The sequence below is a fragment of the Symphalangus syndactylus genome, chromosome 20 (assembly GCF_028878055.3).
Source record: "Symphalangus syndactylus isolate Jambi chromosome 20, NHGRI_mSymSyn1-v2.1_pri, whole genome shotgun sequence".
Lineage (NCBI taxonomy): Eukaryota > Metazoa > Chordata > Mammalia > Primates > Hylobatidae > Symphalangus > Symphalangus syndactylus.
Genome location: NC_072442.2, coordinates 21,601,033 through 21,673,121, shown reverse-complemented (window position 1 = coordinate 21,673,121; position 72,089 = coordinate 21,601,033). Strand labels below are relative to the sequence as shown.

Below are 72,089 nucleotides of genomic sequence, written 5' to 3'. Positions count from 1 at the left end.
TAACTAAAGACCCCTTTATAAAATTTTATATTTAATATTTCATGTAATCCTTATAATGCCCATACTAAACATGTACCACTATTCTCATTTTACTGACAAGGAACCTGAGACTCAGTGAGATTAAGTAACTTGCTCAAGGCAATAAGGCTAACAGGGAACAGATTTGAGCTTTGATATGAGACTACAAAGTACATAGATCTCTCCACTCAACCGCACTTCCTTCTGAAACATTCTACAAACTGATCCCTGAAGTAGAGCATTCTATACATCCCAATCATCAGCTCCAATTTAATAATAGGTACCACAAAACCACAGAAACATCAAGAACAGTTGTTCCAATGTATTCACCACTGGAGATTGAGACTTGAGCCATGAATGGAATTAGACTGTATCATTAGAAACAGACTGGTCAAGTGAGTGTAGGACTCCCTGTCTCATGCTTTAATTATCATCATCTAGCTGCAGAAATGTGGCTTCAATTAGAATCTTAGATGTTTGGGGTTTTTTTCTTCTGATTTTATAATGTAAGTTTCAAGGCCATGGCAGCCTTTAATTTACTGCACATACCTGTTTATACACTTTTTCCATGTCTTCTGAGTTACTGTGTCTGGCTTGGTTTACTTAGTTCCAGATGCCCGAGGCTACTTAAAATAATGAGGTCACGAGAGTAAATTTAACTTCAAACCAAATCATCAGGCATCTGCAGGACAAGACTTCTTTACATTGATGATTCATACATTAGTGAAAAGTTGGAGGTTTGGACATTTTATGTCCATGTGCTTAATTACTATATCTCCTCACATCATGGAGCACTTTATGATTGAGCTGGGTCTCGTGAACTGTGGAAAACTGAGCACTTCACGTTTATTCATTCCTGCATGCACTCATATCCTTGGCAATTATTTCACTGGGTACCTGTTATGCTCTTGGTATCATGGTGATGAGTAAGGTAAAGTCTCTGCCATCAAGGGGTTCAGGGTCTATGAACCCCAAAGAGCCTGTTATACTTCAATGCTATGCCTGCTGCCATGAGAGTTTTTATAGAGCATTTTGATTTTCCAAAGAATGAAAACTTCAGTTTTGAGTTTTTAGAATCTGAACACTGTCTATGCTAAGTAAGGGGGCTTTACCTTGGGGTTTGGTTCTTTCCTTTGGAGCCAGGAAGACCTCAGGATACCACCATACCCACTACTTGCCAGAAATAAGCAGAGAATTGGGATGGGGTGTATGAGTTGGGAATGGGAATTACCCTTCTTCAACTGATATAGGACTTTGGATGTTGTCTCCTTTGACTTCAGAACGGGCAGGAGGCCAATTTTTCCCTGTCCTGATAACTTGATGCTGTGATATCAGAGCTGGACAGGGACCATTCCTTTTCCATCCTCTGCCCGAGCTCACTAAAGCCTCAGACATTTCTGGAGAAAGGGTGACTCACTGTAGTGACCATTCACCCATAACTTAGAGAAATAGTGAATCATGGACAGAGGTGGGGCCCCTTAAAAGGCACCAGGAAGGTGAAGGGGAAGACTAACAGTTTCTCAACAATGACCAGTTTCCAATTAGATCATAACTGTGCCACTCAAGAGCCACCGAAAGGGAATGCTTTAACTGTGAATGTGTGTGTGTGTGTGTGTGTGTGTGCACACGCATGTTGGGGGTGAAGGGAGCTGCCATGCTGTTGTGCCACTGGAGTCCCACAGTAAGGAGAGAAACAAGAGTCACTTGAAGACCCGTATTTTGGGGTTGGCAGGTACCTGCTTTCAAGTACTGGTAGTTGAGAGAAACTTCCAAACCCACATATACTTTCGCATTCCCTAAAATAGGCATGTTGCCATTTTCTTTCACTTAATCCCAACCCCCACACTGCCTCAAGGCTTGGTTTTTGACTCTGAATGGACAGAAAACATGATAAATATGAAGATAAAGATGAACCCTCTTTGAGCTTTGCTGTTTTAGTAGATAAAATACTTGGTGTGCATCCAGGCTTTGTGACTTCCGTTTCAATCAGCTTATCAAGTGCTCTGAGATTGAGCTCATGTTCTAGAAATCAACTTTTCCATCTGCGAGAAAGCAAGTGCTGGCACAACAGGCTATAAAGGGTGTGCTTAGTTTCTGATGTTTCGTGCCACAAGCAGGAATGAGGAAGGAATGGGCGTGAGGATAACGCACGACGGAAAATAGTCACTGCGAATTGTTATCTTTCACACAACTATTTGGGCCACACAGACACACTTCTGGCATGTGTCCCAGCCATTATCCTTTTCGGGAAACTTCAGTTTTTCAGAATTACCTGAAGGCATTCTAAGAAATTCAGATTTCTGGGCTTCACCTACCAATATTCATTCAATCTATGTATTAGTTAGGAAAAGCCAACTTTTACCAAATAATCTGACATTTTCAATGGCTGAGTAAGGTAAAGGCTTCTTCTCCATGTGGCAACCCAGTATGGGTCAGTGGGGCCAGAGTTCTCGATTTTACTCTGGGTTTATTCTGGCCACCCAAGCTCCCCCATCAAATGGCTCTATCATTTCTTATAGCCTCAGATTCCTATCCCGGGTCTTCTACGTCTATCCCACAAGAGAGAGAATGGGGTGGGAATGTGGAGACACCCCCAGTCTTAATTGCCACAGTGTGGAGACCATGTCACTTCCACTCACAGCCCATTGGCAAGAACTGGTCTCATGACCCCAGGTAGGAGCCTGAGAGACGTACTCTAGCTATGTGCCCAGGAGGAAAAGGCAACTTGGTGGAAAATTAACCAGTCTTAGACATGATCTGGATGGGAACAGATATATATGCATTTATTTGTTCATTTACACATTTTATTGTGTATATTCAAGGCTTACAACATGCTGTTACAAATACACATTTATTCTAACCATCTTTGGTAACTCTCACAAAGGTGGCTTGAAGCCCATTTTCTTGAAGGAGTCTTATCCACAAGAACCTGTGTGAGTAACAGCAAGTGGGTGCTAAATCATTTTCAGATCATGGAGATTGTCTTGTAGGGGCAGAAATGGAAATGCACAAGACAAACGCCCACCAGTATCCTGGTGTTCTCAGGAGAGTGGCTCTTGTTTATAGCCAGAGCTTCCCCAGCTGAAGCTCAAGCCCACAATTCCACACACCAAGGAATGAAAGACCAGCAATTAAGAAGGCTCATTCCACCTCCCTGAGACTCAAGTTCTTCATCTATAAAATGGGGATGTGAATACTTTACATCGAGTAAGCTAGGTGAAATGCCTGTCACACTGCCTACCACACAGTAAGTGTACAAAAAAAGTTACAAGTTATTTAGTGAGGACTTGGCTCATATATTTCCAGAAGAATGATGGTATTCATAGCTCAGAGACAGAGTAAGCTCTTATTGCTCAAAGGGTATTCCACAGACCAGCAACATCGGAACTTTTGGGAAACACAGAATCTCAGGTTCCCCCACAGATCTACTAACTTCCAGAATCTGCCACTACAATGTTTTTAGGTGATTCCAGCACTTAACAAGCTGTGTGTATTAAGATCTGAGATTCCCTGGGATAAAGGCCATCTTCAGCCTCTTCAGTCCAAGTCTCTTTATTTGAGAAAGACTCTTGGCAGAGTGTGAGGGGTGAGGACATCACTGTTGGCCTGGAAGAGAACAGATGTTGGTAATCATGTTGGAAGATGGTTATTTCCATTCTTTTGTTGTGCTTGTGTTCCTAACTAAAGACTCCTTTATAAAGCAACTCCTATCTCCTATCTCTCATTCAGGTGTTTGGCCTATATCTTCACAGGACCTCTTTCATTGTTTTTCTTAGAAAAGAAGATGTCAGCATTTTGAGATTGGAGGATGATAAAGGACAGACCTCTTAGAAGCTTTAAGATGGACAGAGTAATGGAGTTTTTAGAGCCTAATTGGTGATTGCAGGGGATCAAGAGAATATTGCAGCTCTAAACAGTTATTATGGGAAGTGCAAGTTGTTATGGTAATGGGGGAACTGAAAACAGATTGGATAAGATGTTGAAATAATGGGAAAAAAAACCCATGGTGTGTATTCTTAGAATCGTGCATGAAAAAGTCATAGCCTGTCTATATGCGTCTGGAAGACAGCCATAAGTCAGCAATTATCAATAATAATATATTTATGATCTCTTCCTCTCATTCTCTTTCTCAAATTATCTAAATCTTGATTATAAAAACAATCAAGACAGAGCTTTGCAATTTGCATAACACATTTTAGGCATTCATTTATTTAGCAAATATTTATTGAGCATATACTGTGTATCAGAAACTGAGCCAGGTACTGGAATTATATTGATAAAGAAAACAAACCCAGGCACTTTATGGAAATTGCACTGTAGTAGGTTTATACTGTAGTGGGCTTAGCTAGTTTTTATTGAGCATTAACTGTGTGCCAGTCACTATGCTAGGTATAGTGGCCCCCGAGGATCCTCATAACAATTCTCTGAGGTTGGCACCTTTCTTATCTTCCTTACCCAGCTGGGGTTGGAAGGAGTGCTTGAGGCTCAAAAGTTTAGGTTACATGCCCAAGGAGATTTAGAGAGTTGCTGGTGGGCCAAGGAAGAACCCAACTAAGATACTCGTCCATCATGGGCCTTTTATACCTGGCCACTGGTCTGCACATATTCTGAAAATAGCAGTGGAGAGAAGCCTTGAATGCTGAACAGGGTTTTGGAGGCAGAGAACGTTCCAGGAAGTGGAGCATGAGGAAGCTTGGAGGTGATGACAGGACCGAGTGTCCCTTGGGGAAGGGACCATCTCTGGAATGAGGAGTGGAGGCCTGAAAGTGAAGGCTGCCTTTGGGAATGACAGACATTGTTCATTGTGGCCACAGCACAGTATCTGCAGCTGTAGAGTGGGAATCGATCAAGGATGAAAAGACAGGATCTGGCCAGATGCTGATGGACCTTGCGTGCCACTCCACAAGAGTTGGTCCTTTATCCTTTAGGCATCAGGGAACCATCCACATGTGCAAGAGTGAAGAGGTCAGAGTTCTGTTTTAGTACCACCACTCACACAGGAAGATAGAATGTGAATTTGGCACGGAGTGGCAGGGGTGACAAGCAGTGCAAAAAGATAAAAACAGTGGCTAGAAAGCTGTCGCTGTCCCCATTCCCAGCCTTCTCACCCTGCCGGATAGTGATCTAACCACTGCTCCTCAAGCTTCAATGTGGATTGCAATTCCTGGGGAACTTGTTAACATGCAGACATTGGTTGAATGGGTCTGGGATGGGGATGAAATCCTGCATGTTTAACAAGCTCCAGGGTGATGCATATGCTACCTCATTGGGGACTGCACTGTGTGTAGCAAGATGTAGAGAACAATGGCAATATGCATGGAGCACCTACTCCGTGCCACAACTTTGCTGAGCTCTTTGCACGTACGTTTCTATTCAATTATCTTAAAAACAAAGAGGCAGTTACGGTTGTTATCCCTATTTTACTGTTAAAGGAACTAGATTTCAGGGAGGTAAGGTAGTTTATTCTAAGTTATATAGACATTTTAGCCTGGTCTCTGAATTTTTCATGCCATGTAGAACAAACAAAATGCAGTCAGAGAGCCCATGAACTTATTAAAGATCCTTTCTGCGGAAACCCTATTGTGGCATACTAACCTCAAGAAGGATTCAATCATTACTCATATCCCAAAAGGAAGGAAGAAGCAGTTTTCTCTTTTTATCTCATGACCGAGAGGGGTGACTTTAAGAAACAGCCCTGGATGACCACAGGCAAAAAGATAGGGGAGGCTACAAGATCAGTGAAGCAAGTGTCTTTAAATGCCAATGTTGACTGATGCAGTGTCTTGGTGTGAGGGAGATGGGAAGCAGTGATTATGGGCCATGGTGGGCCAAGCAGCCATTTGTTGCTCTAGGTACATTTTCATGGTTTGGGACGAGGCATGGACAGGCAGCCTGGGAAGGTCTCATTTCCACTGTCAGAGATTATGTGATGCAGGGAGCACTCCAGAGGTGTTACATAATCTGCCATTGCAACATCCACACCTAGGGTTTCTTGCTTCCTCTGGCCCGATCTAGAAAGCAAGTCAAAAGTCACAGAAGGAGGCAGTATTTAGGCTCTAGGCTGAAAAATCCCATGGGGGCAATGACAGACAATGGCTGAGGAGAGCTCTGACCATCTCTCTCAGCTAGGAAAGGCTGGCTGGCATTATTTGTGCTGGCCCAAAAGCAATATTTGGGAATTGAGTTTTGGAGCCCGGTAGCTGAGTTGGCAAGGCAGGTGTTGTCTGTGAACCACTAGCCTCAGAATCACCTAGCATTTCTTAAAGGTGCCTGAGCCTCTCTCCAGACCTACTGAATCAGAATGTGGGGGGCGAGGGTGGACCTTCATTTTTAACATATTTCTCAGGTGATTTGCATGCACTTTAAGAACTACTTATAGACTCCATTAGCAGCATGAGAAACCTAGACAAGATAGGAAAATAATATGGGCTCTAGAGTCAAACAAACCTCCCAGACTTGTGCCATATCCTTGAAGCTTATTAGCTATGTGATCTTGTACCAATTGCTTGACTTCTTTGATTCCCATCTGTAAAATGGGTTTATGATACTCCACACTGAGGAGTGTTGTGAAGGTCAGAAGACTGTTTGTAAATGCCTGCTGCATATCAGGCACTCAACAAATACTTGTGGGTTTAAGTTTAAATTAAGCATTTTCCAGGCTCCAGTCTCACTCTTGTTAAAATAGCCTCAGGTGCTCATCTACCCAGGACATTTGCGATCGGTGGGTAGAAGAGTGTGGGAAAGTGAGGATAACTTGGATGATGTAATACGATTTATTCTCATTATTTTTGCCAATTTATAGGCTTTGAGACAGATGTGAGAATTGGAGTCTCAGCAGCCTGGGACATTGTGCTGTCTCTAACAAGATGCATTTTAGCAGGGATAGGAAAGATACTGACTTTGTACTTCACAAATTTAGGTGCAAACATGTGACCTAGGATAGGAAAATGAAGGTGAGCATAATAGGAAAATGAAGGTGAACTTGGTTTGCTTTACAAGAAATATAAGCTTTGGAATGAGGGAGTGGATCTCACTCTTCTTGCTCTGCTGGCCAGGACAGCCTGAAAACCTTCACACATTATGAGCTGGGGAGAGAGTGGGCCTTATCTTCAGAGGAGAAGAAATTGGGTGGTGAAAGGAGTTAAGGTCATATAATTGAGGAGTGTTTTTAAGGAGTGGAGTGGTTTAGCCTACCCAAAAAGAGGCAATACAGTCACTGTATGCAGTAATCTGAAAGCATGAGTTGGGGAAGTGGTCTAAAGGAGCAGAATTAACAACAATGGGTGAAAACTGCTGAGACACAGATTCAGTTTCTTAGAGGGAAGAACTTCAACAATGGCTACCACTATTGTGCTCCTCTACCAGGTAAGTTCAATTGCTTTATGTCATCAACACTCCAGCAACCTGGCCAAGCAGGAATTTTTTTCTCCATTTTTCAGCTGAAGAAACAGACTTAAAGAAGGGAAGTGACTTGGCAAAGCCACATGGATTAGAAGGGTTGAAGCCAAGAACAAAAGCTTGGAAGTCAGAGGAGTCTGCTCCCTCCACTGTATTGGGTTCTCTATCTACAAGCAGAGGAGACTGAAGAATGAATGAGTTGATTGGAAAGTAATACATTCCCTGTTATTGAAGGTGACCACCTGTCAATGATTCCATGGAAAAGACTCAAGAAAAGCAATTTGGTAGATCCTCGGAGTTAAGATCTTAGACTCTAAAATCATACACCACTTCAGTAACTCATTGGCTGAAATTTGCTTGTTTGTTTATTTCCTTTTTGCTGTTTTATAGACCTACTGTAGTCTAAGTGTTTGTCATAGGGCCAGGTCCCTGTAATGCATGCCCAAGAAATGACAGCTCTTAAAAAGGACTAGAGTCCTCTGTGATGGCCCCAAATGTCCTCCCAGTCCTCAGATGCACAGGTAGTTACTTGTCTCTTGCTCATCACACATGGGATAAGACTTCCTTCCCCCATCCTTGAGATTCCTTAGAATCAGCTTTGGCTTTAAGTCTCTGTCCCCAGACACTTGCCAACCCCCAAGATCTCATCTTTCAGTCCCAAAGTTGGTATAGAGGAATTACATACTGGGTTAAAGCTAGGATTGCCAAAAAGCACAGAAGAGGAACACCCATAGAAGTTGCAGAGGTCTTGCTTCTCGGAAAAGAAAGAGCATAACTTTGGATTTAAATCTGGCATCTCTCACTGCTTCATGGAGTACTTCAGTAAGTCTCTTAATATCTTTCAGCCTCAGTTCAAAGACCTTTGAGTGATATTATCAACACCTCACAAAGCTATGCAAAATCTAGAAGGCCACACACTTACATATGACAGTGCACATGCTTAGGGCTGTATAAATGCTCAGAAAGACTTGAAAAGACCCTAAGCTCTCACCTCTGACTAAATTTGAGGCACTGAGCAAACAGGAAGTGAAAGCTAAGGCAGAGTAGGTTTTTTATTTTTTGAGATGGAGTCTTGCTCTGTCACCCAGGCTGGAGTGCAGTGGCGTGATCTCGGCTCACTGCAACCTCTGCCTCCCAGGTTCAAAGATTCTCCTGCCTCAGCCTCTGGAGTAGCTGGAATTATAGGCACCTGCCACCATGCCTGGCTAATTTTTTTTGTATTTTTAGTAAAGATGAGGTTTCACTATGTTGGCCAGTCTGGTCTCGAACTCCTAACCACAAGAGATCTGCCCACCTCGGCCTACCAAAGTGCTGGGATTATAGGTGTGAGCCACCATGTCCAGCCCACTAGGGCAGAGTTGTGAACAGCCCTTCTGTTGTTGAAAGAGAGCCCCAACACACAGAGCTCCCTGGCAAATACTGAAAGACTTACTGGCCCTAGGTGTCTAAGGAAATTTCTATCCAGTCACTAGCTAAACACTAAGCTCATAAGAGATTTCAGTGGCCACATGTGACAAAACATGCAGACTTTACAGAATTACCTTGTAAAAGTCATTAAACCTGAAGATAAAAGCAAATAAAATGCAACAACAAAATTTGGATGGAGAATTTGATTTTCAGAGTTGCCATATTATATTATTTAAAATGTCCAGTTTCCTTATCATTAGAGTGAACAGGCAACCTACAGAATGGGAGAAAATGTTTGCAATCTATCCATCTGACAAAGGGCTAATATCCAGAATCTACAAAGAACTTAAACAAATTTACAAGAAAAATACAAACAACCCCATCAAAAAGTGGGCAAAGGATATGAACAGACACTTCACAAAGAAGACATTTATGCAGTCAACAAACATAAGAAAAAAAGCTCATCATCTCTGCTCATTAGAGAAATGCAAATCAAAACCACAATGAGATGCGATCTCACACCAGTTAGAAAGGCAATCATTAAAAAGCCAGGAAACAACAGATGCTGGAGAGGATGTGGAGAAATAGGAAAGCTTTTACACTGTTGCTGGAAGTATAAATTAGTTCAACCTTTGTGGAAGATAGTGTGGTGATTCCTCAAGGATCTAGAACCAGAAATACCATTAGACCCAGCAATCCCATTACTGGATATATACCCAAAGGATTATTAATCATTCTACTACAAAGACACATGCACACATATGTTTACTGCAGCACTGTTCACAATAGCAAAGACTTGGAACCAACCCAAATGCCCATCAATGATAGATTGGATAAAGAAAATGTGGCACATATACACCATAGAATACTGTGCAGCCATAAAAAAGGATGAGTTCATGTCCTTTGCTGGGACATGGATGAATCTGGAAACCATCATTCTCAGCAAACTAACACAAGAACAGAAAACCAAACACTGTATGTTCTCACTCATAAGTGGGAGTTGAACAATGAGAACATATGTACACAGGGAGGGGAACATCACACACCGAGGCCTGCCAGGGGGTGGGGGGCTAGGAAAGGGATAGCATTAGGAGAAATACCTAATGTAGATGATGGGTTGATGGGTGCAACAAACCCCCATGGCATGTGTATACCTATGTAACAAACCTGCACGTTCTGCACATACATCCCAGATCTTAAAGTATAATTAAAAAAAAGTCCAGTTTCTAACCAAAATTATGGGACATGAAAAGAAACACAAACTAGGGCGTCTACACAGGAAAATAAAACAAAACACAACAAAAGAAGTCAATGTAAACCGTCCATGAAGAAATCCAGATGTTGGATTTACCAGCTCTCAAATTTAAAAAATCTAACCTTCCATACTAAAAACTACAAAAAGAAGAGCAAACTAAACCCAAAGCTCAGAGTAGGAAGAAGATAATAATGATAAAAGTAAAGAAAATAGAGAATATAAACACCATAGAGAAAATAGACACAACATAAGTTGGTTCTTTTAAAAGATCAACCAGGTTGACAAACATTTACTAGAATAATCACTACAATTACTAGAAAAAAAGAGAAACATCCCCCAAATTACTAAAATAAGGAATAGAAGAAATGAAGTTACTACTGACCTTACAGAAAGGGTAAGGATTATAAGGAAATACTATGAACAATAGTATAAACAGCGAACAAATAACATCATACATAATAATGGAAGAGTAAAATCTTTCCCCATAAGATCAGAAACAAGATAAGGATGTCTGTTCTCAACACTTCTACCCAGCATTGTGCTGGGGGCTCCATTCAGTTCACTTTGGCAAAGAAAATAAATATAAGCCATCCAGATTGGAAAGGAAGAAGTAAAACCATGTTTGCAGATGACATGATCTTATATATAGGAAACCCTAAAGAATCCACAAAAAAATCTCTATTAGAGCTAGTAAGTGAGTCAGGCATGGTGGCTCACACCTGTAATCCCAGCGCTTTGGGAGGCTGAGTCAAAGGATCACTTGAGCTTAGGAGTTTGAGACCAGCCTGGGCAACATAGCGAGACCCATCTCTATTTTTAAGAAATAAAATAAAACTCTTTAAAAAAATAAAAAATAGAGTTAATAAATGAGTTCAGCAAGGTTGCAGGATTTACAAGCTCAATATATAAAAATCAAGTATGGAAAAAACAGTCCAAGATGGCCAAATAGTAATAGCTCCATTCTACAGCTCCCAGCGTGAGTGATGCAGAAGATGGGTGATTTCTGCATTTCCAACCAAGGTACTGGGTTCAGGGTTCATCTCACTGGGGCTTGTTAGACAGTGGGTGCAGCCCATGGAGCAGGGTGGGGCATCGCCTCACACAGGAAGCACAAGGGGCCAGGGAATTCCCTTTCCTAGCCAAGGGAAGCCATGACAGATGGTACCTGGAAAATCAGGACACTCTCACCCTAATACTGCACTTTTCCAATGGTCTTAGCAAATGGCACACCAGGAGATTATATCCCTTGCCTGGCTCGGAGGGTCCTATGCCCACGGAGCCTCACTCACTGCTAGCACAGCAGTCTGAGATTGAACTGCAAGGCAGCAGCGAGGCTGGGGGAGGGGTGTCTGCCATTGCTGAGGCTTGAGTAGGTAAACAAAGCAGCCAAGAAGCTCAAACTGAGTGGAGCCCACTGCAGCTCAAGGAGGCCTGCCTGCCTCTGTAGACTCCACCTGTGAGGGCAGGGCATAGCTGAGCAAAAGGCAGCAGAAACTTCTGCAGACTTAAATGTCCCTGTCTGACAGCTTTAAAGAGAGTAGTTCTTCTCCCAGCACGGAGTTTGAGATCTGAGAATGAACAGGCTGCCTCCTCAAGTGGGTCCCTGACCCCCGAATAGCCTAACTGAGAGACATCTCCCAATAGGGGCCGACTGACACCTCATACAGCTGGGTGCCCCTCTGAGATGAAGCTTCCAGAGGAAGGTTCAGGCAGCAACATTTGCCATTCTGCAATATTTGCTGTTCTGCAGCTTCCTCTGTTGATACCCAGGCAAACAGGGTCTGGAGTGGACCTCTAGCAAACTCCAACAGACCTGCAGCTGAGGATCCTGACTGTTAGAAGGAAAACTAACAAACAGAAAGGATATCCACACCAAAACCCCATCTTTACGTCACCATCATCGAAGACCAAAGGTAGATAAAACCACAAAGATGGGGAGAAACCAGAGCAGAAAAGCTGAAAATTCTAAAAATTAGAGCACCTCTGCTCCTCCAAAGGAACGCAGCTCCTTGCCAGCAATGGACCAAAACTGGACAGAGAATGACTTTGACAAGTTGAGAGAAGAAGGCTTCAGACAATCAGTAATAACAAACTTATCTGAGGAGGATGTTCGAACCCACCACAAAGAGGCTAAAAACCTTGAAAAAAGATTAGACGAATGGCTAACTAGAATAAACGGCATAGAGAAGACCTTAAATGACCTGATGGAGCTGAAAACCATGGCACAAGAACTACATGATGCATGCACAAGCTTCAGAAGCCAATTTGATCAAGTGAAAGAAAGAGTATCAGTGATTGAAGATCAAATGAATGAAATGAAGCGAGAAGAGAAGTTTAGAGAAAAAAGAGTAAAAAGAAACAAACAAAGCCTCCAAGAAATATGGGACTATGTGAAAAGACCAAATCTACATCTGATTGGTGTACCTGAAAGTGACAGGGAGAATGGAACCAAGTTGGAAAACACTCTTCAGGATATTATCCAGGAGAACTTCCCCAACCTAGCAAGGCAGGCCAACATTCAAATTCAGGAAATACAGAGAACACCACAAAGATACATCTCAAGAAGAGCAACTCCAAGACACATAATTTTCAGAATCACCAAAGTTGAAATGAAGGAAAAAATATTAAGGGCAGCCAGAGAGAAAGGTCAGGTTACCCACAAAGGGAAGCCCATCAGACTAACAGCAGATCTCTCCGCAGAAACTCTGCAAGCCAGAAGAGAGTGGGGGCCAATATTCAACATTCTTAAAGAAAAGAATTTTCAACCCAGAATTTCATATCCAGCCAAACTAAGCTTCATAAGTGAAGGACAAATAAAATCCTTTACAGACAAGCAAATGCTGAGAGATTTTGTCACCACCAGGCCTGCCTTGCAAGACTCCTGCCTTGTAAGCAATTTGGGAGGCCAAGGCGGGTGGATCACCTGAGGTCGGGAGTTCGAGACCAGCCTGGCCAACATGGTGAAACTGTGTCTCTACTAAAAGTACAAAAATTAGCCGGATGTGGTGGCGAGTACCTGAAATCGCAGCTACTTTGGAGGCTGAGGCAGGAGAATTGCTTGAACCCCAGGGGATGGAGGTTTTCGTGAGCCGAGATCACGTCACTTCACTGCAGCCTGGGCAAAGGAGCAAGACTCTGTCTCAAAAAAAAAAAAAAGAAAGAAAGAGATGGCAGAAGGGGCTCTGTTCTGAGGGCAGGTTGGGGTTTAAGGTGACCATTGACTCAAGAATGGAACCTGATATTTAACATTCAGCTGTTTTCTCCCCCTCATGGCAATTCCTAAAACCTTCATGATACAAGCGACATCACCCAACCTTAGGTTAGCTTTACAGTAGGGAAGGCCCAGGAGGGAGGTGGGGGAAAGGTTGGGTTCAAGTCTGGGTTGCAGAAGTGCTCAGAGGTGAGTGGGAAAGCTCAGAGTAGACTTTCTGACTCAGAAGTGAAAAAAGCCACAAAGAGAATGTAACACCTTGGGAATCCTAGGGCATCCTGGAGGTGGCCGACTATTATCATTAGTGTGAAATGGGACCAGGAGTTATGGCAGATGGGAAAGGAAATGCACCCCCAGAAGGCTGCAGGACTTGGGAGCCCTAGAGCACTGATGGGTACTGGGTTCTCCCAGAACTGCAGAGGCTACCCGGGGTGAATTCAGTGGGCCAAGGGGAATGAGGGCATGCAGTAGAGGAGAAAGGGCACAGACAGAAGCTTGGGAGCCTGGTTTGTGTGTTTGACAAGAGCATTGAACATCACTGTCACATGGTACAACTTCAATAGGTGCTGGCTACATTTGAACAGAGGAGCTAAGTCTGTATTGGTGAGATGACATGCCAAGTGGGGCTAGGGTCACAGCCAGAGACTGCCAAAGTGGGAAGGAGGCCCCCTGCTGAGGAGGATAAGAGACAGTCTTCTATCAGGGAAGCACTAACTATGGGACTTCAGGGGTGCTAGGTGTCAGGTGGGTGAAGGCCACTCAATGTCAGGGCTTAGTTGCACATCATAATGTTGATGGCACTCGGTGCCAGGCATGGGGAGAGGGCTTAGTCTCAAGCATGGACTCATGCTCCGGCGATGGGGAGGACTCCGTGCACGTGGGTGCTAGAGAGAGGAGCTAAGTCCCAAGCATGCCTAAATCTCGGGGAGGGAGCTTGCAAAGTCAAACTTATGGGGGACCTTAGTGACGGGGATAGTGGGAGATGACACTCAGGGCCGGGGATGGCCTGGAACTGTCTTCCATGGGGGGCTCAGGACTCTCGTGATCTGGCCTCATGCTCCCACCTGGTCTTCATCCGCCCATCTGCTCCAGTGGCCTCTCCTCCCTAGTTGAGCTGCTTGTCAGGAGCAGGCCCCTGCTTAAGGCAGGGCTGGGCCACATGCAAGGACATACAGGTGCAGGCAAGAAGCCTCACAGGGCAGGGCAGCCCCCAGGCTGCAGCTCCTGACAGCTGATGCCACCTCTCCCCACCCCAGGGCCGAGCTGGTGGCTGGCCAGGTTGGAGCAGAGGACAGCAGCAGGGAACCCAGAGTGTGGCCCCACTGGGCTCCGGCCCAGCATGCTTTCCCTTCTCCAGCTGTCCAGCTTCTCCAGGATCTGGTGAAAGCAGGTGTGGTGGCATGAGGCTGTGGGCTCTGTTCTCCTAATTTTGGACTTCCAGGTACTGGAGGTGGTGGAGCAGGTGAAGCAGGTCGAGCAGACTTCCAGCTGATGGAGTCTGTCATCAGCTCCAATGGGGTTGCAGCAACAGATGCTCAGTGGGAACAGAAAAGACTTTGAGACATGTCATCCAGCCTTACTCTTTACAAATAGAGAAATGGAGGCCCTCAAATAATGTGCCGGAGGTCACTTAGGAAGTTGGCATCCTGGCTCGAGTTCCTTGTCTTCTTACACAGTGCATGCCTCCCAAACATGATGATTTCAAATCATGCAATGGGGTCAACAGGCTCTGGCTCTGCCATGCATTAACCAGGTGACTTTGGAAAGGCCGTTAATTTCCCCAAACCTCAGGGTCCTCATCTGTAATATGGACATAATCCAATCACTGTTACCAGTCTTATTAGATTCAATAGGAGGTCACCATCTCCAGCTCTTGTCTTCCACGTGCATAACAAAGATCTTAGCTTTCTGAAATAGTCCCCAGGCACAGTCAGACCCAGTGGGGCTCTCATGTGCTGCCAACACTCAAACAGACACATCCATTTATGCCAGGCTCTGCCTCTGCTCTGAGAAGGCTCGTGGCATTCTGTTGGGGACCACTGGTGCCACTGCTCCTGGTGTGTTGAATGCCATGATGTACAGTTGTCTCTGAGGAAGAGGGCATGCATCTTCCCTCTTTGTGTGAGGCTTGTCCAAAGAAGCAGTGTCCAGGCAGTGTGGCTCTACCTCAATGCCTCACAGAATTCTTAGTAAAATGATTCTTTTAGTTTTTATTTGGAGTTCCCCAGGGGCTCATAAGTCATAGACCCTTAGGAGCTCAGTCAGAGATTTCTCAGAATGACAGACACCAGACCCTGCTAAGCGTGCCAGAGAAGGTGGTGCTCACCAGACCTCACTCTGCTCCTTGAAACCTTCCAGCTACCCTTGCATTAATTGGGCCCATGTGACTGGTTCCAATCTGTGGCTAGAAGTGATGTCACTTCCTGTTAAAGCCCAGGACACTTAGTTCTTTCTTGCCTTGACTCAGCCACTGGTGACATCCCAGATGCTGGGTCCCTGATGGAATATGAAAAACAGAGTCCTTGCCCAGCAATGTGCTTTGGATGAGTGAGAAAGGAACATCTATGTTAAAAACTGCTGAAGTCTGGGGATAGCTTGTTACTGCAGCACAACCTAGCCTATCCTGACCAATGCATCAGAACAGTTTGCCTTCCCTAACTAAGATGTCCTTGCTTGATTAATCTCACTGAGCAAGGTTTCTTCTTCCCTTCAAATGTGGTCTTTTTAGAAGATGGCTCAGTGCCAAACTATCAGCCTTCTTGTATACCTTATCCATGGGTTTGTCATAGGTGACCACACCTGTCAGAGCCTCATTCAGACAAGGGCTAAGCTCTCCGTCACTACAGTGCCATCACTTTCCTCCCTGCAGCCCCTGTCTCCAAAGTCTCTTCTCTCAATAACAGATTCCACCCTGGACTCTGATCTTTTGGAACTCTGAAAGCTGAAGAGAACAGAACTGTGTATGTGGAAGTTTTCCCTAAATCCTCATGAGCTTCAAACTCTCATGAGCCAGTGGCTTCGTTTCCAGTCTTCTTCCATGCAGACCTTATACCTCCCATCCTTTCCCCACATGCTGTCACCTCTTCCTGCAGTAGTTCCAACATGCGTGACAGCACTAGCTAACTCCACAGGGTGGTGCTGCTGCTATGCCATGGTTATTTCTGTTTTAGACAGGACTCTGCTTGCTTCTGGGGAAATCTCTTTGGGGCTTGGCCTGCAGGACGGCAGTTATTCTATGCCTGAGAAGATAAGCCAGATAAATCTGCAACCACATCCAACCACATCAAAAGAGCTGCAAGCAGTTTCTACTTGCTTTTAGAAGTGCTTTCTCTAAAACTATTCCAGGTCTTCCTGAGCACCTCCAGTGTGGCAGCAACGTGTTTATGCCCTCCCTGCCTTTCAAGGAAGAGATGATGGAGGCGTTTAGCATTGGCACCACTGCCGCCCTTCTCTGATGGCTCCTGTCTCCTGAGGGCCACTGTGATTCCCATCAGTCTCTTAAAATAATAAACACTATCAAGTATTTATTAATGTAGCCTCTGAATTCACAAGCCAGGCATGGTCCTCAGCTTTCCACACTTCTAAAACTGGGAATGCCTCTCTAATTATTTGTTTAGAGACATTGCCTATTTTGAGCACAGGGGCATCTTTCAGGGAAGAGCCCTAAATGTTTTCCAACCTGATAGATGTCTCAGATGAGCTTAAATATCTCTTAGACTTAGGTTGGATTTTGCATAACCCATGATATAAACGCAGTCGAGCATAGTGGTTAAGAAAGCGAGCTTTGGTGTTAGGTTGTGGGAGTTTGAAACTCAGCTTTTTTGGTTTTAGTCCAGGTAACCCTGAGAAACATCTTTAACCTCACTGTGTCTTATTTTAGTCAGTTATAGACCAGAGATGATAACTGCACAGATCTTTCAGGGCTCTACGGAGGATTAGCTGTCAATGTAGGCTAAATACTAAGTACCTGACACATAGGAAATATTCCACATGGATTAGGTCCCCTCTTCTTGCCCCTGCAGGCTCCCCAGTTCCATTCCTTTTTGCACAGGCTTGCCTATGTTAATTTCCTAGGAACTAGCTTCCTCTTGCCACTCTCTTTCTATGCACTTTGAATGGCTTTGAGCCATCATAAGCCATCAGTGTAAGAGATACAAAAAGGCTCTCATCTGCGCCCTCAAGACCTTCCAAAATATGCCCCCAGTCAACCCCTCCAGGTGTATTTTCAGCTATTCCTCCCAAGACCCTCCCTCTGGCCTAGCTGACCTCTCTATTCTCACTAAACCTCTTCACTCAGGCCAAGACTGTATCTTGACCTCTTTCTCCATCTCTTCAAGCCTCACTCACCCTCTAAGGCTCAATGGAAGACCTTCCCTCCTGCAGGAAGTCCTCCCTGACTAGACAGAAATTCTGTGCCATCCACATGGTAATGAGTTACCAGCAGAATTATCTCTCTGCAGTTTTGCTTTTGCATGTGATCTTCCCCTCAGTGTGAGAGCTCTTTGAAGAAAGGCTCTGTATTTTCATAATTAAGGCTTGGCATTCAGTAGGTACTCAATAAAGGCTGGTTGGCTAGATGGATGAAGAATCATGGGTCTTAGAAGACTCCTATGATCTGAATAGGGATGACAGTAAATCTCTGAATACCCCTGGGACTTCTCAGGGACACAGAGGAGGGAGAAGCTATTCTTTACTACCCCTGGGAGTTTGCGTGGAGCTGTGGGAAATGAACCAGCACACATTCTTTAGCTGAGTGTGTGCTAAAGCCCCCTCCACCTTTTCCTCAAGGCTCTTCAAAATGGTCACTTGGTAGCTAGTTCTGCAGTGAAGGATTAAGGTTCAGGGTCAGACCAGGAACTCCAGTGGCAGCTGCAGCTTTTACTAATGATGTGACCTTTACAAGTTCATTAACCTATCAGTATCTCAGTGTCACTGCCTACATTTAAAATGGGGATAACCAGGCTAGGTGCAATGGCTGACACCTGTAGCCCTAGCTACTCTGGAGGTTGAGGTGGGAGGATTGCTTGAGCCTGGAAGTTTGAGGATGCAGTGACCTATGGTCGCACCACTGCACTCCAGAGTGGGTGACAGAGTAACACTGCTTCAAAAACACAATAAATAAATAAATAAAATAAATAGGGATAACAACTGTTCCTACCTCATCTCATTGTGAAGATTAAATGAGCTAATGCACATGAGCAGTTAGAACACTGCTGCAGTGAACACCAATACCTAACCTCTGTATGGATCATTTTGGTCTATAGGTTTGGACAGGATGACATGGAAAGAAAAAGCAGACTCAAACTCCATCGCTATCACTTCTAGATCCGTGATTAGGAACATGTTCTCCTTCTCTGAAGCTTTGTTTACTTGTCTTTACAACAAAGAAAATCATACCCATGATAAAGGATGGGCATGGAAATGAAATACTGCTTATTAAGCATGGATATTACATTAAGTATAATTAAATGTTGCCTATTAAGCATGGAGAACAGTGCCTGTCATATATGGGGATCATGGGTATGTTCTCATTCTCTTCCATTTAAGTTTCCCTTTTCTGCCTGGTGGAGTGGCTGGGCTGAGATTGTGGTAACTGTAGGGAAGAGAGGAGAAAATGCAACTTCCTGTAGAGGTTAGTGTGGGTCTGCTGTCACCTGCTGGATTGAGTAGGTAAAGACATTGCCAGGTGCTCTCTGCTGCCACCTTATGGTGAGAGAGGTTTCTGGCAGAAGTGCGTATTTGTCTAGTCCTGCCGGTGTTCTTTTCCTCCTCACACCTCTCCAACAATGCGTGCTCTCCCGACCTACGTTCTCACAAACTCTACCTGGGGAGCACTTACCAACTGCCAGATACTGTATAGACTGCGATTAAAAGATTAATGAGACAGAGACTCTGGCACTGACAAGCGGTGCTCACTCTTTAAGGGACCTAAGAAATATGTGGGGAACTTTATTATTTTTTAAAATCACATTTATTTGCATACAATTTATTTTCACACAACAAAACGCATGCTCTTTAAATGTATACATTGATAAGTTTTGACAACTGTATACGCACGTGGAACCACCGCCCCAATCAAAATATTGAACATTTCTGTTATCCCACAAAGTTTTCTCATGGCCCTTGGTAGTCGATCTTCACCATTTCCTACCCCAGGCAATCCTTGATCTGACTTCTCTTGCTACAGTTTGTTTTGCCCTTTCAAGGACTTTATATAAACGGAAGTGTACAGTATACACTCTTGTGTCTAGCTTCTCTAGCACAACAAAGTATTTTTTAGATTTATCCACGCTTTTGTAGGTATCCGCAGTTTGTTTTCTTCTATTGTTAAGTGGTATTTCAATGAATAAATACGTAATTCATTTATCCATCCTCTTGATAGACTTTTGGACTGTTTCCAGATTTATGCTATGATGCAAAAAACTGCAGGCACATTTGTGTATAAGTCTTTGGGTGAATTTTGTGAGTCCTTCGTGTGGTTTTTATTTATCTTGGGCAAATTTCTAGAAGTAAAAATGATGGGTCGCAGGTAGATGCATGTTTAACTGTGTAAGAAACTGACAGAGCCAAGATGGCCGAATAGGAACAGCTCCGGGCTACAGCTCCCAGCGTGAGCGAAGCAGAAGACCGGTGATTTCTGCATTTCCATCTGAGGTACTGGATTCATCTGACTAGCGAGTGCCAAACAGTGGGTGCAGGACAGTCGGTTTAGTGCACTGTGCATGAGCCGAGCTGAAGCAGGACGAGGCATTGTCTCACTCGAGAAGCGCAAGGGGTCAGGGAGTTCCCTTTCCTAGTCAAAGAAAGGGGTGACAGATGGCACCTGGAAAATCAGGTCACACCCACCCTAATACTGTGCTTTTCCAACAGGCTTGGAAAACAGCACACCAGGATATTGTGTCCCACACCTGGCTTGGAGGGTCCTACGCCCACCAAGTCTCGCTGATTGCTAGCACAGCAGTCTGAGATCAAACTGCAAGGTGGCAGCGAGGCTGGGGGAGGGGCGTCCACCATTGCCCAGGCTTGCTTAGGTAAACAAAGCAGCCAGGAAGCTCGAACTGGGTGGAGCCCACCGCAGCTCAAGGAGGCCTGCCTGCCTCTGTAGGCTCCACCTCTGGGGGCAGGGCACAGACAAACAAAAAGTCAGCAGTAACCTCTGCAGACTTAAATGTCCCTGTCTGACAGCTTTGAAGGGAGTAGTTGTTGTCCCAGCACGCAGCTGGAGATCTGAGAACAGGCAGACTGCCTCCTAAAGTGGGTCCCTGACCCCCGAGCAGCCTAACTGGGAGGCATCCCCCAGTAGGGACAGACTGACACCTCACTCAGCCGGGTACTCCTCTGACACAAAACTTCCAGAGGAATGATCAGACAGCTGAATTTGCAGTTCACGAAAATCCACTGTTCTGCAGCCACCGCTGCTGACACCCAGGCAAACAGGGTCTGGAGTGGACATCTAGCAAACTCCAACAGACCTGCAGCTGAGGGGCCTGTCCATTAGAAGGAAAACTGACAAACAGAAAGGACACCCACACCAAAAACCCATCTGTACATCACCATCATCAAAGACAAAAAAATAGAAAAAACTAAAAAGATGGGGAGAAAACAGAGCAGAAAAACTGGAAACTCTAAAAAGCAGAGCACCTCTCCTCCTCCAAAGGAACACAGTTCCTCACCAGCAACGGAACAAAGCTGGACAGAGAATGACTTTGACGAGTTGAGAGAAGAAGGCTTCAGACATTCGAACTACTCCAAGCTACAGGAGGAAATTCAAACCAATGGCAAATAAGTTAAAAACTTTGAAAAAAAATTAGACGAATGTATAACTAAAATGACCAATGCAGAGAAGTGCTTAAAGGAGCTTATGGAGCTGAAAGCCAAGTTTCCAAAACTACGTGAAGAATAGAGAAGCATCAGTAGCTGATATGATCAACTGGAAGAAAGGGTATCAGTGATGGAAGATGAAATGAATGAAATGAAGTGAGAAGGGAAGTTTAGAGAAAAAAGAATAAAAAGAAATGAACAAAGCCTCCAAGAAATATGGGACTATGTGAAAAGACCAAACCTACGTCTGATTGGTGTACCTGAAAGTGACGGGGAGAATGGAACCAAGTTGGAAAACACTCTGCAAGATATTATCCAGGAGAACTTCCCCAATCTAACAAGGCAGGCCAACATTCAGATTCAGGAAATACAGAGAACGCCACAAAGATACTCCTCGAGAAGAGCAACCCCAAGACACATAATTGTCAGATTCACTAAATTTGAAATAAAGGAAAAAATGTTAAGGGCAGCCAAAGAGAAAGGTCGGGTTACCCACAAAGGGAAGCCCATCAGACTAACAGCGGATCTCTCGGCAGAAACTCTGCAAGCCAGAAGAGAGTGGGGGCCAATATTCAACATTCTTAAAGAAAAGAATTTTCAACCCAGAATTTCATATCCAGCCAAACTAAGCTTCTTCATAAGTGAAGGAGAAATAAAATACTTTACAGACAAGCAAATGCTGAGAGATTTTGTCACCACCAGGCCTGCCTTGCAAGAGCTTCTGAAGGAAGCATTAAACATGGAAAGGAATAACCGGTACCAGCCACTGCAAAATCATGCCAAATTGTAAAGACCATCGAGGCTAGGAAGAAACCACATCAACTAATGAGCAAAATAACCAGCTAACGTCATAATGACAGGATCAAATTCACACATAACAATATTAACTTTAAATGTAAACGGGCTAAATGATCCAATAAAAAGACACAGACTGGCAAATTGGATAAGGAGTCAAGACCCATCAGTGTGCTGTATTCAGGAAACCCATCTTATGTGCAGAGACACACATAGACTCAAAATAAAGGGATGGAGGAAGATCTACCAAGCAAATGGAAAACAAAAAAAGGCAGGGGTTGCAATCCTAGTCTCTGATAAAATAGACTTTAAACCAACAAAGATCAAAAGAGACAAAGAAGGCCATCACATAATGGTAAAGGGATCAATTCAACAAGAAGAGCTAACTATCGTAAATACATATGCACCCAATACAGGAGCACCCAGATTCATAAAGCAAGTCCTGAGTGACCTACAAAGAGACTTAGACTCCCACACAATAATAATGGGAGATTTTAACACCCCGCTGTCAACATTAGACAGATCAACGAGACCAAAAGTAAACAAAGATACCCAGGAATTGAACTCAGCTCTGCACCAAGCAGACCTAATAGACATCTACAGAACTCTCCACCCCAAATCAACATAATATCCATTTTTTTCAGCACCACACCACACCTATTCCAAAATTGACCACATAGATGGAAGTAAAGCTCTCCTCCGCAAATGTAAAAGAACAGAAATTATAACAAACTGTCTCTCAGACCACAGTGCAAACAAACTAGAACTCAGGATTAAGAAATTCATTCAAAACCGCTCAACTACATGGAAACTGAACAACCTGCTCCTGAATGACTACTGGGTACGTAACAAAATGAAGGTGGAAATAAAGATGTTCTTTGAAACCAGCGAGAACAAAGACACAACATCCCAGAATCTCTGGGACACATTCAAAGCAGTATGTAGAGGGAAACTTACAGCACTGAATGCCCACAAGAGAAAGCAGGAAAGATCCAGAATTGACACCCTAACATCACAATTAAAAGAACTAGAAAAGCAAGAGCAAACACATTCAAAAGCTAGCAGAAGGCTAGAAATAACTAAAATCAGAGCAGAACTGAAGGAAATAGAGACACAAAAAACCCTTCAAAAAATTAATGAATCCAGGAGCTGGTTTTTTGAAAAGATCAACAAAATTGATAGACTGCTAGCAAGACTAATAAAGAAGAAAAGAGAGAATAATCAAATAGACGCAATAAAAAATGATAAAGGGGATATCACCACCAATCCTACAGAAATACAATCTACCATCAGAGAATACTACAAACACCTCTACACAAATAAACTAGAAAATCTAGAAGAAATGGATAAATTTCTCGACAAATACACCCTCCCAAGACTAAACCAGGAAGAAGTTGAATCTCTGAATAGACCAATAACAGGCTCTGAAATTGTGGCAATAATCAATAGCTTACCAACCAAAAAGAGTCCAGGACCTGATGGATTCACAGCCGAATTCTACCAGAGGTACAAGGAGGAACTGGTACCATTCCTTCTGAAACTATTCCAATCAATAGAAAAAGAGGGAATCATCCCTAACTCATTGTATGAGGCCAGCATCATCATGATACCAAAGCCTGGCAGAGACACAACCAAAAAAGAGAATTTCAAACCAATATCCTTGATGAACATTGATGCAAAAATCCTCAATAAAATAATGGCAAACCGAATCCAGCAGTACATTAAAAAGCTTATCCACCATGATCAAGTGGGCTTCATCCCTGGGATGCAAGGCTGGTTCAACATACAAAGATCAATAAATGTAATCCAGCATATAAACAGAACCAAAGACAAAAACCACATGATTATCTCAATAGATGCAGAAAAGGCCTTTGACAAAATTCAACAACCCTTCATGCTGAAAACTCTGAATAAATTAGGTATTGATGGGATGTATCTCAAAATAATAAGAGCTCTCTATGACAAACCCACAGCCAATATCATACTAAATGGGCAAAAACTGGAAGCATTCCCTTTGAAAACTGGCACAAGACAGGGATGCCCTCTCTCACCACTCCTATTCAACATAGTGTTGGAAGTTCTGGCCAGGGCAATCAGGCAGGAGAAGGAAATAAAGGGTATTCAATTAGGAAAAGAGGAAGTCAAATTGTCCCTGTTTGCAGATGACATGATTGTATATCTAGAAAACCCCATTGTCTCAGCCCAAAATCTCCTTAAGCTGATAAGCAACTTCAGCAAAGTCTCAGGATACAAAATCAATGCACAAAAATCACAAGCATTCTTATACACCAATAACAGACAAACAGAGAGCCAAATCATGAGTGAACTCCCATTCACAATTGCTTCAAAGAGAATAAAATACCTAGGAATCCAACTTACAAGGGATGTGAAGGACCTCTTCAAGGAGAACTACAAACCACTGCTCAATTAAATAAAAGAGGACAAACAAATGGAAGAACATTCCATGCTCATGGGTTGGAAGAATCAATATCGTGAAAATGGCCATACTGCCCAAGGTAATTTATAGATTCAATGCCATCCTCATCAAGCTACCAATGACTTTCTTCACAGAATTGGAAAAAACTACTTTAAAGTTCATATGGAACCAAAAAAGAGCCTGCATGGCCCAGTCAATCCTAAGCCAAAAGAACAAAGCTGGAGGCATCACGCTACCTGACTTCAAATTATACTACAAGGCTACAGTAACCAAAACAGCATGGTACTGGTACCAAAACAGAGACATAGATCAATGGAACAGAACAGAGCCCTCAGAAATAATGCTGCATATCTACAACTATCTGATCTTTGACAAACCTGACAAAAACAAGAAATGGGATAAGGATTCTCTATTTAATAAATGGTGCTGGGAAAACTCACTAGCCATATGTAGAAAGCTGAAACTGGATCCCTTCCTTACACCTTATACAAAAATTAATTCAAGATGGATTGAAGACTTACATGTTAGACCTAGAACCATAAAAACCCTAGAAGAAAACCTAGGCAATATCATTCAGGACATAGGCATGGGCAAGGACTTCATGTCTATAACACCAAAAGCAATGGCAACAAAAGCCAAAATTGACAAATAGGATCTAATTAAACTAAAGAGCTTCTGCACAGCAAAAGAAACTACCGTCAGAGTAAACAGGCAACCTACACAATTGAAGAAAATTTTTACAACCTACTCATCTGACAAAGGGCTAATATCCAGAATCTACAATGAACTCAAATTTACAAGAAAAAAACAAACAATCCCATCAAAAAGTGGGCAAAGGATATGAACAGACACTTCTCAAAAGAAGACATTTATGCAGCCAAAAAACACATGCAAAAATGCTCATCATTACTGGCCATCAGAGAAATGCAAATCAAAACCACAATGAGATACCATCTCACACCAGTTAGAATGGCGATCACTAAAAAGTCAGGAAACAACAGGTGCTGGAGAGGATGTGGAGAAATAGGAACACTTTTACACTGTTGGTGGGACTGTAAACTAGTTCAACCATTGTGGAAGTCAGTGTGGTGATTCCTCAGGGATCTAGAACTAGAAATACCATTTGACCCAGCCATCCCATTACTGGGTATATACCCAAAGGACTATAAATCATGCTGCTATAAAGACACATGCACACTTGTGTTTATTGTGGCACTATTCACAATAGCAAAGACTTGGAACCAACCCAAATGTCCAACAATGATAGACTGGATTAAGAAAATGTGGCACATACACACCATGGAATACTATGCAGTCATAAAACATGATGAGTTTATGTCCTTTGTAGGGATGTGGATGAAACCAGAAACCATGATTCTCAGTAAACTATCACAAGGACAAAAAACCGAACACTGCATGTTCTCACTCATAGGTGGGAATTGAACAATGAGAACACATGGACACAGGAAGGGGAACATCACACTCTGGGGACTGTTGTGGAATGGGGGGAGTGGGAAGGGACAGCTTTAGGAAGATTTACCTAATGCTAAATGACGAGTTAATGGGTGCAGCACACCAACATGGCACATGGATACATATGTAACAAACCTGCACATTGTGCACATGTACCCTAAAACTCAAAGTATAATAATAATAATATAAAAAAAGAAACTGACGAACATTTTTCCTAAGTAATTATGCCATTTACATACCCACTACAAGAATTCCGATTGTCCACATGCTCACCAGAGCTTGCTAGTTTTCTTTGTTTAACTTTTAGCTATTTTAATTTATGAAGTTATATCACATCATGGTTTGGACTTGCAATTTGTTGATGATTAGCAATGCTAAACACTTTTTCAGGTGCTTATTGATCATCTGTATGTTTTTTAAAGAAGTGGCTATTAGAGTTATTTTGCCATCTGTAGTATTGACTTGTAAGAATTCCTTTTATATTTTGAATATAAGTCATTTGTCAGATGTATGTATTTTCTCCATTGTGTGGCATGTCTTTTCAGTTTCATATTAGTGTCTTCAAAGGGAAGTTTTCAGTGTTGTTAAGGTCCAATGTAGCAACTTCTTTTTCTTGTCTTTTCTTTTCCCTCTTTCCCTTTCTTTACTTTCTCTGCCTTTCCCTTTCTCCTTCCTTCCTTCCTTCCCTCCTTCCTTCCTTCCTTCTCCTCCTCTTTTCTTTCTTTCTTTCTTTCTTTCTTTCTTTCTTTCTTTCTTTCTTTCTTTTTTCTTTCTTTCTGTCTTTCTTTCTTTCTCTCTCTCTTTCTTTCTTTCTCTCTCTTTCTCCTTCCTTCCTCCCTCCCTTCCTCCCTCCCTTCTTTCCTTCCTTCCTTCCTTTCCTTCTTTCTTTCTTTCTTTCTTTCTTTTTCTCTCTTTCTTTCTTTTTCTCTTTCTTTCTTTCTGTCTTCTTTCTTTTTTCTTTTCTTCTTTCCTCTTCTCCTCTCCTGTCCCCTCCTCATTAGTGTTTTTTATGTCTTCTTCAGGAAATATTTGTCTAACTAAGGTTGCAAAGATACTCTCCTGTGTTTTCTTTTAAAAACTTTATATGGTCAAGTATCACTTAATGACAGGAATACATTCTGAGAAATGCATTGTTAGGCAATTTCATCATTGTTCAAATGTCATAGAGTGTATTTACACAAACCTAGATGGTATAGCCTACTACTACACCCTCTTGCTCCTAGGCTACAAACCATGCAGCATGTTACTGTGCTGAATACTGTAGGCAGTTATAACATAGCATAAAGTATTTATGTATATAAACACATCTAGACTTTAAAAAGTACAGTAAAAATACAATATTGTAATTTTATGGGACCATTATGGTATATTCAATGCATGACTGTAATTGTGATTTAAATTTTTACTTAATGATGTACAGTGTAAGGTAGGATGTGAGGCTTTTGTTTTGTTTTCAAATGTATATCCATTGAGCCAGCACCATTTATTGAAAAGACTAACTTTTTTCATTGAATTACCTTCAACAGAGTCAACTAAGCATACATATATGGGTCTATTTCTGAATTCTGTCCTATTTCATTGATATATTTGACTATGTCCATGCCACTTTGTGTCTTTATTTCTGTAATTTTATAGTAACCCCTGAATCAGGTTGAAAATATCTACCTTTATTCTTCTTTCATGATTATTTTGACTATTGTAGGTCCTTTGCATTTTCAAATGAATTATATAGCTTATCAGTTTCTAGGCTGGGATTTTCACTGTATTGCTTTGAACTGGTAAATAATCTTGATGGAATTGATACTTAAGCTTCTATTCCATGAACATGGTATAGATTTCCCATTATTTATGTTTTCTTTAATTTCTCCTAAAGTTTTAAGTATAGATATCTTGTACATATTTTGTAAAATTCATCCTTAAGAATTTTATACCCTTAGATTCTATTATAAATGATATTCCTTGTTATCATTTTTCATTTTGTCACTAGTAAACATAATTAAAATAGATTTTTGTATATTGATCTTGTATGCTGAATCCTTGCTAAATTCTCTTATTAATTCTGGTATTTTAAAGTAGATTCCTTTAGGATTTTATACGTTAAAGATTATGTTATTTATGAGCAAGGACAGCTTTTTTTCTTCCTGTACAATCTGTATACCTTTTATTTCTTTATCTTGTGTTATTATGCTGGCTAGGATAGCCAGTGCACTGTATTATGGAAGTAGTTACAGCAGATACCCTGTTTTGGTACCAGTCTTTGATAGAAAGTATTTACTGTATTACTATTATGTACTTTGTTACCTGCAGATTTTAAAATTATTATTGACTTTTGTCAGATTGAGAACATTATTTTTTGTTCTTCACTTACTGGTACATTTGTTTTCAATCATGGATTAATGTTGAATTCATCAATCTTTTCTGCATATTTTGAGATAGTCATTACATAATTTTTCTCCTTTTTTGGTTCATGTGGAGAATTATATTAATTTACTTTTAAGTGTCAAAACATTCTTACATTTCTAGGATAAACCTTACTTGGTTGTGATATGTTTTTCGTATGTTGCTGGTTTCAATTTTCTTTTACTTTTCAAGAATTTTTGTGTCTATATGAGTAATATTGGTCTATAATTCTCATTGCTTGTAGTCTTCTTGACAGGCTTTGTTATAAAGGTCTTGCTGCAGTTATGAGATGAGCTAAGAAGTGTTTCCTTGTTCTTTCTTTTCTGAAAGAATTTGAGATATACTGTTATAGAAGGGCAAGCCATGGACTAGGAAGATTCTTAACCTTATAACTTTGGACAATTAAACTCTAGGATTTTGGTTTCTTATCTGTAAAGTGTGGTTAATATTGTCTACCTGTGGTTGATATTGTCTAGCCTGGTTGTGTTGAAGAATAGATGAAGTGATGTCTGAAAAACTGCCTGGCAGTGCTCTTAGTAGGCCCTTAACATATGGGAGGTATTTTGATAATTAACATGATTACTGTTACATCACTAGGGGGGACTAGAAATCTAGCAGGAGATGATTCTCAAGGTCCTTTCTGCTACAAAATTCCAACATTCTTTTCTTTCAAAGACCTAACTATTGAACAATTGCAGAGCTTTAAGAATTGATTTTAACTGTTATCTTATGTGATCCCTCAGTAGCCTCCAGAAGGTGCCAGCATTTATCTAATTTCTTCCTTTAACAGATGAGGAAACTGAGGTTGGTGAGTTGGGCAATTTGCCAGAGGCAACATGGTGGATTGGTTGCTATCATTCATTGTGAAGTCAGAGTTACAGGCAAGGGAGCAACAGGGCTGAGGAGATACCTGTTCTCCCAGTTTCACGGCCAGTAGGAGACCATTCTTACACTGCTTGGGGGAGCCCCTCAGGAGAAGACACTTTTAAGAGTTTCCAGCAAGAAGAGTCAGGTCATGCAGCCAGTTGCATTCTCAGCCCAGCTGTGGGAATGTAAATAAGTTTCTAACCTCATTGAATCTTAGGTTCCCTGTTTGGAAATAGATGAGATCCATAACAGCCATTATTTTATTGGGTGGTTGTTGTATGGCAGGGGCTGTACTGAAGAGTCACACACGTTACTTAGTCTTCCCAACAATCCTGCAAGGTAAGTATATCAGCCACAGGTGAGAAAAGTGAGGCTTAAGGAGATTAAATAATTTATCTAAGGTCAAGAAAGATCCATATCCAAGATTGAAACCTAGGAATAACGGACTGTTCTTTCCATGTTAAAACTGATCAAATTGTACACTTTAAATATATGCAGTTGATTGTAAGTCCATCATGCCTCAATAAAGCTGTTTTTTTAAAGCATCATCCAGAATCAGATATAAAGATTAAAGAGAGGAACAACAACAAAACAATAATTATACTCATGTGAATATATGTGTACCAAAAATCATCCGGCTCTACACTTAGGATTTGAGAATTTTGATGCATGTAAAATATGCCTGAATAAACTACTGCTACTAAAAATAAAGTAATTAGACCTAAACCCATAATTCTCAAATGTCACCTGGATCTCTTATTGGCAGAAAAATCACACTAGACTTCATCAAGAGTAAATCATTCTCTCAACTCCTGCTCGGCCTTAAAATGCATTTTTTTCTTATTACAAAAGCAATATAGCCATGGCTCTGATACAACAACATTTTAGACTTTGGTGTATTTCTTTTTACTACTTTTTAGTACCTAAATGTTTAGATGTATATATACATTAAATATATACATCTCTATATATACACATATCACACATATATATGTGTGTTCCACATATATAAAATATAAATGTTTTCATAAAATATAAAAATAAATATAAAAACAAAAATACAAAAAAATACAGCCATGGCTCTGATACGACACTTTACACTTTGGTGTATTTCTTTTTACTATTTTTTAAACGTTTTTTGTTTATTTAGATGTATATATACATCTATATATATACACCCATGCATATATATGTGTGTGCATGTGTGTGTCTATATACACACATATAATATACAGACACACATATAATTGTATACAGCACATGTGGAGTTTTAAAACACAGGATCTTACCCTAAAAATTCTTTTATAATCTACTTTTAACACTTATGGAATATTGGAATATATCATGAAAGGCTTACTATGCCAATGAATGGTCATCTAGTAGAATAAGAGTTTTACAATTGCGTTCCGTGATGCCTTGGGACTCTTGGTAGATGCCTCAGGTGTTGCGGACCACAGTAGGGGAGAATATAAAGGTCAGGTGAAAGGCAGAAAGAGGGCAAGCAGTTGGGGTCTGTATCTGTCAATCTCATTCAACAGAGCTCCTTTTATTTGTTCAAAGATTCGGTTCTCGTGTAACATAGCATTTAAAAAAGGAATTCCATCACCAAAAATAAAATAAAAATGGAAATCAAGATCTATAACATTATTCTCATTTCTGCTTAATTTCTTTTCAAAATGAAAACAGCTTTATTGTTTTATACTTGTAAAAGTAACAGCTACACATTTTTCAAGATTCAAATAATCCAAAAAATATAGAATAAAACATTGAAAGTCACCCATTAATCTCATTACTCGTTAGACAATTTGGAGTGTCTGTGTATATCAAAATATACTGTACATGTATCGTGTCCTGTCTTTTTTCCTTAACACAGCCCATTTTCCCGTGTCGTTAGTTGACTTCTAAAACATGACTCCTGATGATTTATTATTTGTGTTATTTTATTAAGCCTATTAATAGAAAAAAATACAAGTCAACCTTAAAGTTTAAGGATAATTGGGTTTTTTTTCTAAAATGTGTAACTTTGATACATTGAATATTCATGTAAACATTGCAAATGGAACATTCTGCATGTAAACAACTCCCCCAGGTTTTAAAATCTCAGGGTGGCAGATCGTTATGCCGAGAAGTGCTTCTCCCAACTTTTCCACTGAAATCTCCCTAATGGCAAAGGAGGGTGTGATTCTGAATCCTCAAAGGTCTGGGGGAAGTTCTGGTGGCCTCTTCTGGACCCTAATGCTCTTTGGCATTTTTTGATGTCTTTAAATTTAACTTTTCCATCCCATGGCTATTTAACTCATCTCCTCTTCTCATACATTCAGTTTGTTTCAACTCTTTTTTATTATCATCAGCAGCACTGCAATGCATCTTTTTTTACATAATTCTTTGTATCTCCAGTTATTTCCTTAGAGATAAGTTCTAGATGTAAAATTATCAGGCCAATTGGTATAGATATTTTATGGCTTTACATATATATGCCAAATTATCTTTCAGAAAGAAAGTGCTAATCAACAATCTCATCATTTTATCTCACCCTCACCAATATTGGATGGCATCGTAAAAAATACCATTGATGTATGAAAAATACTATATCATTACCATCCTTATTAGTATTTATTTACTAACTGAGATGAAAGAATTTCATGAGTTTGTTAGACATTTTCTGTCTTACTTTGTAGGATAGGATGTATGCTTTTATACTTTGTACATATTTTTATTTAAAGAGCATTTATTTTATTATTAATATTAATAATATTGTTTAGAAAGAGCTCTTTCTGGCCCAGCATGATGCCTCAGGCCTGTAATCCCAGCACTTTGGGAGGCCGAGGCAGGCAGATCATCAGAGGTCAGGAGTTCAAGACCAGCCTGACCAGCAGAGTGAAACCCCATCTCTACTAAAAATACAAAATTAGCCTGGCATGGTGGTGCATGCCTGTGATCCCAGCTACTCCGGAGGCTGAGGAAGGAGAATCGCTTGAAACTGGGAGGCGGAGGTTGCAGTGAGCTGAGTTTGCGCCATTGTACTCCAGCCTGGGCAACAAGAGTGAGAGTCCGTCTCAAAAAGAAAAAAAAAAGAGAGCTCTTTAGGATTAAAGCGCAGCAATCTTTTGTCATAAGTAATCCTTCATTCCAAGCTTTAATTTACATTTTAGTTTTACTTATAACACTTTATCTTTGTAGTGGTTTTTGTTTTTGTTTTTGTAGAGACGGAGTCTCGCTCTGTCGCCAGGCTGGAGTGCAATGGCTCGATCTCGGCTCACTGCAATCCCCGCCTCCCGGGTTCAGAGGATTCTCCTGCCTCAGCCTCCTGAGTAGCTGGGATTACAGGCGCCCGCAGCCATGCCAAGCTAATTTCTTTTGCATTTTAGTAGAGATGGGGTTTCACCATGTTGCCCAAGCTGGTCTCAAACTCCTGATCTCAAGTGATCCACCTGCCTCAGCCTCCCAAAGTGCTGGAATTACAGGCATGAGCCACCACCCCTGTCCTGGACATTTTTTAGTATATGGTTTAAAGAAGGTATTTTTTTTTCCTTCTAACAAATTACTAAATTTGTCCTAACACTGTTGTTGGTGAATTCCCTTTTTTCTTGCTGATCCCAAATTTCATCTTAATCATACACTTAGTTCTTATATCAACAAAGCTATTTTTCTTGGTTTTCCATTGTGTTCCATGGATCTATATTCCTAGTCTTGTGGCAACACCACACTTTTTACATTATTGTAGTTTTATATGTTTTAATATTTGTTTCCTTACATAAAAATTTAAAAAACTGTTTTAAATGTTTTATTGAAGTGTAATATACATAGGAAGAGTCCACATTTCATCAGTGAATGGCCCAATAAATTTTCACAGACTGACTGTCAGTCTAATCAACAGCCAGATCAGGAAATAGAGCATCACCAGCACCCCAGAAGCACCATCCTACCATGAAACCATCAACCTCTTCCAGCTGCTGCCCACTCCAAGGGTGATGACTGGTTTTGCCTTTTGTTGGACTTTATGTAATAAGAACCATATGGCTTCTCCTTTTGTATTTGTCTTCTTCCATTCAACTTTATGTTTTTGAGAGTCATCCATATTGTTGAGTATAGTTTTAAATTGTTCATGCCCATTGCTGTATAGTATTTCTTTATGTAAATATGCCATGATTTATGCATTCATTCTACTATTGATTTGTATTTGGGTAGTTTCCAAGCTTGGAACTACTACAAATAATGCTGCTATGAATGTTCTAGTACCTTATGTGAACATATGCAGGCAATTCATTGGTGAGCATATGTATGCACTTCTGTTCAATCTATTCCTGGGAGTAGAATTACTGGGTCACAGAGTGTGTATATATTCTTTGTAGCAGATACTCACAGATAGCTTTCCAGAGTGGTTGTAGTAATTTACAATCCCATTAGCAGTATTTAAGATGTCCAGTTGCCTACACTCTTACCCACACTTAGTACTTTCTGTCTTCTTTATTTAGCTATTCTAGTGTGAGTGATATTGAGGTTTGAATTTCCATTTTCATGATGACTCATGAGGCCAAACACATTTTTGTAGCTTTATTGGTCATTTGTATATCTATGTAACTGTATCTTCAAGTTTTTTGCCTTCTTTTTATTGAGTTGCTTTAAAAAAAAAAACTGACTACTAGGAGGTCTTCATATAGTTGGGATTTGTGTTCATTGTTAGATACGTATATTGTAAATATCATCTTTTACTCTTTGGGTTGCCTTTTCACTCATTTGTGTCCTTTGATGACACCATTAATGTTTTAATACAATCTAATACATTACTTTTTTCTTTTACAGTTGCATTTTTGGTAACATGTTTAAGAAATCTTTGTCTTCTCCAATATCATAATCATGTTTTCTTATATAAGCTTAATGTTTCTTATCTTCAGATTTAGATGTACAATCCACTTGCAATTGATTTTTTTATTATAGTTTAAGTTCTAGGGTACATGTTCACAACGTGCAGGTTTGTTACATATATATACATGTGCCATGTTGGTGTGCTGCACCCATTAACTCGTCATTTACATTAGGTATATCTCCTAATGCTATCAATTGATTTTTGTGTATGATGTGAGGTAGAAGGATCAAATATATCCTTTCATATGGATATCCAGCTGACCCAGAACCATTGATTAAGATGACTGTCTTTTCTCCACTGCCTAAGAGATGCACACTGTACAAATGAATATTACACAGCAATGAGCATGAATGATTTAAAACTATATTTGACGATATGGATGAATCTCACTAACACGGTTGAATGGAGGAAGACACATATAGAAAATATGATTTTTTTGTACGTCACAAATCAGGCAACCATGTATGTGGAAGACTGTAACCAGTCTTTTTTTTTTTTTTTTTCTTGAGACAGAGTCTCACTCTGTCATCCAGGATGGAGTGCAGTAGTGCAGTCACAGCTCACTGCAGCCTCAACCTCCTGGGCTCAAGTGATTCTCCCACTTCAGCCTCCGGAGTAGCTGGGACTACAGGCACATGCCACCACGCCTGAGCTAATTGTGTTTTTTTGTTTGTTTGTTTGTTTGTAGAGATAGAATCTTGACATGTTTCTCAGGCTGGTCTGGAACTCCTGGGGCTCAAGCGATCCACCTGCCTCCACCTCTCAAAGTGCTGGGATTACAGGTATGGGCCTCCATGCCCAGTCTCTATTCTATCTCATTTATCAATTTACCTATTCTTGTGCAAATACCACAATGTCTTAATTACTAAAACTTTAAAATAGATCTTACTCATTGGTAATATAAACCCTGTAGCTTTATTCTTCTGCAAGGTTGCCTTGGCTATTCCTGAGTCTTTGGATTTTTATATAAATTTTAGTATAAGATTATCAATTACCACACAAATACCTGCTGTGATTTTTTACTGAGATTGTGCTCATCTGTTTTTGATCTTCCCAATTAACTTCATTCTGTCAAGAATTAATAAAAAATCCCTTGGATTTTTGATTCAGATTTTATTAATTTCATCATTTAATTTGTCATATATTGAATTCTTTTTTATTATTTCATGACTGTGGACAGTGATTTCTTCATCAGAACATCAGAAACTGTTGGAGAAGTTCTCGATCTATAATTCTTTTGTTTTCTGCATAATTTTATAGAATCTGTGGTCAAATAGCATTTAATATGTGTTTCCTGGACATACCTCATAAACTCTTGCAAAATGATCTTATCAAATACTTTTCTCATATATTCTGGCGTGGGTGCTCCCTGGCTCTTCTCTTCATTCAAGTATTTATTTGAGTATTTATTAATTCACCCAGGAGAGCCACTTGCATAGTCTAGTCTTAGGTATTGATACATACCATGCATTGTGTCTTCTATTAAATATTTAGGTATCTTCCTTTTCTTTAGAAAGCTTTCACTCCAATAAAGACAATGAATACAAAACCAACTATCTAAAATGTTGTCTTTTAAGTGCTAGAGATTTAGAGCTATGGGAGGGCTTAACTCTAGCTGAGAACCCACCATGAGGTTAATAATTTTAGTGAAGTTGCAAGTTGAGCTATGTCTTGACACATGAGCAGGCATAGAGTCCACGACTCAGGGAGGAAATAGGGAGCATTCTGGGTGAGAAGAAAAAAGACATGAAAGCATGGAAATTCATTCATCTCTGAGAAATATGGATGTAAGTTCAGTAAAGCTGAGAAATAAGAGGGTGGAACGAGTGACAGGTGAAGCTGAACATATTTAGGTAAAGGAGGTAAAGGTCAGATTATGAACGGCTTTTTTTTTTTTTTTTTTTTTTTGAGACGGAATCTTGCTCTGTCACCAGGCTGGAGTGCAGTGGCGTGATCTTGGCTCACTGCAGCCTCCACCTCCTGGGTTCAAGCGATTCTCTTGCCTCAGCCTCCCGAGTAGCTGCGACTACAGGTGTGCACCACTATGCCTGGCTAATTTTTGTATTTTTAGTAGACATGGGGCTTCACCATGTTGGCTAGAATGGTCTCAATCTCTTGACCTCGTGATCTGCCTGTCTCTGCCTCCCAAAGTCCTAGGATTACAGCCATGAGCCACTGTGCCCGGATCATAAGTGGCTTTTTAATATGAGCTGGTGATTTTTTTCTTTTTTTTTTACTTTACTATTCAAGGTGGTTAATTTAAGAGAGTGTCGGCCGGGCGCAGTGGCTCACACCTGTAATCCCAGCACTTTGGGAGGCCAAGGTGGGCGGATCACAAGGTCAGGAGATCGAGACCATCCTAGCTAACATGGTGAAACCCTGTCTCTACTAAAAATACAAAAAATTAGCCTGGCATGGTGGCGGGCGCCTTTAGTCCCAGCTACTTGGGAGGCTGAGGCAGGAGAACGGCATGAACCTGGGAGGCAGAGCTTGCAGTGAGCTGAGATCACTCCACTGCACTCCAGCCTGGGCGACAGAGTGAGACTCCATGTCAAAAAAAAAAAGAAGAGCGTGTCATGATCAGACTTGCATTTGAAAAATATTACTCTATTCCTCAGGGATCTAGAACTAGAAATACCATTTGACCCAGCCATCCCATTACTGGGTATATACCCAAAGGACTATAAATCATGCTGCTATAAAGACACATGCACACATATGTTTATTGCGGCACAATTCACAATAGCAAAGACTTGGAACCAACCCAAATGTCCAACAATGATAGACTGGATTAAGAAAATGTGACAAATACACACCATGGAATACTATGCAGCCATAAAAAATGATGAGTTCATGTCCTTTGTAGGGACATGGATGAAACTGGAAACCGTCATTCTCAGTAAACTACCGCACGGACAGAAAACCAAACACCACATGTTCTCACTCATAGGTGGGAATTGAACAATGAGAACACATGGACACAGGAAGGGGAACATCACACTCCGGGGACTGTTGTGGGATGGGGGGAGGGGGGAGGGACAGCATTAGGAGATATACCTAATGCTAAATGACGAGTTAATGGGTGCAGCACACCAACATGGCACATGGTTACATATGTAACAAACCTGCACATTGTGCACATGATGTACCCTAAAACTTAAAGTATAATAATAATAATAATAAAAGAAAAATATTACTCTAATAGCACAGAGGAGGGAGGGCTATAGTGTGCGGAGGCAGTTAGGAGGTTACTGCTATAGTCCAGCTAAGAGATAAGAGCCTGGACAAAGCCACTGGGAATGGGGGTGGTGACTGAAATTATTCCAGAGGTGAAATCCCTGTGACTTGGCGATTGACTGGGTGCAGTAGGTGGAGAGGGCATCCTGAATGTCATGGGATGTAACTTGCTAAGCTCCAAATTGCTGCCTCTGGGTCATCGGGTTAAACAGAGCAGCTATTCTGAAAGTATGCCAGCGTGTACCCTTGATTGGCAGCTGTGTGAAAAGGCACAGCAAAATGCTGCTTTATTCTGTTTCTCAGAATAACCACGTTCTTGCCACATGATTTCATTGTACAGGATTTGTAGGTTCTTTTGCGTCTTATCCATCTGTGTATTTACTGCTGGTCTCCTGGGAAGGGAGAAGACAGGTTATTTCAGAAATACAAACCCAAAGCAAAAACATTCCCTCCATGCGGCTGCTCTGAAATTAGATTAGTTTGTCAGATTAGATTGGAAAGGAGTCTTAAATCATTTAATACAAACTGCTCATTTTGTAGATGAGGAGGCTACAGCCAAGAGAGGAAAAATGATTTGTTATCCAGTAAGTAGAACCATGGGCTCTATCTGAAAATAGTGAGAAACATTAGATCAGCATGGTTAAAAGCAAGGAATCAGATAGCTCTGGGCTCTGCTGCTTACCAGATGTGCGATCTGGAAAGTGTTATTTAAGTTTGTCTGAACACCAGTGTATTTGACTACAAAATGGAGTTGTTGCAAGAATTAAATAAAAAGATTGTGTGTTCACAGGGATGATGCATCTGAGAGCTCAATGCATGTCAGTGATGACGAAGATGAAGGTGCTGTGAGTGATGATGAGGAGGAGGAGGAACAGGATGTAATTGAAGGAGCTTGGGCTTTGCCATCAGTACAGCTGAGTTAAAATGTCTGCTACTAGTTGTTTGACCTTGTTATAATGATCTAACTTCTATAACTATCAATTATACATAACAGAGATAAGAATCTTGATCTTGCACTATTTTGAGAATAAAGCAAAATAAGATGTATATTTAAAGTATCTAGCACAGTGCCTGGCACAAGGGAAACGGTCAACTAAAATTTACTTTCCATCTCTGAATCCAGACTTCTTTTTCATCTCCTTCTTCTCCTTCCCTTTCTCTCTCTTCTTCTTCTTCATCCTTCTCTAATAAAATTATTTTTATTAATACACTTTTTTTTTTGTAGCAGTTTTGGTTTCACAGCAAAATTGAGTGGAACAGACTTCTCATATAACCCCTGCCCCACCTGCACAGCCTCCCCCATTATCAACATCCCCCACCAGAGGGGCACATTTGTTACAACTGAGGAACCTACATTGACACACCATTATCACCCAAAGTTTATGTTAGTGCTCACTGTTGGCATTGTACATTCTATGTGTTTAGACAAATGTATAATGACATGTATCTATGATTATAGTATCATGCAGAATAGATTCACTGCCCTAAAACTCCTCTGTACTCTGCCAATTCATCTCTCCCTCCTACTAATCCTTGAAAACCACTGATCTTCTTACTGTCTTCGTAGGTTTGCCTTTTCCAGAATGTCATATATTTGGAATCATACAGGATGTAGCCTCTTCAGACTGGTTTCTTTCACTTAGTAATGTGCATTTAAATTTTCTCCAAGTCTGTTCATGGCTCATTTATTTTTAGTGCTGAATAATATTCCATTGTCTCGTGTATGGTAGTTTATTTATTCACTCACTGACTAAAGGACATCTTGGTTGCTTCCAAGTTTTGGCAATTATGAATAAAGCCACTATAAATAAAAGTGAGCAAGATTTTGTAGATGTAAGTTTTCAACTCCTTTGGGTAAATACCAAGGAGCATGATTGCTATATCTCATAGTAAGAGTATATTTAGTTTCGTTAAAACCCACCAAACTGTCTTCCAAAGTGGCTGTGCCATTTTGCATCAATACCAACAATGAATGACAGTTCCTGTTGCTTCACATTCTAGCCAGAATTTGTTGGTGTTCTGCATTTTGGTCATTCTAATAAGTGTACAGTGTAATGCACTGTGTTTTGATTTGTATTTCTCTGATGGCATATGATGCGGAACATCTTTTTATGTAATTATTTGCCATCTGAACATTTTTGGTGAGATTTCTGTTAAAGTCTTTGTATCATTTTTTTAAGAATCAGGTTTGTTTTCTTTTTGTTGAGTTTTAAGTGTTCTTTGTATATTTTGGATAAGAGTTCTTTATCAAATAGATGTGCCTTTTGCAATTATTTTCTTCAGGATGTGGCCAGGTAACACCACAGTGTTCTCTTGACAGGGTCTTTTGCAGAGCAAAACTTTTTAATTTTACCGAAGTTGAACTTAACAATTCTTTTTTCTGGATTATGCCTTTGGTGTTGTTTCTAAAATTATCTCTGCATTCAAGGTCATCTAGATTTTCTCCTATTATCGTCTAGGAGTTTTGTCATTTTGCATATTTTATACTTAGGTCTTTGATCCATTTTCAGTTAATTTTGGGTAAAGGTGTAAAGTCTGTGTCTACATTCATGAGTTTTTTGTTTTTTTTTTGCATGTGCATGTTCAGTTGTTCCAGCTCTATTTGTTGAAAAGACTTTTTTTTCCTCCATTTTATTGCTTTTGCTCCGTTGTCAAAGATCAGCAGGTTATATTTTTGTAGGTCTATTTCCAGGCCCTCTATTCTGTTCCATGGATCCATTTGTCTCTTTCTTCCCTAGTACCATGCAGTCTTGATTATTGTAGCTTGATAGTAAGTCTTAAAATCAGGTAGCATCTCCAACTTTGTTCTCCTTCAATATTGTACAACCTTATTTTTTATCTTTATGCTATATTGTCATTTATTCATTATCTGGATATCTAAAAATATGTATTACCATCATTACTCCTAAAGCCACTCTTCTCCATTCCACATGAATTTGTTCTCTACAATGTATGTCCACCTCTCTTGTAGCTTGTAGATGATGCCAGACCCTGCCACTCCACTCAGAGAATCCCTGGGTATCAACTTTGGGACAAGGACAGTTCCCCTAGGGAAATCCTCACCCTTCCAGATACTGGAGGCAGTAAATGTGGTCTCCCACCTGGTTCTCACATCTCCATCAAGAGAGCATTTGGCAGTTATAATTAATAATTTATTGTTTGGAGACATTTGCTAGTTTCCTTGCTTCAGCAATTAAAACAATATTTTATCTTTTTGGTGGTTGTTTTTTGTGGGGTCCTAGGAATGAGAGTGGAATGAAACACTTCTGAACCCCTTTTCATGAGCCAGGCTCATTTCCTTCAGATACTACAAAAAAACCTAAATAGCCCTATACTCAGGGATCTTTTGTAAAAGCAGCAGGTCTTCTGGCTCTAATGCAGACAGACCAACTTGACAGCTTACTGTGGCTGAACATGACTGAAAATCAGGTCAGGGATTCTCACCCTAGGAGAACAAAAAGGTCGGTAACCAGTAACGAAAATGTCCCTGTTGTTTGTAGATGGAGGCGCATCACAGAACTGGCAAGTACCCGCCTGAAGGGGGTCCATCTTTTCTGGAACTGCAACATCCCATCTGTTTGCTTTTATGCCTTAATATCCCCAAAATCACTCTTGCCAAATGCTACAGAGCACATATTTATTGTTTTAATTTAAGTGAATAGGTTTGAGGATTTTAAAAGAGAACTTTGAAGCTATCCAAGGGGGTTCCAAAATCAGAGAAAGGAAAGCTTACACCAGAATGCATTAGAGTGACATAGCTCATCACAGGCTCCCTGATTTAGGTATGAAAAGAGCACTGAGGTTATCTCAAAGGACAGTTCAGGAAGGGAGGAATGGCAATGGGTCTGGAATGGGTGCCAACTTGCCTGCAAATATTTTTTTTTTTGGAAGAAAAGGAGAAAGGGAGGAAAGAAGAAGAAGAAAGGAAAAACTGAAGAAAGAAACATTGAGGCTCATGTCTTTGTTTTGTTTCTCAAAAGATTCCATTAGACTCAAGATGTCATTCTAAGTGCACCTGGATATAGTGCAGATTTAGATAACTCTCTCCTCCCCTTCTGACCTTTATTATGACTGCAAAAATTCTGTGTGTGAGGGATAAATAATGCATGCTCTCAGCCAAGAAGGGAAAGAAGACGCAAGGAAAAGTTGCAGAATAGAGTAAGAAACATCTCTTTCTCTAGTATATTTTTTTATTTCTGACCTACTTCCTCCTACCTCCAACTCCACCCCTTGCCCTCTCTTCTCCAACAATCAGGACCTGAAAACCTGGAAGCAGAGTGTTGGAGAGCATAGGTTTGGGAGTCAAACCTGCATTTCAAATACTCACAGCAATGACATGTCAATTGTGTGATCCTAGGCTAGTCCCTTCTCTTTTCTCTGCTTTGATCTTTGTAAAATGAGGATACCCATCTTAGCGTGCTCGGTATCAAAGGCTTTGGAAGGACAATAAATGAAGATATATGCAAATGAACCTTCTCCACTGCCCCATAGGGAACAGACAGAAAGGAGAAAGGAAGTCTATTCTGGTCAGTTGTGGGCCTGACGCATTAGGGGGTAAGCTGTAGTGGGAGGAGTCACTTCTCAGTGAGCCTAGAATTACTTCATAGAGGTAGGAGAGAGCCCAGAAACTTAGTCAGATGCCCCAGTCTGGCTTCAGTGGCAGCAAAGGGAACAAAGGCTTGACAGTCACCTGTGGGGTGAGGGGCTTAGTGTTTTGTTTTTGTTTGATTGTTTGTTTGTTTTACCATGTTGAGAAGTCAGAAACTCTCTGCTTCCTGCAGTTGTAACAGAAACAGATGAAGAGACAGCATTGAACTCAACTCAGTTCCCAAATTGAAATCAAAGACGAGTCTCACACAACAATAATTTGTCTGTCTACATGTATGTTTGTTTCTTATTCGTGCCTCTATTTTGCTGAGGACTGTTTTCCAGCTGGTGGTTTACATAAGGCCCTAAGCACTTGACCCTCAAACGTTTGGATTAGAAAATGAGATGGGAAAGGAAATGACTGTAGGGCAAAAAATTCAGCTTGGCTACTCAATGTTTGTGGGAAGTTGTAGGCAATAACAGAAATAAAGTTTGGGGATTATTTGCTCATTTGTACATTGTCCCTGATTCCCCACTTACACGCCTAATTAAGAGTTGGACAGTTAGGCAAACAGTTTAAATGTATGATAAGGGAGTTTGGGATTAATATCCAGTATAAGAAGAGGCACATCTGGTCCTTAGAAAATCGTGGGAAGAAATGTCCCTGCAGTGTGTTTTTTGGAGCCCAAGCCTCTGCTGCTCTGCGGGCATTTCTGAAACTTTCTGATACTGCTTCAACTTCCTGTGTCTTTTCACTCTATCTCTAGAACATTAAATGTCAGAGATGGAAGAGATCTCCATGGAGGCAAAATCCGAGGTCTGAGGAAGGGAGCGAGCTGCTTGACGACACAGGAGTGGGCACCCCAGGGCTGGACAGGCCTTCAGATGCCCAGTTGCTCTGTACCCTCTTCTCCCATCTGCCCCCACCAGCACCCCGACCTTGGCTCTCTCCCATCTTGTCCCAAACATTTTCAATGCTTCTGCTCTCTTGCTGCCCAACTTCTCCACTCTCCTTCCCATTTTCCTCCTAGACTTTCCTTTACCCCTTGTAAAACTAGTCTTCAGAGCCTCCATTTCCTATTAGGTTGGTAGGCCTAGGTAGAAAAAGGATGTGTCTGTGTGGCTAAATAGAGCCATCTCTCATGAAGGCAGGAGCAAGCAGATATTTCTGATTGACCTCAGTGATGGTCCTCACCACACCTGCTCTTTAGATCTCTGGGAAGATGAGAGGGTCGAGCTCCTCTGTGGACTCTCTCTTCATGCCCTGCCCATGGATGCACCAATGTAAGTTTTCTACAGACAACAAATGGTTTGGGGTAATCACAGAAGAATCTCCTTGCTTGTTCCTGTTCCAGTTTCACTGGGTGTTTCAGAATTACAGTCTCACAAACGGAATCCAGCTGAAAGAAGGGAGCTGAGTTGCTGTGCATAGTAGTGCTGTGGCACTGCTGGGCAAAAGGAGGCAACCAGCTTGCCAGGGTGAGGATGTTGAAAGCCTCAGTGCCGTTCCTGTAACCCAGAGAAATCCTTGACTCTGGATGCAAAGGGTAATTGGAGAATTTGCTCAGGAATTGCTTGAGGAATCTGCACAATCAGCTTCTTCCATTCTTACTTCCTATTAGAGGCATTCTTGCCATTTCCATGGCAACTGGGAGGCTGCATGGGTGTCACTGAACAATTGCTTGAGGAGAGATGAGAGGGCCATCAGGTGGGGCAGGTAGGTACTGAGGCTGAGAACCATAAATCTTCCCATGTTATCCTTACCCGTGGTTTTAACAGGGTGAGCCCCAAAAGCAGATGCAGGAATGTAAGCATCATTATTCATTTTGTGACCTCAAGGCCCCAGATGCCCATCTGAAGTCATAAAGATGTGTGATGCGACTAGAGATTGGCACTAGAAAGATCCTGTGGCCCTTCTTCCTATCATAGGCTTGGCTGCCCTCTTCTCTGCCCACAGTTTTCTTCCTTTGCCTTCTTCTCCAAGCTTCTGTCAGAAGGCAAGCTTAGGACCAGAGGAAAAGGCATACCTTTCTTTTGCTGGGGGATGGCTGGTTTGAGGGGGATGGAAAATATAACACAGAGGTTAAGAGCAATGTCTGCTTTCTGGCTATGGGATTTTGACTGTCAGTTCCTTCATTAGTGACATAGAAATGATGATAATTCTTCCTACATAAAAAAGGTTGCCATGAGGATTAAATGGGTTCATACATGTGTGACACTTTGTGCCTGTCATGTAGATGGTCCTATAGAAGCAGGGTGACTTTATATCTGATGTGTCTAGGATAGTCCTGTTTTTCCTGTTTTTCCAGGGTAATTGTTGAATGGCTCCCTTTACCTTTGCAAAGTATCTAAGGTTTGGATGCTAATTATGTTATTGCTCTGTAAATAATGTTAGCTGTTTTACTATGGGCAGTGATCCAGTATTTTCAGACTTACAGGGTGAGATGACACAAGCTAGGAAGTGAGACAAGTAAGAGTTTGGCTTCGGAGCATCAGCAATCAACCCATTCAGGTTTAACTGCGTTTATCTTGGAAGAGAAAGAATACCCTGTAACACTGAAGTTTTGCCCTTCCCCACCCACTCCCACCTCTTGGTGAAATGTGCCAAGAACCAATAAGGGGACAGCCCTACCAAGGTCCCATTCAGTGACGCACATTCAGAAGGCAAGTTTTGAGAGCTCTGCACAGGAGTTGCTTTCTTCTCTGCTACAAGTCAGATAAGTAGGATCAGGGTGCTGTGTCACCAAAGAATCAGCAGAGCCATGAGTTCCCAGATACACAATAACTATGTAGAGATGACCACAGATGCAAGACCTTCTTCCCTGGGAGAAGGGCTGGGGTCAATCTTGGCAGACCATTGGCACAGGGATCATCTTGCCTTTATGTTGCCAGAGTAGCAGGCTCAAATCTCGACTGGAGGGTAGGTCTTTGTGTACTTCAGATTATGATCCATCTATTATCTATCTACCTATTATCTATCTATCTATCTATCCATCTATCTATCTATCTGTCTGTCTTTACTGCCGTCAATACAATGACTGCTTCTCATTCTAATACTCTAGACCCTGGAGTCAAATCCAGCTCTTCCACTAACCAGCTGTGTAACCTTGAGCAAGTTCCTTATCTTTTCCACATTTCACTTTTCTCTTCTGTAAAGTGAGGATGATAACCATATCTACCCCATGGGGTTGTTTGAGAATTTTAAGCCATTCATGCCCTATTCATAGCATGTGCTTGGTGCACAGCAAGCACTATAGTAACTAGTGATGTTGTTAACACATTATTTCCTTCCTATTATCCTTAAGAGAGAGCTCTTACCTTCTCATCTCATCTCTTTAGTTTTCTTAATATAACTCTAAATTAAAATAAAACTCTTCACTTTGTTAGGAAGAGGACCATGACTTGCTTAGGCCCGACTAACATTTGCACTTACCATTTTGTTACACAGATGGGCAAACCAGGAAAACAGAGCTCAGTACAGAAGGGAGTTGGGCAGCCTCTGTTCCTGTTTGGCTCTGTCCTTGAAGAAAGTGATAAGAAGTGCACAGATTTTGGAATTAAACAGACCATGGTTTGAAGTCTGGATCTTCCAGTTGTAACCAGGTGGCATTGGGTGAACTATTTAACCTCTTAGTGCCTGAGTTTACTAATGATATAGGACTTAAGAAGAAATTATTTAGGCAGATAGTGAGGATATGGAAGCCCTTGGTAAGGTTTTCCTTTTTTAAGGAAAATTAGCCCCAAAATCATTTTCTTTTCTAACAAACAGCAACCTGTAAAATTGAGTGGCAGACATAAACAAGCAAGCTGGAAGCTTGCACGAGTGAAGGCTACCTGGGACTAGGAATGTTCAAAATGGTGGCTCCATGTTCCCTTCTCTTTGCCAGCTGTGTGTACAGTAAGGAGCAGACAACATGGCACCAGCCAAGTGAAAAGCCCATTTGCATAAGATTAGGGTGGGGTGGCCTGTGTTCCCCACATGCTATGTAAATATCACACCTGGTCCAACCAATCTGTGGGCCCTATGTAAATCAGACACTGCTTCCTCAAGCCTGTCTATAAAATCTGGTGCACTCAACCATGGGCCAGAATTCCCATTCGGGCAGCCCTCTCTCTCAAGAGAGAGAACTGTTCTCTTTTCTTTCTTTTGCCTATTAAATCTCCACTCCTAAACTCACTCCTTGTGTGTGCCCGTGTCCATCATCTTCTTGGCGTGAGATGATGAACCCTGGGTATTTACCCCAGACAGCTGCACCACTTGACTAATACATAATACAGGGAAAATTGCATGGTTCTTGCAGGGGTTAATGTGTGAAAAATTCCTAGCAGAATTTCCGGCATGCAGCAGTATTCCATAAATGTTGACTCCTTGTCCCCTTCTGCTATTAGATTGTAAGCTCCTTGGGGGGAAGGAGACTGTGTTTGTTCACTATCCTACCTCTCAGCACTTAGCACAGTGCTAGTAACTGAGCAAGCAATCAGTCACTATTCACTACATGAGTGCTGAATGAATAGATTTTTCGTGCATTACATACCTTCTCATAAATAAATATATTAACTTTCTGCTTACTGCATCATGGCTAATCACTGCTAGAGATGAAGACTTTGGGGATTTAATGATTTTTGAAAACTATATTCAAGGTTAAATTACGAGTCAAGCCAAGACTTTAAACTGCTGGAAGCAATTTCCTCATATTTCAACAGTTGCTCAACCTCATTTGATTTATTTATGCAAAGCCTTCGAACCCCTCCTCCTCGCATTTTCCCACATCCTGAGTATGCACATCATGGCAACATCCTTGCTGCATTTCCTTGGAAATAAAGCAAAGGCATTGAACACAGTTTAAGGCTGAAGTGCCTCAGGCCTTGTGTTGTCAAAAGGAATTAACTAGAAGGTGAGGGGATGTTTGTCCTTGATATCACTCACTTCACTTCCTTAGTTCTGCATTTATTCACAATGTGCGAGGGATGGTAAAGGCAGATGGATTTTGAAATTGGCTTTTCTCCTGGCCTACCCACAGCTAACTCATGAGCCTCATTCCTCCCTAAAACTGCATGAAGGGCTATAACTCCTGATGGGGTGGCTGGGGTGGGGTTGAAACTGCCTTTGCAAAGATTGCAAGAGTGGGAGAAGTCTAGCATGGTTGACCCCATCTTCCTTCTAGCTTCACAGGCTGGGCATAGGCTAAGCTAACCATAGGAGCAATTTAGTTTATATTTAACTTTGAAGCATGGATGATAATAATTCCTCAGTAAAATGAATCCCCTGCTTGCTCAGGGACTGAAATTTCCTTTGTAAGTCTAATGAAAGGCCACAAGAGTAGGATTATGGGAGGGGCCTGAATTCTGCAAAGATGTAGATGTAGCTAAAGGCTTACTAGTCATTGTCTCCTAGCTTGCCTTTCTATAATCCCTTCCTGCTCAGGAGTCATGTGGCCAAAGGTCACCAGATCTGTGACTTCCTCAGCTGCTTCTATAGATAATGTCACCACTGTAGACCCTCAGATTGCTCTTTGAAATGTTTTTAAGATTTTTGCATTCTGACAGCCAAATGACTTCACCCATATCTGGGACTCATGACTCAACTGATCCCACCCAGAGGCAGACTCAGCACATGAGGACTGAATCCTTGAGTTCATCCCCAACTGATCAGCAGCATCCATTCCCTAGCCCCCTGTCCACCTAATTATCCATAAAAATCCTAGCTTCTAAGTTCCTGGGGAGATTGATTTCAGGTATAACTCCCATTCTTCTGCTTAGCCAGCTCTGCATTAATTAAACTCTTTCTCTACTGCAGTACCATGGTCTCAGTGAATTGGTTTTGTCTGTGCAGCAGGTAGAAACAGCCCATAGGGCAACGACAGAGGTCTACTTGTTCAAGGCTCCTTTTGTTCATATGCCTCCTCAGCCATCTTCTTCTCATGGTCCTTGGTACTCAGGATTTCTTGGTCTCCTTGGAGGCATGTCTGATGGGATGACAATTAATCAAACAGGGCAATTCCTTGCTGCCTGGAGTGGTCTGGGAGTTTCTTGACTTCTTCTCTGGATTTTAAGCTTCTCCAGGGCAATGTTTTGTTTGCTTGTTTTATGTTTTTAGCACCTAAGACTGAGCATCTGGCCAGATACAACAGCAATCATTTAGGGAAAAAAAAAAAAAAAAAAAGCGGTGGCCCTTCTCTGTGAACGACAACCACATTTTCTTTTATGAGAGGGAGTCATTTTCCTGAGGTTGTAACAAGGACTTTGTGTGTGTGTTGTCAGGAAGAGGGATGGATACTGTTGGAGGCACTTTTTGAGAAATAGCAGCTGTCTCTTTTTATTATGTAGGGACCTGGGAAGGTGTACACCAATCTGCAAATGGAACCTGTAGCTCCACATGGCCGAAAGGGAACAAGATGGTAACTATGATCCTAGAAACATTTGATGAGGGAAATAAGCAAGGCAGAGAGTGATGGCACTCACCAGGGTTCATGGGCTGGAGAGAAGGGGCCAGGTAGATTGCTCAGGGAGACCTAGTTGAAGCTCAGTGTGTACATGAGTCTGGAAGGGTCTCAGCACCTGGTTCCCCTGACATGGTGTATAGACCTGAATAACAGCAGTTGAACATGTGTACTTGTGAACTAAGGGAAATATAACCGCAGCTCCCCACTGTGCGGTGATCTAGGCCGGTACCACCATGGCCTTGGCTGTGCTGGGAAGTGTCTCTAGGCCTGTATGAGATCATTCTTCCACAGTGACCTCTGGTGGTAGTTGGGGGCAATTGCACTTGGCCTTGGAGAAGATGGCCCTGACTGATTTTTTTTTTTTTTTTTTTTTTTTTTTTGAGACGGAGTCTCACTCTGTTGTCAGGCTGGAGTGCAGTGGCACAATCTCAGCTCACTGCAACCTCCGCCCTCCGAGTTCAAGCGATTCTCCTGCCTCAGCCTCCCGAGTAGCTGGGATTACAAGCGCCTTTCACTGCACCCGGCTAATTTTTTGTATTTTTAGTAGATACGGGGTTTCACCCTCTTGGCCAGGCTAGTCTTGAACTCCTGACCTTGTGATCCACCCGCCCTCGGCCTCCCAAAGTGCTGGGATTACAGGCGTGAGCCACCGGGCCCGGCCTGATTGATATTTTAAAGCAAGCTTATCTAGCCCTCCACTCAGGACAGCTTTGAATGTGGCCCGACACAAATTTGCAAACTTTCTCAAAACATTATAAACATGTTTTTACTTTTTCTCTTTTTGTTTGCTCATCAGCTATCGTTAGTGTTCGTGTATTTTATGTGTGGCCCAAGACAAAGTCTTATTCCAATGTGGACCAGGGAAGCCAAAAGATTGGGCATCCCTGTAAAGCAAGAGTAACTGACAAAGCCCTGGAGCTCTTGGATGGGTGGTGAGAATAAATACAGGGAAGATAAAATAATATCAAGAAGCAAGGAGAGAGATTCTGGACTTCATGGTGATTAGGCGAAATGGCTTGAGTGATTCATTTAATAACAACAAAAATATGGGACTGTAATTATACCCCAATTACTGAAATATCTCATACCAGTTGCAAAATTTTTTATTTAAATATGTTACTTATTTATTTATTTATTGAGACAGGGTCTTGCTGTACCACCCAGGCTGGAGTGTAGCAGCATGATCACAATTCACTGCAGCCTCAAACTCCTGGGCTCAAGCAATCCTCCTTCCTCAGCCTCCTGACGAGCTGAGACCATAGGCACATGCCACCGTGCTTGGCTAAGTTCTAAATTTTTTGTAGAGACAGGATCTCACCATGTTGCCCAGGCTGGTCTCAAACTCCTGGGCTCACGCGATCCTCCTGCCTCAGCCTTTCAAAGTGCTGGATTACAGAGGTAAGCCAATGCACCCAGCTGGCAAACTTATGTCTTGTGCAACACTTCACATATAGGTGGATTTCAGGACATGTTTGTTGAATGAAGAGGATGGAATTAAGGCTGATCAGAATCCACACTCTGATAGAAACTTCACATACTTATCCATTTTATTTCTTACAAGCTGATAAATGTTGTTATCCTCATTCTACCGATGAGCTGTTGAAGGACCCATCTCCAATAGTGACTGGTGGAAACAGTATTGGAACCCAGAGCTGATTCCTGAAACCCCGCCAGCCCCGCTCTGTCATCTCCTCGGTCAGTTGGGATGCTGCTGGGATGTCTGCCGCAGCCTCGGGCACGGAGTGGTGAAACAGATGATTTGGATGGATATAGTTAATGGAGGCCTGGGGTCAGTGAAAGTGATTTAATTGAAACGAAGTCAAGGAAAGTTTTACAAAGGGAGAAATTAGGTGTTTTCTCCTGAGAGTTATGATCTGGTGAGAGGATTATGGTACTGAAAATCCTAGCAAAGGCATCGACCAGCGATACTTGTGAGTTCCATTAGTTACAATCATCTATTATTGGGGATGGGAAGAGAGAAGGGAATAAAAGAAAGTAAGTTAAAGGTGTTTGTATTGAAAGGCAGAAAAAAAAAAGTCAGCTAGGTGGGAAAATAAAAGAGAAAAAGAGAAATATTTTGATAAAACTGATACATTGAGATTATTCAACTGAAAGAAATGTTAAGTGTATATGGGTGATTTTGCAAGAAGTCCTGCCAAAATCACGCGAGGTTAATTATTTTGACCCCCATTTTCTGCTCCCACACTTGACTGAGGGCATTCCAGACTGGAAATGACACCACTGCCCTCAGTAACATGTCTACAGCAACTAATGATCTCTCTGGAGTGTAGCTCAAGTTCCTGGAGTGCAACTGTAACTCTAGAAGCAAATTGGTTTTGCACTAATGGCTTCGACATAATTGCTAGTAGTTTCTGGTCCGTTCTGGCACGAAACACAAAGCATGCAATTGTTAAGTATTCTTTTTCTTTTTTTTTCTTTTCTTCTTTAAGGGCCTATGGTTCATCTTGCAATATCAGAGACTATGTAACTGTTGGAAGCTCATTTGTGCAGAAGTACTAGTTAGACCAAGTCCCAGGATGGTGGGGACCTGAACTGCCTCATGCACATTGTACCCAAGAGCCTGGCGCATGAAAGTAAATCAGTGGATACTTGAATAAAAAGAAGAATATGCGCTGAAGTTTTCTTTGAGGACATTTTTTTTTCTTTCCATAGTTTTGAGCATCTCTGATGTTTTGAGATTTCTGCCAGTCTTTGAGGATGTAATGCTCAATTAGACTTGTTCTCTGTCCTCAAAGAGCTTATATAATAGTTAGTGAGCTAATTCTCCTGTTTTGAGAGACAGGGGAAAATGTTATGTTATAATGAGTCATTCAGACTCCATCGACTAGGCCTGACTTTGTTACTTTTTAAAAAACATTCTTCCACTCCTGCTTGGATATCTCTTTATACAACACTCAGAGACACATATGACGCCCCTTAGGAGGGGTTCTGACGTGCAAATTTCTGAGACCCAGAAGCACCTAGCTTCCGTTTTCCAATGCCCCAAATTCTATGAAAACCACAAGCACATGCATTCACTCCCATGTTCTCGGGTGCCTCGCCTGTCAATCAAGGGTTACAAGATGTGCAGGGCAGTTGCGTTTCAAAATAAAATGGATGTGAAAACAGCTGAAGCCCAGCAAGCACTTGATAACTGCTTCTTTTGAAGGCAAAATAAGCTTCTTCTATGAGGTAGCAGGCTCCTTCTGGGCTTAAGTAGGTGTAGGGTTTACAGTGTAGATTCTTGTGCTATGGTTTTCCCATAAAAGAGGGAAATCTTGAAATCACAGCACTTTTGTGGTAGGGAGGATTTCAAGCAGTGCTTAATAAGGTGTACATGACCACAGCAGAGTTTCCCCACCCGTCTCAGGGAAAAGGCCCCTGAAATTAATCGTGAGGAGCCTCTCCTGTCCCCAGGGACCTAGATGAACCCTGACTAATGAATATTTAAATCTCACTCCTTGTCTGCTCTCACACTCAAACCCTGATTCATGACTGTATGCTTTCCATTTGGCATGAAACAGAGAGAGATCACAAGTCCACAGGGTATAGCTCCATGCCACCTGGGGCTCCTTTAGACATTAGCATTATAGTAATTAATAATGGCATCTTATCATTGCAAGCTTTTATCAGATATTTATCAGTGGTTTACATTCTTTAGCTCATTACATTCTCCCATCAGTCCTATGAGGTGGGCGCTGTTATTGCTCCCATTTTACAGATGAGCAAACTGAAGTTTAGGCAAGTGCAATAGCATGCTTCAAGTAACATAGCTGGTGTGGGTGGGCCCAGGATTTAAACTCAGTCATCTGGATGGCAACACCCAAACTCTTACCCACAACATTCAGTGGCCTCACAAGGCACCTGGGTGGTGGCATGACTCAATGAACCTGACTCTTTCCAGAAGCTCATTCCTGCATCAGCGGTGGCACTATGGGCAATTTACTTGCCCTCTTGAAGCCTTAGTCTCTTTGCCTAAAATAGGCAGAATAAACTCACAGGACTGAATGAGATGTTGACTCTCAATACATGTTGATTTCCTTCTCTCCATGGAAATCCATCTGTACAGAAAGCTGAGTGGGACATTTTAATGTCAGTGAGTGTATGGGTCACACAGCCCACAAATGCATGCCTGGTTATCTTATATACAGGTGAGAATCAGGTTTACCCATCAAAGCATTTGAGCGCTGACATTGTTTTATTTAATGACTTCAAGCTCTATCGGATTATAACTCTTCCCAGTAAGACTACATATATTGTGACTTTAAGTGGAGCCCATGAATGTTTTGGTTTCAGGTGGCAGCCTGTGAATGTTTTCCCAGCAAAGTTAATTAAATGTACCCGACGCTCTCCATGAGCCTTCCCTGTCTCTCACACAGTCAGGCTTGCAATTTCATGTGCTCTCCCTTGATCTATTTTTATACCATCACATAATAATTTATCTGCTAAATATATCCATCATGCTGGATTTGCATTTTTTTTTTATTAAGTTGCCTGCCAGCCTCCTATAGTTTAATCGGTGTTTACTCAACTCTCTGAGTACTGGAGAGTGTAGAATTACAAGATGTGGGCCCAAAGCCAGCCTCTGGTAGCTGCTCTGCTCTGTGACTTGGGGCAATCCCTTTCTGTCAATCCAGGTCTCAGTATGCTCCTTTATAAAATGGGAGCAGGAGCTACACTGAAGAGTTGTTGTGTGGTTTATGGAAGGTAAGATAGTAAACGCAATATAAACAGCAGGGTTTGCCATTAGAAATGGTTCATCTTTGCATGGATTTATTGAGTATTACAGAGTCCTTAGCTCCATGCATGCAGAGATAGGCAAAGCAAGAAGGACAGTAAGCTTAAGGGCTGTGGAAACAGATTGGCCCTGCTTCCAGCTCCTCCTAGCTATGTGACCTTGGACATATGGTTTAACCTTGTTATGTCTCAGTTTACTGTAAAGTGGAAATGATCATTGTACCTATGTCACTGGTCTACATTAGGATTCACTTAGTGGTTTCCAACTGAGGGTGATTTTGTCCCCAGGGGACATTTGACAATGTCTGCAAACATTTTTGATTGTTGCAATTGGGGAAGGGGGGTGGCGCTGCTGGTGTCTGGTGGATAGAGGCCAAGGGTTCTGTTAAACATCCTACAATGCATAGGACAGCTCCCCACAACAAAGAATTCTCCAGCCCAAAGTGCCAATAGTGTTAAAGTTGAGAAACTCTCATTAACTAATATAATGCATATTCATTCTTGGCATAGTTATTGGCATATAGCAAGTGTCTACCTTGAAGAATAAAGTTGATTGTGTCTGGAGAGAGTAATAGAATGCCTTAATGCCAGCTACAGCACTAGGATTGGAAACTGGATGCTAATTCCGCTCTCAGTCCCCTGCACACCCAGCTCCATCACAGCCTATTCCCTTGTGCTGACTGTGTGCATGCCAGTCTGGCTCATCCATCTGCCAGCTCCTTGGATGAAAGGCATTAGCCTGATTCCTCTTTGAATCCCTTCTGATGTCTAGTACTGTGACTACACACAGAACACACTCCATTATGGTCAGTGAAATCAATAGCTGCCTTAGAGGTGGTTGGCAGTTTGGTTTGAGGAGTGGTAGAGATATATGGATGTAGGAGTCAATTGCTCAGAAAAGCAGGTGGGGCTCTTATAGGAGGCACTGATGAGGGACTGGGATAAAGAAGTGCATCCTCCAAGAACACTTGGCCTAGGCTGGAGGCTGTTCAGGCTCCAAACCATCACAGAGGATGAAGGAGCAAGAGTTTCTTAATCTCTCCCCTGGGAAGACTGCTGGTACTTCTATGGGACAGAGCCAGGGTGAGTGTTCACAGAACCACCAAGGACTGGACTAGGTCTACAAGGCACTACAGAAGTCATATGGCTCCTGTGTTTGTCTTAGGAGAAACCAGTGGTCCAGCTAAAAACTGGTAGAAGCTGGACCAGAGCCTATGGGAACATGTCTTAATGAACATTACATCCTCACAAGCTAGCAGAGAGCTTGATACACCAGAAATGCTTAGTAAGGTATAAATGCCTCTAGCAGAGTTCCTCTCCCATCTCAGGGTAATCAACTGTGAGGGTCCCTTCCTTGTCCCATGAGACCTAGATGGACCCTAGTCCATGAATATTTAAATCCCACTGCTTGTCTGGTAGTCTCACAATCAAACCCTAATTCAAGATCTCAAGTCCACAGGGCATAATAGCTTCATGTCACCTGGGTCTCCTTTAGACAAAAGTAGTGATTATAACAGTGGTATTAATAGTGACATAGTTACTGAACTTTATTAGATACTTATTGGTACGTTACACACTTTAGCTGATCACATCCTCCCATCAGTCTTATGAGGTAGGCACTGTTACTGTTCCCATGTTAGCGATGAGCAAACGGAAGTCTAGGCAAGTTCAATAGCATGCTTCAAATAACACTGCTGGTGTGGGTGGGCCCAGGCTTTAAACTCACAGTCACCCGAACGGCAGTACCAAAACCCTTACCCACAATACTTGACGGCCTTACAAGGTACCTGGGCAGCAGCATGACTCAATGACCCTGAAGCTCATTCCCACAAGAGCAGTGACACTGTGGGCAATTTACTTACCGTCTTGAAGCCTTAGCCTTCTTGTCTGAAAAATAGGCAGAATAAACTCACAGGACTGAATGAGATATTGACTCCCAATACATGTTGATTTTCTTTCTTCCATGGAAATCCAATCTGTACAGAGAACTGAGTAGAACATTTCAATGTCATGTCTCCTGATGTCTCCTAATCCAGAGCTCCCCCAGCAGTATGCACAGAAACCCTGCCTTGCCCACCCCCAGGAGTCTCTGGGGACAATGAGGCTGAGTCCCTTACTTCTTGGTATCCTCCCCCATTGCGTTAGCAAAGTGCCCAGACCAAAATTAGGCAATAAATCCTTGCTAAATTGCATGCATAATCAGACACAGAAAAAAGGAACACATATACATATGTATATATAGTATTTATACTTGTATATTACAGAGATAGAGGGAAAAGACACCTCATTCTCACGCCTTCAACCATAAGCTCTAGTTCTCCTCTTTTTTTGCTTTTTAGATGAGACACAGAGGGACGCTTGCGGGCTGAAATGAAGGACCTCCCTGCTAGAGCTGCACGGCCAAGCCCTTCCTTGGTGCTTTCTCTGCTCTCTCCAGCTCTCTTGCTTTCTCTTCCCTGGGGCCACATCTTCTGATCATGACCTGTCTAGTGGCATTACCGTGCTGCTTCATATGTTGTGGCTCAGTGAGTTGTCTGTGGAGAAACTTGACTAATGAATAATGACAGAGTAGAAAGAATGTGAAATGTTGAGTCAGGAAACCAGGATTTGAGCCCCAGTTCCACTTATTATCTCATCAGGGTCCTTTCACTCTCTGAACCTCAGTTTCCTCTCTCATAACATGGAAACAGTGACCCCTCTTCTGCTTATGGAAATCAAATAGGATCATGCCTACTAAAGAGTTTCACATCAAGTGGGACACAGATAAAAGACACTATGAGTGCCACATCCATGAGATGAAAAGTCCTATAAGAGTAGAGACTATGCTTTTTACTTTTTGTATGTCCCTTTGCAGTGCCTACCACTATAGAGGTGGTATGTAGACACCACATCCCCATGTAGTGCCTACATGTTAAAATACGTGTAATGAATTCATAATAGTATGCATATTGATGCATGGAGAAAGATGAACGTGATCACAAACATAGATGCATTTCTTCTTTTCCCCCTCAATTCTATTTTTCTCTTTTTTATTCCCATTTCATTACTTATATTTCATTTTATTTTATGAAAGAGCTAGGAAATAAATAAAGTGAATTAAAACGAATGCACAACTCTTGTATGGGGGATATGGAAGTCATCAAATGTGAATGGGCACACAAATGAAGTGCACTGTGATCTGTACACACTTAAGTATTTTTTAAAAGAGCGAAGAGATGGATAGAGACGGGAGGAGGTGGGGGGCATGGCTAGAAGAAGGTAGGTGGGTTTGATGAGTAAAGGAGGCTGTGTAATAAGCATGATGATCAAGGTATGCTAAAATACCACCACTGCCAACCGCTGGTCACCAAAGATCAGAGGCAGCTGTAACCACACGCGTAGAACACAAGGGGGAGAGGAAGTTCCACCCAGGAACCAGGCAAGGACGAACTTCTCTAGCACTGTTCCTCTCTCCCCATTTTCTGTAGAGTGTAGCTATGGCCAAGGCAGTACTGATACAGTTTTGTTGAAAGCCTGTCTGTTGATTGTGGGCTTCAGGGACTCTCTGTGCACTTCTCTTTATTTGTGAAGCAGTTGGCTCCAGAGATTGAGTGACAGAGAGAAAGCAAACAGAGATGGCTTCTTTTTTCTATTTTTCCTTCCCAGGGGAAAGAGAGACAGAAGTAGACTTAAAGACGAGAACACATACAGACAAAAATAGAAAATAAAAATTATTTAGAGAAAAAAACATCCAGTAGAGGATGAATAGGAAAGGAGTGGCGTGGGGTGGAGTTTCACACCTTTGAGGAAGGGAAATGACATGAAATAAAATCAGAAATCCAAGCCTCCTGCTCCTGGGTACTTTCCTTTACCCATAGGAGAGATTTGAGTCAGGCCTGCTTTATTTAGGAGAGGACTTTGGTTTCTTTAAACAGAAGTACTAGGTTAAAGGCTCCTCAGGATCAGATGGCTGTGGTCAGGCATGGTCCAGAAGCCCCACTTTAGACCAGTGGGAGGGGACATCCCTTACATGACTGAGGGACTGTAGGTAGGTGTGCCTCTTTAAAGCAAACAAAATAAGGGAAAATTAAAAGCTACTGATTTTATACTGAAGGGCGAGGACTCAAATTTCAGACTAATTTTTTGGCTATTAAAAAGTGATTTGAGGATAAGGAACAGTTTGGAATTCCTCTTGTGAATTTTATTCCATATTGCACACCAGCATTTACTAAATACCTACTGTAAGTTATTTCTGTATGACATCATTATCCTGTTAGATTGGAAAGTGGAGAGAAGCCAGCATGGGAAGTGCCAAGGTAAGCAGTCCATTTCAAGTTGGAAGTGAAGACAGAATATTTCTTTTGGCCGGGTGCAGTGCCCATGCCTGTGGCCGCTGCTTTGGGAGGCTGAGGCAGGAGGATCCCTTGAGGCCAGGAGTTCGAGACAAACCTGGGCAACATAGGGAGCGCCCCCATTTCTACAAAAGCTTTAAAAATTAGCTGGATGTGGTGGCACCTTGTAGTCTCAGCTCCTCAGGAGGCTGAGGCAGGAGGAGAGCTTGAGTCCAGAAGTTTGAGACCACAGTGAGCTATGACCACGTCACTGCACTCCAGCCTGAGTGACAGTGTGAGACCCTGTCTCAACAAACAAACAAACAAATGAAAACAATTTTTAAATAGGGTAGCTAAACAGTATTCATTTCATACCTAACCTCAACTTTCACCTGCACTTGTGGTTTTGTAGACAATGAAGCTAAGGAGTACTTGGTCAATAGCACCTTAAGTCAGGATTTTTTTAAATCAGGCAACTCAGCCAAGATTCTCTGGGTGCACAGATTCCTCTTGCCCCCTGCACTGACTCAGGAGCCAGTAAGGTCTTCCCTGGGTGCTGGGGGTAACAATAGACAGGGTTGAGAGGTAGGAGGTGCCTCTCACCTGCCCCAGGAACCAGGCTCAGGGCAGGCCCCAGGTTCCCCAGGATTAGAAGAAGATTCCCCATTCTTTCATCTCAAAGAGGGAGCCTCAGCATCAGAGCTCAATAATTCACTCATGTGTTCATTTATTCATTAATTCTTGTATTTCTGAGCATCTCTCATATGCTTCAATCCTGGGGATATGGCTTCTAACAAGCCAGGCAGGGTCTTTGCCTGCAGGTGGAGACTTACATTCTGGTAGGACCAACAGATGGTTCACAAGGAAATGAGATGAATTGCAGAAAATGATTAGTACTGGGTAGAAAAGGAAACTTGTAATGGCATAGTAAGCATGGTGGAGGGTGGAGATAGGGAAACCAGCCAAGACCTCTGTGGGGCCGTGACACAGAAGAAGCCAGCTGCAAGGAACTCTCCAGGCAGAGGAAAATGCAAGTATGAAACTCCACAAACCAACCCTGTATGCCTGATGCATGGGAGGGACTCCTCATCAGGTCTGGTCCTGGGTGGGTTCCTAGAGCTGCCCTCAATAACCCCGTCAAGGAGAGAGGCTTTGCAGGCCCCGCCCCAGTGATGCTGAGTCAGCAGAGGTGGGGAAGCAGGAATCAGCAGTTTAACAAGTGTTGGGTGATTAGAATTCACCTAGCCCTGCCATCAAACTGCTGGAGCAGATGGTGACATGGGGTTAATGACCAGAATCCCAGATTCCAACTCATTTTTATCCCATTAACTGGGCGTTTATGATTTGGTCAAGGCTTGTCAAATTGCAGCAGGAGGAGGAGGCCTCAGGAATGATTGAGCACAAATGAAAAAACAGCACAAAGATGTTACAAGGTTTCCTGAAGCCACAAAGCAACACAAGTTCACTCTGGGGTTCAGGTCAGTTGGCAGCTGGGAGCCCCAGAGGTCCACTCAGTGTGGACTGGTTCTGTAGGTTTTGCCTGGAAAGAAAAAAGAAAACCCGCTATAGACAAAATCTCGGTAAACTACCCATTAAATGCCTGGCTTTGCTTCACACCCTTCCCTGGTATACCTGTCATGACAAATTACTTGCTAAGTGTTCACCAGGTAACTAAATGGGAATAGGTGTTGTGTGAGGTGTTTATTTATAAACCAACCAACAGCAAAGAGACGCTTTGGTTTTACAATAGTTCATCTTTAACTCTTCTTTATGGGAATGACAAACCAGAGGGAAAAGTTGTATTTTGAGGTCACCGAGTTTCAAATTATAATGTCATCTGTTTATTAGAAAAGAATGCTTTTTCCCCCCTAATTAGCAGGTGGTGGCCATGGCATGTACCTAGCACATGTTAAGTAGCAAATTAGCATTCGAGCTGAGCTGATTGTAGATCTCAGTTTCCTTAACTCTCCTGCCTGTTACTCTTTGCGGAGGCAGGAGGCTGCACCCTGAGCTTTTGACCCTCCCCAGAAACCAGGCTCAGGACTGGCCTTAGGTTCCCCAGGGTTAGAAGAGTGTCCCCTTCCTTGCATCTCAGAGTAGCAATTTCAGGGTCATAGAAAGTAAATTAATTCCTGACTTCATTTATTTATTCATAAGTAAATAAATTTGCCACAGTAGAAATATGGACATGTGGTCTAATAGGGGGTTAAATTGCCTGATTTGCAAATGAGTTTGTCTGAAAAATTCTTTAATGTTTTGTCATACACTTCACCAAAAAGACCATACTTATACACAATTAGGTCAATGCTTACAAATCTGGGCCACATTGACCCACTCTAAAACCAATCTCTGTTACCACTAGTGCCAAACAAATAGGTATTGTAAACCTGATTGAAGAGGGGCATGTTTAACCAACTGAATAACACAAAAGCATTTTTAAGAATCTTAGAATATCTGATGCCTTTATGTAAACCATACTGCTAATTGCGAATGAGTATTATCAATTAAAGAGGGTTTTTAAGAAGAGATATGTAGAAACATTTTATTAGCCATCAAGTTGAATTGCTACATGTGCTAGAAAATGTTATAGCAGTATTTCTTAAAGAATATTCTATAATTCAGTTCCTGTTCAAGTCCTCTGCCACTTTTCAGCTGAGGCACCTCGGGCAAGTTAGCTCTTTTCTCTGTACTCAGCTTTCTCATCTGTAAAATGGGCTTGGCAGTACCCTCCTCTCAGAGTTGCTGATAACGTCCACCAAATGTCAAGCACAGAGCCAAGTGCTCGGCTGTGAAATCCACCATTAGACATATTCTCTTCTAGTCCCCCACTCCCACCCTAAATTGCCTCACCCTCTTGGGAAGCTTTAGTCAAGAGCTTCTTCAAAAGACCTTGAGAAGACCGTAAGGCCATGGACAGCAAGCAGAACAGTGTGAGGAGTGCATTTGACCCTGGTCTATGGGAAGGGATGGTGACACTAACAGGTAAACACTGCTCTGGGCAAATGATGTCTTCTAGAGCTATAAATGGTTCTCCAATCACCTGTAAGAGAGTGTCAACATCAAAAACGAATGTTCTCTTCGTAGTCATCAAGAGAAAGTGTCAATTGCTAAGTGTCTAAATTGTACTAGACACTTTAGAATCTCTATCTCATTTCATTTGCACAAAAGTTCTATGAGGCAGGCATTCTAAGCTCCATCGTTTTGGAGGTGGGGAAACTGAAGTTCAGAGAAGTCCAGTCACTTCCCCCAAGGTCACAGAGCACCATGTTATGTTTGTAATCCTCAAAACAAACAAATGGGGAAGGGTAGAGGTAAGCAGTCCAAGAGTCTAAATGGGAAAGGAGCAATTAGAACAACTCCGAGACCCATCTCTGCACACATGAGAAAACATGTCTGGGACGTGAACTGAGAGAAAATACGATCCTGTGAAAAGAAGAGGCTTCGTGGGGAAAACAGATCTGGGCTGGTGGGGAGGAGGGCGGAACGCAGCCTGGGAGAGGGCTGGAGGTGGAAGGAACATGAACAGATATGGAGCAACACGATTTCCAGCTGGGCAGTGCTAATACCAGGAACCCATGAGCCATGTTGCTTTTCTCGCTATCCACACCGTGGAGCAGGGACTTGTGTGTGTACCTATCTCTCTGCCTCCTCCCCCGCTGATCCTTGAGTTATCAAAGGCAGGACATGTATCTCATTTAATTTTGTTTCCCCAAAACCACACAGTGCCTGGTACAGAGTTAGAGGCCAACATACCTATTAAACAGGTGGATGAGCTGAAGATTAGCAGATTAATCCAGGAAGTCTTCCTGTAGGAGAGGACCTGGACCTGGGAGGGGGTGGGGAGGACAACAGAGATGTGGTGTGGTAGAGAAAAAGGCATAGAGCTGTTTAATACAAGTGAGGAGCTGATGTGTGTGTGTATGTGAGTGTGCTTGTGTGTGTGTGTGCGTGTGTGTAATCAGGGACAAGGCATAGAAAGGATTGCTCCCTTCCTAAATTTGGGAAGAAGTGTTCCAGATCTGCTTTAACAACTTGCATTTTGGAGACAAATATGCCTGAGTTCAAGTCCCACCTCTGACACCACTAACTGTAACTTGGACACAGCACTTTACTTTTGTGAGCCCCAGCTTCCTCACCTGTACAATAGGGATAATAACAAGAACATGTACCTGTCAAGATAGTTAAGAGGGATAAGTAAGATGATATGACACCCTCACACAGGTCCTGACACATGGTAGACCTTTGTTAATTTTGGTCCTCCTGCTTTAAAAACCTGTGTCCTATACTAGGAGTCTAGGACCTCTTGGTTAACAAATATGTGAAGTTTATCAGTCACTGCCATTCATTGTGCTTGCTTGTGATGCTTCTGTTCTCTGAGCTCCCAGGATCAATAAACCACTGATTTAATGCTACAAGTTGCTTCAGAGGGCACCTGGATGTTTTTGTCCGTGGACCTATTTTAGCAGGGGTCCAGATGGGATGAAAACGTATTTCAGAGTAGAGCTAAACCTAGAGGGACGTGCCGTCAGCTGCCTTCTTCTCCAACATCGTCCAAGGAGTATGATTTAAGCCTGGAAAGCCCTGAAGATGAGAGCTTGGCTCATCAAGGTGAGTCCATGTGGCTCTGCCCCAGCTTGGCAGTGTGGCTTGGGATGGCTACTCAGACTTTCTGTTCCCTTCCTCCTGATGGGGATTTAGCACCATTGATTCAGTAGGTTCTAGCCATTTGAGCTCTGGCATGGGGCAAAGGGGCGAGCCACACTCACCTGCTAGCAGGAGCTGACTGCCAGTGGAGTTTCAGGAAAAAAGAGGTAGGCAGCGGAAAGGCTAATTCTTTGCTCCCACCTATAGTTCCAGCTGTACTTCCATCTGACAAATCCAGGATCAGAATACACACACACACACACACACACACACACACACACACACACACACACACTGCCCAAATGGAATGGTATGCAGCCAGTCCTACCTGGAGTCCCAGTTGTCTTTCTCTTTCAAATACAGACTCTCCCGACAGCTATGTGGGGGTGGGGGAGGGGACTACTTGTTGCTCCTTCTCTGAGGCTCCAGGGGCAACTTGGCTTTTCTGTCTCAGGAGGGGCTCCTGGCTGCTCTCCTAGAATGCCCCCTCGCTGTCTGCATCAGAGGCACTGTGGGTTTGGATCGCCCCCTTCCTTCTGCATTTTTAGCATTCTCCCCTCTGGAGATCCCAGGCTGGGTCTAACCTGGGATCCCTGACATTGATGCAAAGGAATGCCGCTTCCAACCTCACACCTGGCTCCTAGCAGTTTAGCACTGTCTTCCTGCCACCTGGGGGGCACGGTGTCATGTCAACCCTCGAAGAAGCCCCCACTAGCTCCCTTCAAAAAAGGCTAACAAGAAAACTTACAGAAAGTCCCCAGCCCCCACCAGCCCTTCTCCCCCGCCCTTCCCTTCCCCCCAGAGCAGCCTAGCAGGGACAGGGAGCTAGGGCGGGGGAAGCAGGCAGGCTTTGTGACCTGGGGGTTGTCCCTTTTTTCCCAGGAGGCGGGGGGGGGGGGGGGGAGAATGGATCCCGGTCTGAGCACCCCCGCCCCCCCGCTTCCGTCCCCAGTCTCCAGATACCGGTCCTCGCCTCTCCGCGCCGCGCGCTGCCTCTTCTCCCCGGTGCTAGCAGCGGCCGCTGGCATTTGGAAATCTGCCCACAAAAGGGGGCCTGGAGGAGGAGGAGAGGAGGGACGGAGGCCGGCGGCGAGAAACGGCATCCGGAGTCCAAAACATCATGGGAAAAGGAACCGAGCGGCGGCGGCTCTGAAGGCTGTGCCGCTGCGCCCGACCGCAGTGCATCAGCGTGGCCGCCCTGACATCCCCCAGGACGGTTAGCATGGGGCATTATGCGCTGGTTAATAGGCTCCGAGCTGCTCAGCGACTTGTTTTAAGCATTTTCTCCCTCGCTCTCGCTTTTAATCTTGTCTCTAGTGGCGTGTGTAGGGGGGAGGACTTTATTTCCATTGGCTAAGCTCTCCTTTCCCACCCACATCTCTTCCACATCACCTTGGTGTCTCCCTAAATAAAACCAGCCCTCCTTATCGCCTGGAAAAAATCAGGAGCTAGAGTTTGAATGGGTTTTATATAAACACTCACCCCTGTCAGCGTGCGGCTAGGCTCTCAGGATAAACTCACAGCGTCTGGCCCGATGCTTGCCTTGCGTTCTCTCCCCTGAACGTCAAGGTTTAAGCAGAGCCCGAGGACTGGGAACTCTTCTTTGAAATTCGAGCAACCTGAAGCCAGTTGCGGAACTGCACAGGGTCCCGATGGACCTCAAGGAGAGCCCCAGTGAGGGCAGCCTGCAACCTTCTAGCATCCAGATCTTCGCCAACACCTCCACCCTCCATGGCATCCGCCACATCTTCGTGTATGGGCCGCTGACCATCCGGCGTGTGCTGTGGGCAGTGGCCTTCGTGGGCTCTCTGGGCCTGCTGCTGGTGGAGAGCTCTGAGAGGGTGTCCTACTACTTCTCCTACCAGCACGTCACCAAGGTGGACGAAGTGGTGGCTCAAAGCCTGGTCTTCCCAGCTGTGACCCTCTGCAACCTCAATGGCTTCCGGTTCTCCAGGCTCACCACCAATGACCTGTACCATGCCGGGGAGCTGCTGGCCCTGCTGGATGTCAACCTGCAGATCCCGGACCCCCATCTGGCTGACCCCTCCGTGCTGGAGGCCCTGCGGCAGAAGGCCAACTTCAAGCATTACAAACCCAAGCAGTTCAGCATGCTGGAGTTCCTGCACCGTGTGGGCCATGACCTGAAGGATATGATGCTCTACTGCAAGTTCAAAGGGCAGGAGTGTGGCCACCAAGACTTCACCACAGTGAGTACTTGGTTTTCAGCTCACTCTGTCTGGTCCTCTGGAGAAGTGGTGCGCCGGTGGTCTCCTGCTTGGTTTGGGGTTTCCTTGTGCTTTGGGACAGGAGAGAGAGCAGTGCCTCACCTGAAGGCCACGAGGGTAGTTGGTCAGAGTTGTGGGAGCTGGTTGCAGGGAAGGCTACCGGCCAGGATAGAGCACTGCTGTCAGATCAAATATGGAGGGTGAGTGGGGGGCTTGCGGTGGGGGATCACTTCCCCAGACGTGCTGAGTTGGCTTCCTCCCAGTCAGAGGGAGGAGGCCTGGGCTGTCCGTTGTCCGGTGCGCTTGGTGTCCGAGCTGTGTGATTGGAACAGCTTGTCATTGACGAGGTGGCATTCTCTGTGTGTGTGTGTGTGTGCGTGTGTGTCTCTCTCTGCTCGGAAGTGGCATCAGGCACTGCATCCTGTGGGCTGGGCTGGAGCTAAAGCCGTCAGAGAAGAGGGTGTGGGGCCCAGGCAGTCTGCCTGGCTCTGGTGGCTTTGGGAGCTTGCTGGAGCAGGTGATGCTGCAGAGGTGTGGAAGTCTCCTTGCTTCCTTTCCTTGTGTGAATTCTAAGCTCCGTGTGGGGAGAGAAGAGGCCGGGGACCACAGGGCTCCATCTGATCTGTTGGCAGGTTGAAGCCAAGAGATGTTCAGAGTGCTTGGGCAGAGAGGAGAGTCTGGGTGGAGGCACGTGTGCAAGGCGGTCAGGAAGATGCCTGTGAGGGTGAATCAGTCCCGGCTGCCTTGTCTGGGAGCTTTGGCTTGAAACTCAAAGGCTTGGTTTTCTCTATGTATAATCACTTAACGACGTGGATGCAGGAGGAGGGGTGCAGGGAGGGGGCGAACAGCTGTGGGAATGGAAAGCCTGGGGGAGGAGTGTGGAGCTGAGTAAAGAGGAAAAGCGGAGGGGGATGTGGCTTAGGTTCAGGATGGGGCTTACTGGAGGGACAGAGAGGAAAGGACGAGAGGAGCGCTGTTGCTGCCAGGGTTCTCTCTCCAGTTAGTGGGCTGCTAGGCATAACTTGGCATAATAGGTCAGACAGCAGCTGCTGACTACTGTTTGCTGCCAGGCAAGTCTGGGAATCAGGTGCTGTGGGACCCTCCAGAAGTCCAGTGTGGCTGCTTCCCCCATAGCTGCCTTAGGGAGGATTGGAGCTTTTGAGTCTCAGAACGTTGAGCCAAAATGCAGTTGCAAGTTGGGAATAGCAGGTATAGCAGTTGGGAAGTGGCTGACCTGTGACACCAGCACTTGTCTAGGGTCCTCTGCCTAATGAAGACATTTCTTACCTTTCCTGTGCTGCATCCATTCCCCACCCCCTCTTGGATTCACCAGCCTCTTGCTCTGAGGTTCTTTTAATGCGATAACCAGTCTCTGCCTGTAGCCTCTGTGATTGCTGTTGGCTATCTCTGATTCTGAAAAAGCCCAGAGTGCCGGGAGCATTGCCTCTCGCAGTCTGTGTGCTAGAACTCTGCTTCTTGGAGGAGCTGTTTTGTATTATCCCTTTTAAGTCTTGTGAGGAAGAGCACAGCAAAATCGGCAGTAGTGTATGCTAAAGAGGAAGCCAGTCTGAGCTGGGGGAAGGGACCAGTAATATTGGAAGCTCTTCTAGATGGAGCAAACAGGATCCTAAAACATGTCATGCACAAATGATGTCTTAGGTGGCTTGAGAAGAGATAGAGAAAATGCCTTATTCTTGGAGGCTGAAGCCATCACTATATTCCACCTCGTTCTTTCTAGCGCCTGGCAACGCTCAGTTTCACCACTGCACCGTGCAGCTTGGAAATGCACTCAGCTATTCCTCTGTCTGCCTGAACACACATGGAACACACAGACGACACAGAGGGTGACCCAAAGAGAAACTGTAATAAGTAGAAGACTCTGGGTTGAGTTCTCTAGCTTCCTCCTGACTGCATGTCCAACTGGTGGCTTCTTCTGAATCCATGTCTAAGTTCCACTTAGAAGTAAATGTTTTTTGACCCCAGGCTATTATTTTATACTTGGGCCATCATTTTACTTGCTAAGATCCCAAGAGGTCTTTAAGATCAGGCCTTAAAGTTCACCTGAGCTTTCGACCTCTTTGTAATGTTTCCCAAATAGTGAAATTGCCCGTGGATAAGATTTAATACTCTGTCAGTGGCATGTCATTATCTGCTGTCCTCACCAAGTTCAAGAGTTGTCTGTTTGAGTGTCCATTCCTCGGGCTGGCCCTCTATGTGTGACTTTCCCCATCATTGAAAAGGGGGTGAGCCTCAGTGCTGCTGTTCAAATTGTTCAGGAGTGTCAGAAAAAGCATCTACTCCAGGACAGCCCAAGGAGGCTCCAGCAGGGAGGCTGGTCTCTGCCCCCAGCTGGGCACAGTGGGCAGCAGTGATGAGCCTTTACTAGAGGGAACATGATGCTGAGTTTGCTCAAGACCTTGTAGTGAGGAGTACTCCTCCCGATTCTTCCTTTGTCTCCCTGTCTTTTTTTGGCCTGGGATATAAGTATCCTTATTGGGCTGCCCTACCAGAAGAGAGCAGAGAGCCTGGACAGGTGGCTGTTGGAGAAGCCACTTGATCCGCCTTCTCTTGTTCATTTTCTCTGCTGCACATCCCTCTCCAGTTGGCTTATTTATGAGGCTCTATCTGGGGTTGTACCATGCTAGGTGACTTCTTTCTCTAAGTGCAGTGGCTGACTTATTAGAGAAGTTAAGTATGGGGGAAGGGATGTCACAAGGGGATGGCTTTTCTCTGTATTTCTTTTTCTATGAAGCATACCTAGTGGCATCTCCAGTGCTAATGCTCTAGCATAAGCTTTCTTATTCCAAGTTCTTAGCTGATGTGCAATGAAGTGCGTAATACCCTTTAATTAGTGAATGAGCCATGATTCTAGCAGAGTGAGACAAGGCTGTCTGCGGAGGGTAAAAGTCCCAGGGAAGCCAGGTGTGGAATGCTGACTACAATGTAAACAGGTGTGCTTCATGCTCATGCAAGTACACTCTTAGCCCTCACCTGGGACAATCTGATTTCAGATAAGCACACGTTTTTTCCCTCCTGGAAAAGCAGAAGACAGCTTTGATTCCAGATTGTCTACTTAGGGAGGTTGCCTCATTGACCTAGAGTGGAAGCAAGGAGGAGGGATTGTGTCTCTGGCCATGATGTGGATAATGTGAGTTCAAGATTAAGAGTAGAAAGACACAGGTTTGAAGCCCAGCTACAACATTGTCTTTCTTATTCCCTGGTTGTATCTTGCGTCATCTCTAGTCCTCGACTTGGTCATTTAACATGAGATAGCAATATCTGACTTACTAATCCACAGGGATGTTGGGAGGCAATATATGTGTACACTGTGCCAGCTACAAAGATGGAAGGTGGGGTTGGTTTCCGTATTAGTAGTCGGGCTATTGTTCAGCCTAACTGCCCTGTTTGCAGGAGTCAGACCTGATGAGTAAAGCTACAAAAGATGAAACCAGGGAGGGAGAGGTGGCTGCTGCTTTCTCTGTTTGGAGCAGCGGGTTTAAGTCCAACCTGACTGAGATGGGGTTTCTTAGAATGGAGGTCACAGTTGGATTCGATAGTTAACTCTTGCTGACAGGTAGTGGCCCCACTGCTTGTGACCAGGACATGACTGTTTTATGTTTTTTCTCTGCTCATCATGTTAGGGTTCATCTGACTCCAAGTACAGAAATACAAATGACATTTCAGTTTCATACTTAACCTACTTTCATAGTTGTATGTATTTGTATTTTAAATTTGAGATTTCTTAGGAAATATATTTCTTTCTTTCCTTAACAAAAGAAAGGTCTCTCCACTATGAGATCCTGTTAGAGGCACTGTGTAGATCTTGTTAACTGACATCACCTAACACCATAGAGATGGTGGAGGTGAAGGTTTAGGAAGATCACATCTTTGGAATTCTTGCACAAGGCCAAATGGGTCTGCAGCTAACCTAGTCTATCTTTTTAAAAAAAAATTATTATTATTATACTAGGAACATGTAGGTGAAGAATGTGAGTTTTAGGGAGAAATCTGAGTTGGAATTCCAACTCTGCCACCAATTTGCTGTATATTTTCGGACAAGTTTCTTAACCTCGATTGTCTCATCTCTAAATTAGGAACAATAATACCTACCACTTAGAGCTATTGTGCTGACTCAGTGACATAAAGTATGTGAAGGCCTAATATGTGGCAGGTGCCTAGAGCCGGGTAGGCCTCTTGCTTTGCTTAGTGTCCCGCAGGAGCTCACTCGACTCTCAGTCCAGTGGTTTGCTCACTATTCCATACTATAACTTCACCAACAGCTTTGGAGCACAGGCAACTGCTGTGTTGGTGGTATTCTCAATTCTCATTATATGTTAAGCTTTCACTTTTCTCTGTGCTCTTCATATTAATTCTGCCGCTCAAACGTCCTCTCCTTTCCCATCATCTTGGCTTCCACATTGAATCTCATGCTCCCAAACTCAATTCTAGGAAGCTCACTTGTCCTGTGCCAGCCCCCCTCCCCCCGCCAGGAGCGGGTGACCTATGCACCCTGTACACAGCTTTTATGGCAGTGTGTCATAGTGCTTTATGCATGGCTATTCCTTTGTCAATCAAATAGAGCACCTATTGTGCAGTGTGATAAAAATAGCCTAGAGCCTTGCCGTTGTAGAACTCCCAGCCCATTTCCCACCCCCTCCAGATGAGGTGATAGCTGAGTGCAAGAATGTAGTCTCATTAAACCCAGACTCTGCATATGTGCATATGTCATGCTAAATATGGGGGCTGCCCACAGGAAATACCATGACCCTGGCATGGTTTGCTAATTGAATAGTTACTTGCTGTTCCTGGAATAAACCCAGAACCCTTTGCTCATGGACCTTTCCTACTCTACCTCTTTACTTTTTTTTTTTTTTTTCCTTGAGATGGAGTCTCATTCTGTTGTCCAGGCTGGAGTGCAGTGGTGCTATCTTGGCTCACTGCAACCTCCACCTCTCAGGTTCAAGCAATTCTCCTGCCTCAGCCTCCCGAGTAGCTGGGACTACAGGTGCCTGCCACCACGCCCGGTTAATTTTTGTATTTTTAGTAGAGACGGGGTTTCACCAGATTGGCCAGGCTGGTCTCGAACTCCTGACCTTGTGATCCACCTGCCTCGGCCTCCCAAAGTGCTAAGATTACAGGCGTGAGCCACCACGCCACCCTCTTTACTTTTTATACCTCTTTCTCCATGTCTATTTATCTAAATCCTAGTCATCCTTCAAAATCCAGCTTTACCATCACTGTAGCCTTCTCCAGGAAACCATTGCCCAACCCCTTCCCATTCCCATAATCTAAATTACTCTCTCTCTTGTCTGTCTTCTGAACAGCATTTTGGTTTATTCCTCTGTTAGAACAGTCATTATTCTTTTTCTTGCATTAGAATCATGAAGTGCTTGGGCTAAAAATGACCTCAGAAATGATTTAATACCCTAGTTTTTTAAACACTGATAATTTTTAATTTTAAAAAGTTTATTAGTAAAAGGTACATATATTTATGATGTAGAACACTGCTTTGATGTATGTATACATTGTGAAGTGGCTAAATCAAACTATTTAACATATATATTACCTCATATACTTACCATTTTCTTGGGTGGATGGTAAGAACACTGAAAATTTACCCCCTTAGCAATTTTCAATTGTTCAATATATTGTTATTAACTGTAGGCACTATGATGTACAATAGATTACCTGGGCTCATCTCTCCTCTCAAACTGAAATTTTATGTCCTTTGATCCATATCTCACCTATCCACCTCGCCACTCCCCAGTCCCCGGTAATCACCATTCTACTCTCTGTTTCTAGGAGTTTGACTTTCTAAGATTCCACATACAAGTGAGATCATGCAGTATTTGTCTTTCTCTGCCTGACTTATTTCACTTTGCGTAATGTCCTCCAGGTTCATCTATGTTGCCACAAATGACAGGATTTTCTTCCTTTTTAAAGGCTGAATAGTATTCCATTGTGTTTATATATCACAAATCTTTATTTATTCACCTATCAATGGACATTTAGGTTGTTTCCATATCTTGGATTTTGTGACTAGTGCTGCAATAAACATGGGAGGGCAGAATCTCTTTGACATACTGATTTCATTTCCTTTGGATATATACCCAGTAGTGGGATTGCTGGATCACATGGTACTTCTATTTTTAATTTTTTGAGGAACCTCCATACTGTTTTCCTTAATGGCTGTACCAGTTTACATTCCCACCCACAGTGTACAAGGACTCACCTTTCTCCACATCCTTTCCAATGCTTGTTATTTTTTGAATTTTTGACAACAGCTATTCTAACAAGTGTGAGATAATATCGCATTGCTAACTTTTTACAAATTGCATATTTCTTTTTTCTCCCCTCCTCATTAGACCTGATGTCTTCACTCATCCTTCTATTCTCAGCACCTAGAATTGCTTAGCACATAGCTGTCAAACTGTTTCTTCAGAGTGTGGGTAAAGTGAGTTTGAAGTTTTTTTTAATGTAAAGTAAGTCTAGTTGGTATATGGTGAAATTGTTGTTTTCCAGCTTCTTTTTGCATTGTGGGTTGCCAGGATTCCACCCTGGCATTGGGATGACTTGTCCCATTATTGTTATTGTTTAATAATACACTTTCTGATTACAGAATTAACCCATGCTCATTGGAGAAAATTTGGGAAGTGTGGGAAATAATAAAGAAAGGAGAAACCTGGGCAATATAGTGAAACCCAGTCTCTACAAAAAATACAAAAACGAGCAAGAAGCAGTGGCACATGCCTGTAGTCCCAGCTACTTGGGAGGCTGAGGTGAGGTTAGCTTAAAACTGGAAGGTTGAAGCTGCAATGAGCCATGATCACACCACTGCACTCCAGCCTGGGCAACAGAGCGAGACACTGTCTCAAAAAAAAAACAAAAAAAAAAAAAAAAAAAAGGAAAGAAAGAAAATAAAAGAAAAAAGAAAAAAAGAAAGAAAAGAAAAATTGCCATTAATCGCTTCCCAGATATAATTACATATATTATTTTAGCACTTTGGGAGTACTCCTATTCAGCCATGCATCATGTGCATGTGTGTGTATTACTAGGCTTGGGATCTCACTTTTTGTGCATCTGGTGTCATGTCTGCTCCACAGTACACATCCAATCAATGTTAGCTTGCTCTCTTCTTGAGTCCCCTGGGTAGTCTTGAGGTCATTAGGAGATTCCTTCCTTTTAGGCTCAAAACTGAACACCAGTTACTCTCCTTTGATGGCACTTTATTGATAGCATGTCTGCTTGTTTATCTGATGCCATCTTGGTCCTACTGTTTTTTGAGTGTTTGCTAAGATGCACCAGAGATGTGTTCCTTTACACAAAGTCACACATTCTGACAGGCCCAACCCTGCTCCGTGATGAGGCCCAGGTTTGAGTCAACTCTGGTTCTTCTTGCAAGACCATCCACACTGCAAGCCTCAGCACACAGATGTAGATCCTGACTCTCCCCTATCTGTAAAGTCTCTAGGTTCTATGTCAAAATGGCCTAAATTGCAACTAATGCAAAATAGATGATTTCTCATATTCCTTAGGATGCTCTGAAGTCTTGTGAACATTTGGCATGCCCTTGGAGGGGCAACCATTGTCAAGCTAAGCAAGTTTTCCATGATGTCTGCCTCTGTTTGGGATCTTCCAGTTTAGAACTTTAAGCTGTAAGCTCTCTGGAAGTCATGCTTTCAGGGGTATATAAAATTCTTTCTGATGTGATGAAGGGGTGAGACGATGACTGACAGCTGACTATTTTGATGACCCACAACGTCTACTTGCAAAGAAAAAACTGAAGCTACTGCACAAGTTCCTAAATAATGCCTAGTTGATTGTTGGGTGAATCTGCATGTCTGTGTCTCTTTCTCTGGAAGATTTTAGACATCCAGAACTGCTTAGAAGGCTACCTGGAAGCTTATTGACTGGGGTGTTGGTTCCTTTCCTCCTCTCTTGTAGTTCTCTTTTCCTC

General features: G+C 42.7%; 1 protein-coding gene and 2 long non-coding RNA genes across 6 annotated transcripts in view; 2 read left to right on the top strand and 1 right to left on the bottom strand.

Annotated features, from left to right (window-relative positions):
* Positions 1–29,234: 29,234 nt before the first annotated feature.
* On the top strand, positions 29,235–50,850 carry LOC129470320 (uncharacterized). Of its 3 annotated transcripts, XR_008653203.2 has the most exons (7): positions 29,235–29,421; positions 34,638–34,731; positions 37,977–38,112; positions 40,687–40,968; positions 41,083–41,344; positions 45,222–45,386; positions 50,667–50,850. It is a non-coding gene; the product is annotated as an uncharacterized lncRNA (long non-coding RNA). The 3 variants fall into 3 exon arrangements; XR_008653204.2 differs by lacking the exons at positions 40,687–40,968; positions 41,083–41,344; positions 50,667–50,850 and having other exon boundaries at positions 45,222–45,351; XR_010118020.1 differs by lacking the exons at positions 40,687–40,968; positions 41,083–41,344; positions 45,222–45,386; positions 50,667–50,850 and adding an exon at positions 40,158–40,400.
* A 7,116-nt stretch (positions 50,851–57,966) lies between these two features.
* On the bottom strand, positions 57,967–64,493 carry LOC134735197 (uncharacterized). The gene is made up of 3 exons (XR_010118024.1): positions 63,390–64,493; positions 61,017–61,089; positions 57,967–58,803 (listed from the first exon to the last, which is right to left on the bottom strand). It is a non-coding gene; the product is annotated as an uncharacterized lncRNA (long non-coding RNA).
* The window catches only part of ASIC2 (acid sensing ion channel subunit 2), a 1,112,670-nt gene continuing 1,103,679 nt past the window's right edge, over positions 63,099–72,089 (top strand). The window contains exon 1 of one of the 2 annotated variants that reach the window (XM_055257284.2): positions 63,099–64,114. In XM_055257284.2, coding sequence (XP_055113259.1) covers positions 63,560–64,114 — 555 coding nt within the window. In that variant the 5' untranslated portion in view covers positions 63,099–63,559. The remainder of the gene's footprint in view (positions 64,115–72,089) is intronic. The other variant, XM_055257283.2, reaches the window with a different exon arrangement.